Consider the following 72,089-nt stretch of genomic DNA (forward strand, 5'->3'; position numbering starts at 1 on the left):
CTGACGGGCCGAGCTCGACTCTGGGGAACAGCAGAGTTCGAACGTCAAACCCCCGCATGTGCAACCTTCGACCTGTTTGCTGAGGAGATGCTGAAGGTGTTTGACCTGGATTCACCCACCGCAGAGGCGTCTCGTGAACTGTTCAGTATTCGACAAGGCAGACGTACAGTCGCAGACCATTCCATCGACTTCCGAACCCTGGCTAGACGAAGTTCTTGGAACACACCATCGTTGGTGGACGCGTTCTTCCATAGTTTGGCTGACTATATCAAGGACGAGTTGGTCTCCCATGAACTGCCTTCCACTCTTGATGAAGCCATCGCACTGACTGTCAGGATCGACAGAAGGATACAGACCCGTCGTCGTGAGAGGGGGCGCCAAGGTCCACCTACTACCGGCATTCGGAGAGATCCGACTGGGCTCCTGTCATCTACTGCCACTCACCCAGGTCAGCTTGATCAGTCTGAGCCTATGGAGATTGGGCGAGCCTCCCTCACTCCTGCAGAGCGCCAGCGCCGCTTCACCTCAAACCTCTGCCTCTATTGTGGAGGTGATGGACATCGTGTGGTAACCTGCCCTTTAAAGGGCCGAAGCTCACCGGGCATAGGGGGAGTCCGGTTGAGTTCAATGACCATCCAGTCCTCCGACCGCAAACCCCTGCTGCAAGTTCACCTCCGCCTCTCTGACTCAACTCACACCCTGGCTGCTCTGGTGGATTCTGGCGCCGAAGCCAACATAATGGACATCAAGCTGGCACGCCAACTGGGACTGGAGAACCTCCGTTTGACACCTCCTATTCCTGCCCGGGCACTGGACGGACACTTACTCGGATCGGTCACTCATGTCACGGCCCCGGTCTCGATGGGTCTGTCCGGAAACCATCAAGAAACTATCCAGTTTCACCTGCTCCCCTCTCCAGGCCAACCCCTCATCCTGGGTTACCCATGGCTCCGCCGGCACAACCCTCAGCTCGACTGGGTGACCGGGGTGATCAGGGAGTGGGGAGAGGACTGCCACCGAACCTGCCTGCTTGCTGCCGCACTACCCCCTCGGCCAGTACCTACTAACTCCGCTCCTGACCTCTCCAATGTCCCAGAATGCTACCATGGTCTCAGAGAGGTGTTTAACAAAGCAAGAGCCACATCTCTGCCCCCTCATCGACCGTACGACTGTGCCATCGACCTCCTCCCTGGAACAGCTCCTCCAAGGGGTCGTCTTTATTCGTTGTCTGCTCCTGAAAGAAAGTCCATGGAGGACTACATCAATGGCTCTCTGTCCGCAGGATTAATCCGTTCATCTTCATCTCCTGCTGGTGCTGGCTTCTTCTTTGTGGGGAAGAAGGACGGATCTCTTCGCCCCTGCATCGACTACAGGGGACTCAACGACATCACAGTGAAAAACCGTTACCCTCTGCCTCTGCTCACCTCTGCTTTTGAGTTGCTCCAGGGAGCCACTGTTTTTACCAAGTTGGATCTCAGAAACGCTTACCACCTAGTGCGGATCCGGGAGGGAGATGAATGGAAAACCGCATTCAATACACCAACAGGCCACTACGAGTATCTGGTTATGCCTTTTGGCCTCACCAATGCTCCTGCTGTGTTCCAGGCTCTAGTGAATGATGTACTGCGGGACATGTTAAACAAGTTTGTCTTCGTTTACCTGGATGACATCTTAATCTACTCCAGAAACCTGTCTGAACACACCCGCCATGTCCAGCAAGTCCTTCATCGTCTTCTGGAGAATTCCCTCTACGCCAAGGCAGAGAAATGTGAGTTTCACGTCAAGACAGTGGCCTTCCTGGGGTACATAGTGGCAGAGGGAAGTATCCAAATGGATCCTGCCAAAGTATCAGCAGTCACTTCATGGCCAGTTCCGGAGAACAGAAAGAAGCTGCAACAGTTTCTGGGGTTTGCTAACTTCTATAGGAAGTTTATCCGGAACTACAGTACCGTTGCTGCCCCTCTCACTGCTCTAACCAGCACCAAGCAACCCTTCACCTGGACCCCAGCAGCCGACAAAGCCTTCAGTACCCTCAAGGTGAGGTTCACTTCCGCTCCCATCCTCCAGATGCCTGATGTGGACCGGCAATTCATTGTGGAGGTGGACGCCTCGGATGTGGGAGTTGGTGCTGTGATTTCTCAGTGGGCTGCGGAGGATAGGAAGCCCCTGCCTGTGCCCAGACGTCCCTGGTCTCACATCGCCCTTGACTTTGTCACGGGGCTGCCCCCTTCAAGTGGCATGACCGTCATTCTCACCATCGTTGACCGTTTCAGCAAGATGGCACACTTCATTCCCCTCCCCAAGCTCCCAACCGCCAAGGAGACCGCCCAGGTGGTCCTGGAACACGTCTTCCGGATCCACGGACTGCCAAAGGATGTAGTTTCTGACCGTGGTCCACAATTCTCCTCCGCTTTTTGGAAGGAGTTCTGTCACCTGCTGGGAGCCACAGTCAGTCTGACTTCCGGATTCCATCCCCAATCCAATGGGCAGTCAGAGCGGGCTAATCAGGAGCTCGAGAAGGCACTGCGATGCATGACTTCACGCAACCCCCACTCCTGGTCGCAGCAATTGACATGGGTGGAGTACGCACACAATTCTCTGACCTGCTCTGCCATCGGTATGTCCCCTTTCCAATGTGTTTATGGATACCAGCCTCCTCTATTTGCCAGCCAGGAGGAGGAGGTTACTTGCCCATCTGCACTTGCTTTTGCCCGTCGATGTCGCCGCACCTGGTCACAAGCCCGAGCCACACTCCTCAGATCCGTTGCCAGCTACACTACCGGGGCCAACCGTCGGAGAATTCCTGCTCCCACCTACCATGTTGGTCAAAGGGTGTGGTTGTCATCGAAGAACCTGCCACTCAGGGTGGAGTCGCAGAAGCTGGCACCTCGGTTCATTGGCCCATTCCCTATCATAAGAGTGATTAGCCCAACTGCTGTCCGGCTCCAACTGCCTAATTCCCTGAGGGTGCACCCCACTTTCCATGTGTCTAAGATTAAGCCCATCCATGAGAGTCCGCTGGTCCCTGCTGCGCCTGGTCCTCCTCCTCCACGGCTCGTCGATGGTGGTCTGGTTTACACCGTCCGCCGCCTGCTTCGGTCCAGACGGAGGGGTAGGGGTCTCCAGTACCTCATTGACTGGGAGGGCTATGGACCTGAGGAAAGGACCTGGGTGCCAGCTAGTCGGATTGTGGATAGGACTCTCATCACCGCTTTCCACCAACGGCATCCTGATCAACCTGCAATCCGTAGGGGCCGCCCCAGAGGGGTCCCTAACCGTCCGGCCCGCTCGGCTTCCTGTCCTGTGCCTGATCCTGTCTCGGGACCTGTCCCATCTCCCGACCACGGCCCTCCGGCTTCCTCCGAGGATGAGGACGTTCACTCGGACCGTTCGGAGGAGTTCTAGCCCTCCTCCGGCTCCCCTCCTCCCGCCCGGCGTGGTGTTGCTCTTGGGACTTCTGGGGCCGTCCCTTGGGGGGGGGGTTCTGTCATGGGCCTCTCACTCCACCGGGTTACCACCTTAATTTTCTTCCACTCTGCTCACCACTCTCTCTACTCAGCCTAACTAGCTCCACCTGTCCCTGCTCTGCTCTGCTCTAATTACTCTGCCAGCTGCGCTGCATTACCCACTACCTCTCCCAGTATTTAAGGCCCTGTCTTTCAGCTCTCCGGTGTCAGATCGTCTGCAAAGCTCACACCCGGAACCTGTTTGCTCGCGCTTCTGGCTCACCCTGGTTTTGTGACCCCGGACCTGCCTGTTTTTTGGATACTCTTCTGCCTCAGGAGATCCAGACCTGCTTCTGCCATTACGACTCCTGACTACTCTTCAATCCCGGTAACTCTGACCAGCCTTCTGCCTTGCTACTACGTATTTTGGATTTCCCTTGAACTGTACTGCTGCCTGGTTTCATTCCGCCCTGTTGTGTCTGTGTCTCCCCCCCCCAGGACTTCTGGACCACCCACCATCGGCTTCATAGGACGCATCGCTGCCACTGGGGGGGGCACAGACCCAGCGCATTGGACGGGATCCCTGTTACCCCTGGAGCCTTCATTCACTCCCTACTTCCCTTTTCCCTTAAGTTTAATAAACTTTCTGGTGTGACGCAATTGTGGTCCTCTGGTCGTCTGTCTGAACCGTGACAATTATGGGGTATTGTGTGTAGATTGATGAGGAAATGTTTTTATTTAATCCATTTCAGAATAAGGCTGTAATGTAACAAAATGTGGAAAAAGTCAAGGGGTCTGAATACTTTCCAAATGCATTGTATGTATTTCTCTCGATGCCATGTGATTGGAGTGAAGCCAAATCCAAACTGGCTTCCCTTTACACTTTATTTTGGTGCGCCAGGACCATTCACAGTTGAGCTCACTCACTTTAGCTCAACGCTGTTTGGCTATTATTTTATACTTTTTTTTATCAAGGGAGGCCAAATGCTTGCTGGCTTCCCTTGCATTCAATGCTACAAATTGAAGGAAAATCATGAAAACACAGAGAGACAAAAGATAAATAATTCATACATTTGTATTTATGTTTTGGTAATGAATACACGCCACTGACAGACAGCTCAAGAGGTATGCTTAGATATTTTTGACATAGAATTAAGAACAATGATAATGGCTCTAGATTTCTGGAAAAATCTGTTTCAGGTGTTTGAAAAATGCACAATTCTAGCCTCCCTCCAGACCGCACCCCTCAAATTTTTCCCCTCAGATTTTTGGTGTGCATGTTGCCCCTGAGTGTAGGCCTGTACAAAACATATTTAGTCAGTCATATTTTAGAAAAGCTTTATAACACTCTTACATCACAAGGCGGAATGCAAGAAACATTTCATAAACATAGCCAAACACCACACTGAAACTCACTGTCAACTTACAGAGGATTCCATCTTTCAGGTAGGCTGCGGTGGAGAGATATCATATCACTCACATAGGTATTAATCTGGTGTTTATTAATACTTTCCACTTCCTTTTTCTTCTCCTCTCCAACGAGGTTCAATTTGACAGCTCTGCCCATTTCTCCCAAGGCATTTAAATCCAGCGGCGGTTTGTCATAAACAGGCTTTTTAAGCATTTCATTTGCAATATCTTGCTCAGTGGGAACTTCTCTTAGACTTGTTCCAACTATGTCACCTGGATTATTATGCCTGTTAAAAATATAATATACCACTATAGAAGCCCCGAAAAGGCAAACTATGAACTTCGACCGATTCCTTCCCCTGCAAAGTGCCATTGTGTCTCCCTACCTCACTCACTCCAGGGATGTGTTCATGCCCCGTGGGCTAAAACAGCACCATGGAAGTGCATGACCAAACCAGGGGTGTAACCATTAGTCCAAACAGTTGCAAACAGTTGCGTTTTGTAACGAAAAGGAGAGTTTCTATTGGACAAATTAATGTATGTCCCTCCCCGTTATGTTCCTTTTGCTTCCGTTTATGAAACGTTTTGCAACAGAATCTTCGTAATGAATATGCCCCAGATCCACCAAAACCACCCGAAAATTTGCTTCTGATGACTTTACGGATTGTAAGAGTCCTCCTCCTATTTCGATTGAATCAACTTTTTATATCAAACATGCTAGGCAACTTAAAGTTGATAAACTGTGTTGACCGAATTTGACTAATCAAGCAAGTGTCAAATTTTCCAACGCTCTTTTCCGTTATCCAGGGATCCAGCGCTTGACTTCCTTGGTCAAAGTTTATTGAAACAACTCATAAACGTACGTGATGTTAAAGAAGGATTTGCCCGGTTAGATTAGCTATCTTGATGGATTAGCACCCAGAGAAAAAAATCCAGGTCAAATCAAAGACAATTTTCCAACGCTTCTGTGCCAGTAAGCTACTATTCCAAATGCACTTTGACCTCCCTCCTCTATTCGCACCAGTCGCAATAGACACAATGTAGCCTACACACCCCAACTGTGTTTCCGATCGAGCCGCACACAATTATTCAGGTCGATAAACTTGAGAACAACTGCAAAAGTTGTACAACTGCAAAAGAAGCTTGTGCTTACAATGTCTTCTACATTCCAGGTTAAACATTATATATGTTTTTCGTTACAGTGTAATAATCTTTTAGCTGTTTCGTTTTGATTCCCTGTACATAATTATACAAATGAAAGACACATTCGTTTCAAGTTTTAATGTCACGTGCACAAGTACAGCGACGCCTTTATTGCAAGCCTAAACCCAACCATGCAGTAATCAATATCAATGTTGCACTAAAAACAACATAAGGTAGAACAAAAACACACGATAAATAAAAATAAGAACATGAGAAAGTAAGAAGCTATATACAGGGTCAGTTCCAATAAGATATTTACAATGTGCAGGGATACTAGAGTGATAGAGGTAGATATGTATAGGGGTAAGGTGACTAGGCATCAGGATGTATGATAAACAGAGTAACAGCAGCATAAATTAAGATTGTATGTTTGTGAGTGTAGAGTCAGTATAAATGTGTGTGCATGTTATGTGTGTGTTGGAGTGTCAGTGTGTGTAAGTGTGTAGAGTCCTGTGAGTGTGCATAGAGACAGTGCAAAAATAAAAATAAATACAAGGGTCAACTCAGATAGTCTGCGTAGCCATTTTGTTAGCTATTTAGCAGTCTTATGGCTTGGGTATAGAAGCTGTTCAGGAGTCTGCTGGTGTCAGACTTGACGCACCGGTACCACTTGCCATGCGGAAGCAGAGAGAACAGTCTATGGCTTGGGCCTTCCTTTCACACCGCCTGATATAGAGATCCTGGATGGCAGGGTGCTCGGCCCCAGTGATGTACTGGGCTGTCCGCACCACCCTCTGTAGCACCATGCGATCGAGGGTGGTGCTGTTGCCATACCAAGCAGTGATGCAGCCAGTCAAGATGCTCTCAATGGTGCAGCTGTATAACATTTTGAGTATTTGAGGGCCCATGCCAAACTTTTTCAACTTCGTAAGGGGGAGGAGGTGCTGTCATGCCTTCACAACTGTGAGTGTGTGTGTGTGGACCATTTTAAGTCCTTAGTGATTTGGACCCTGAGGAACTTGATCAACCCGCTCCACTTCAGCCCCATCGATGTGGATGGGGGCATGCTTGTCCCCCCCCCCCACGTTTCCTGTAGTGCACGATCAGCTCCTTGGTCTTACTGACGTTGAGGGAGAGGTTGTTGTCCCGGCATCACACTGCCAGGTCACTGACCTTCTCCCTGTAGGCTGTCTCATCGTCGCCGGTGATCAGGCCTACCACCGTTGTATCATCAGAAAACTTGATGATGGTGTTGGAGTCGTGCATGGCCACGCAGTCGTGGGTGAACAGGGAGTACAGGCGGGGACTAAGCACACACCCCTGAGGGACCCCGTGTTGAGGGTCAGCGTGTTAGAGGTGATGTTGTCTACCCTCACTACCTGGGGTCGGCCCGTCAGGAAGTCCAGGATCCAGTTCCAGAGGGAGGTGTTCAATCCCAAGGTCCTAAGCTTGGTGACGAGCTTGGAGGGGACAATGGTGTTGAACGCTGAGCTGTGGTCAGTGAACAGCATTAAATGGACTACTAGTAATGAAGTACAATATCACGTGACGGTAGTTTACTGTAGTTTTCAGGGACACTCTCCTTTCACGCCACTTTGATACAAAGTGATTTTTGTAGCAGGTTAGGAGACCATTTTTGTTAACCCTAACTCTAACCCTTTTCCTAACCTTAACCTCAGTCTCCTAACCTGCTACGAAAAAAGTCACTTCGTTATCGAAGAGTGTTTCCTGTAGTTTTCATGCACTGATGCCAAAGAGACTACTACTGTTTTGTGTTCTTGCATGAGCAGTACTTGTGTTATTCAAAATATTAATTTAACATTTACTTGTTGTTGTTCAACATTTACGGGTGCAACAAAGTTATCTTCATTATTGACAAATATTCATACATTATTTCTCTTAGCACTAATGTCACCTAGGCCTATATGTCAAAAATGTAAAGTTCGAAGCAAACATCTTTAAGCAAATTAAAATGATAAATAATTGAGTTAACTGTTCAGAGTGAGAAGGTAATTTGAGTCCTATACTGTTTGATTGAATACTCTTATTGTCAAAACAACAAAGAGACAAAACAACTGGAGTGTTGTAATAGACCATGGTACACTGACCTGTCTTACTATCACCGGAGGAAAACATATATTAGGCTACATTTTATGCAAGAGGACGTTTTCATACAAGACATAGTCAACACTCATGTTGTAGCCCAACAGGTAAATGTATTCTTTCTCTTCAACTATTCAAAAACAAAACAATATGTAAAACTGAGATACTGTAAATGCAAATTAAGTTGTCCATACACTCTTTTCTCAGACAGTAGCTCATCTGGCATTATTCTCAAGCGGCCAACAAATATGGCACTGCATCAACCCCTAGCTAATTGGCTTCATTTCCAAGGTGTTTATGATGTAATACCCCAGGGTGCTGTCCAGAGTAATGGACATGCTACAGAATTGTACAAGTGTAATTTACATAATTTCTGGCAAGCAAAATTAATTTAGGCTTTCACTTCACTGCACCTAAATTTATGCTACCATGGCTGTGCTTACACAGGCAGCCTAATTCTGATATTTTTTCCACTAATTGGTCTTTTGACCAATCATATCAGATATTTTGACATCAGATCTTTCACTAATTAGTGAAAAAAAGACCGAAATTGGGCTGCCTGTGTAAACACAGCCAATTTCACACAAAGTCACAGAGTAATTGATTGGAGTAGTGAACACTGGAGCCTTTGGTGTACCCATGTCATGTACTCAAGAATGTTGAAAATCCTGATTGCTTTATTGCTCATGGTAAGGTTAAAAATGACACATACCAATATTTATTGAACCGCAAACAGCATCAATTTGACATTTGGAGTGGTTCCTTCCATGGCCACCAGATGGTGCTAAATCAGTATTTTTGGAAATACCTATAGTGAAGAAAACAGTGAAGTAAAGATTTCTTACTTGCTTGTCAATCTTCAATGGAGTCTTGTGTCAGTGCTAAGCAAGGAGAAACAACATCAACACGTTTGGATTCTTGGTTTTAATAGTCTTTGGTCAGTGAGTTAAAAGGCATTGATTGATCTACAGCATTCCTCCAAAACACCAATTTTATTTGAACCCTTTCATTCTTCACTGGTACAAACAATAATCACAACCATCTCTTATGCTTATTAATCAGTACATTAGTTCAGATACGGCCCATCCCATTCAGGTCCCTTTATATCAAGAAGTATCATTTACAAAGGAAATACAAAAGATAATTCATAGAATCATATAAAAATGCCCTAGTGCAAAGGACCACAGAAAGCCTATATGCATTAGGAAGAGCAGTCTTCCGCGGTACAGCTGATTTCAATAATAAGCACTTCAATGGCAACACACATTATTATTAAGTTCTATTGGTCCTCAAATCCCAATCAAGGGAACCAGACATTTTTGGAAAAGTTTAGGTTTAGGAGAGTGAGCAGAGTGCTGGTACAAATGCTGCATTAATGTAAGTCTGTCAAAGACAGGAATGCAAAAAAGCAAGATCTAGAAAATGCTGTGTGGTAGATTTAAAGACCAAATGCAGTCGTTTTTATATCAATATCAAATCCTTTCTGGGTAACAATTTGTCACGGATTCTGCCGAGGCTGCTTCCCCTCCTGGTATGAGCAGGCGTCGGCGGTCGCCGTCCCCGGAGTACTAGCTGCCACCGATCTATGTTTCTGTGTGTGATTGCTTTTGTCTGTCTGTCACACCTGTGTCCAATTGTGTATTGATCACCTGTCCTATAAGTTCTGTCCTTTTACTTAGTAGGATTGTGTGTTGTTGTTCGACTGTCGTTGTGCTGCGTGTTTTGCTTCTTGTTTGTTATTTTAGTGTTTTACGCATGTTGCGTAAATGCTCGCCTCTTGTTGTTGAGGTTGTTTGTTTACCGCTTCCTTTTGGATTTTTTGAGTAAACTCTGTTGGACTGAGCCTCGGTGTCCTGCGCCTGACTTTCACTACACATACACCTCACCTCGTGACAGAACAACACACCATCTCCATGGAGTCAGCAGGAACAGCGGCGATACCCGATTCCCTGGAAGACCGGTTTAATTACCAGGACGCCATGATCCGGCAACTCGGGGTCGCCATGGACGAGGTATCCAACAGACTGCGCCGGTTGATGAATCGGGAGGTGCCCACGCCTTCTCACACCATCCCAGCACCAACGGCCAGTCCTCCTCTCTCAGCACCGGAACCCAGTGGTATTCGGCTCTCGCTCCCGGGGGCATATGATGGTTCTGCAGCCGGGTGTCAGGGATTTCTGCTACAGGTGGAACTGTACCTGGCCACTGTACACCCGGCGCCCTCGGGATACGAGAGCGTCTCCGCCCTCATCTCCTGTCTATCCGGCAAGGCGTTGGAATGGGCCAACGCCGAATGGAGGGGAATAGACGCCGCAACCATCACCTACGCGGAGTTCTCCCGCCGCTTCAGGACTGTCTTTGATCATCCACCGGAGGGTAAAGCGGCGGGAGAGCGTCTGTTCCACCTCCGACAGGAGAAGAGGAGCGCCCAGGAGTTCGCACTGGAGTTCCGGACACTAGCAGCGGATGCGGGGTGGAATGAGAGGGCCCTCAGCGACCACTACAGGTGTAGCCTACGAGAGGACGTTCGTCGTGAGCTGGCCTGCAGGGACACCAACTTGTCATTTGACCAGTTGGTGGACATTTCCATCCGTCTAGACACCCTGCTGGCCACCCGCGGACGTCCCGAGTGGGGGTCGTCCATTTCGCCCTCCAGCACCTCCGAGCCTATTCCTATGGAGATCGGGGGTGCTGGCGCTAGAGAGAGGAGGAGAGGGAACCCGAGGGGAGCCATCCCCTGCACCACCTGCGGTCGTGGAGGGCACACCGCGGCCAGGTGCTGGGGAGGGTCTCTTGGGAGAGGTGACAGCAGGCCGCGCACTGGGGAGTCATTTCAGGTGAGCAGGCGCCCCACTTACCCAGAGCTTTCTGTTGGTCACATGAATATTCCTGTGAGATTTCCACAGGTGGCACCTCATTCCCAGCATAAGGCGCTAGTAGATTCAGGCGCAGCTGGGAACTTTATTGATCGGGCATTTTGTGGTAGGTTAGGGATTCCCCTTCGGCCGGTAGAACCTCCGTTTCCTGTCCACACCTTAGACAGCCGGCCGTTGGGGTCGGGTCTGATCAGGGAGGTCACAGCACCACTGACGATGACAACGCAGGGGGGTCACGAGGAGATCATTCAGTTTTATCTGATTGACTCTCCTGCGTATCCCGTGGTGTTGGGACTTCCCTGGTTAAGCTCCCATGATCCTACCATAGCGTGGCAACAGAGGGCTCTTATGGAGTGGTCTGCCCAGTGTGTAGGGAGATGTCTAGGTGTTTCCTTAGGGGCGACCTCGGTAGAGAGTCCGAACCAAGTGCCCGCACTGCGCATTCCCCCTGAGTATGAGGATTTAGCACTTGCGTTTAGTAAATCGAGGGCAGCGCGGCTACCTCCTCATAGACAGGGGGACTGTGCGATAAATCTCCAAACAGGAGCGGCTCTGCCACGGAGTCATGTGTATCCCCTGTCCCAAGAGGAGACAGCGGCTATGGAGACGTACATAGCCGAGTCCTTGGCACAGGGATACATACGGCCTTCTACTTCCCCGGTCTCCTCGAGTTTCTTCTTTGTGAAGAAGAAGGATGGGGGATTGCGTCCGTGTATTGACTACCGTAGTCTCAATCAGATTACAGTTAAATACAGCTACCCACTTCCACTGATTGCGACGATGACGGAGTCATTACGCGGCGCGCGCTTCTTCACAAAGTTAGATCTCAGGAGCGCGTATAATCTGGTGCGCATTAGGGAGGGGGATGAATGGAAGACAGCATTTAGCACAACCTCGGGTCATTACGAGTATCTCGTCATGCCATACGGGTTAATGAATGCTCCTTCAGTCTTCCAATCCTTTGTTGACGAGATTTTCCGGGACATGCATAGGCAGGGTGTAGTAGTTTACATCGATGACATCCTAGTGTACTCTGCTACACGAGCCGAGCATGTAGCCCAGGTGCGCCAAGTGTTGAGAAGACTGTTGGAGCATGACTTGTATGTCAAGGCAGAGAAATGCCTGTTCTTCCAGGAGTCCGTCTCCTTTTTGGGTTATCGGTTGTCCGCGTCGGGTGTGGAGATAGAGGTAGACCGGGTATCGGCCGTGCGTAATTGGCAAACTCCAACTACTGTAAAAGAGGTGCAGCGGTTCTTGGGGTTTGCTAATTACTACCGGAGGTTTATTCGGGGTTTTGGACAGGTTGCAGCTCCCATTACATCTCTACTAAAGGGGGGTCCGGTTCGTTTGCAGTGGTCGGCCGAGGCGGACAGGGCATTTGTTAAATTTAAGAACCTGTTTACCTCGGCTCCCGTGCTGGCGCACCCGGATCCCTCTTTACCCTTCCAAGTAGAGGTGGACGCGTCTGAGACCGGTATTGGGGCAGTCCTGTCACAACGGTCCGGCGCGCCACCTAAACTCCGCCCCTGTGCCTTCTACTCTAAGAAGCTCAGCTCGGCGGAGCGCAACTATGACGTTGGGGACAGGGAGCTGTTAGCCGTTGTTCAAGCTCTAAAGGTGTGGAGGCATTGGCTTGAGGGGGCTCAACACCCTTTCCTCATTCTGACAGATCACCGTAACCTGGAGTACATCCGGGCAGCTAGGAGATTGAACCCTCGTCAGGCTAGGTGGAACATGTTCCTAACCCGATTTGTTTTCAAGATCACATACATCCCAGGGTCCCAGAATGCTAAGGCAGACGCCCTGTCCCGGCGGTATGACACAGAGGAGAGGTCTAACGAGCCTACTTCCATATTGCCGGAGTCTTGTTTGGTGGCTCCGGTGGTTTGGGAGGTCGATGCGGAAGTCGAGCGGGCACTGCGGACCGACCCTACTCCCCCCGAGTGTCCTGTGGGGCGGACGTACGTTCCGCTCGAGGTTCGTGATCGACTTATTTATTGGGCTCATACATCACCCTCCTCTGGACATCCAGGTATTGGCCGGACCGTGCACTGTCTTAGCATGAAATACTGGTGGCCAACGTTAGCTAGGGATGTGAGGGTTTATGTCTCCTCCTGCTCGGTATGTGCCCAGTGTAAGGCGCCTAGACATTTGCCCAGGGGTAAGCTACATCCCCTGCCCGTTCCACAACGACCATGGTCCCACCTCTCGGTAGATTTCGTTACCGATCTACCCCCCTCCCAGGGGAATACCACCATTTTGGTCGTTGTGGATCGGTTTTCTAAGGCCTGTCGTCTCCTTCCTATGCCGGGTCTCCCTTCTGCCCTACAAACCGCTGAGGCCCTGTTCACCCATGTGTTCCGGCACTATGGGGTCCCCGAGGATATAGTGTCTGACCGAGGTCCCCAGTTCACCTCCAGAGTTTGGGGGGCATTTATGGAACGGTTGGGGGTCTCGGTGAGCCTTACCTCGGGGTACCACCCAGAGAGCAATGGGCAGGTTGAACGTGTGAACCAGGATGTGGGTAGGTTTTTGAGGTCCTACTGCCGGGACCGGCCGGAGGAGTGGTCGAGGTATATCCCCTGGGCAGAGATGGCCCAGAACTCTCTCCGCCACTCCTCCACCGGATTAACACCTTTCCAGTGTATTTTAGGGTATCAGCCGGTCCTGGCACCGTGGCACGAGAGCCAGACCGAGGCCCCTGCGGTGGACGAGTGGATTCGGCGCTCGGAGGAGACGTGGGACGCGGCCCATGTCCATCTGCAGCGTGCCATCCGTCACCAAAAGGCGAGCGCCGACCGTCACCGCAGTGAGGCACCGGTGTACGCACCGGGAGATCGAGTCTGGCTCTCGACTCGAAACCTGCCCCTCCGCCTGCCCTGCCGGAAGCTGGGTCGGCGGTTTGTGGGGCCCTTCAAAGTCCTGAGAAGATTGAACGAGGTGTGTTACAGGTTACAACTGCCTATAGAGTATAAAAATATTAACCCCTCGTTCCATGTGTCTCTTCTCAGGCCGGTGGTAGCTGGCCCACTCCAAGAGGATGAGATAGGAGAGACCCCTCCGCCCCCTTTGGACATCGAGGGGGCCCCGGCGTACAGGGTCCGGACCATCTTGGACTCAAGGCGCCGGATGAGTGGTCTCCAGTATCTCGTGGAGTGGGAGGGGTACGGTCCGGAGGAACGGTGCTGGGTGCCCAGGAGGGACATACTCGATCCATCCCTCCTGACTGAGTTTCACCATGGGCATCCCACGCGCCCGGGTCCGCGTCCTCCTGGCCGTCCCCGAGGCCGGGGTCGGCGCACGGCTGGAGCCGCGCGTCAAGGGGGGGGTACTGTCACGGATTCTGCCGAGGCTGCTTCCCCTCCTGGTATGAGCAGGCGTCGGCGGTCGCCGTCCCCGGAGTACTAGCTGCCACCGATCTATGTTTCTGTGTGTGATTGCTTTTGTCTGTCTGTCACACCTGTGTCCAATTGTGTATTGATCACCTGTCCTATAAGTTCTGTCCTTTTACTTAGTAGGATTGTGTGTTGTTGTTCGACTGTCGTTGTGCTGCGTGTTTTGCTTCTTGTTTGTTATTTTAGTGTTTTACGCATGTTGCGTAAATGCTCGCCTCTTGTTGTTGAGGTTGTTTGTTTACCGCTTCCTTTTGGATTTTTTGAGTAAACTCTGTTGGACTGAGCCTCGGTGTCCTGCGCCTGACTTTCACTACACATACACCTCACCTCGTGACACAATTAAGTACCTTACTGTAATAGTTTTCCATTGAAATGGTCAAAAATAATTTTGACTGTCTGGAAGTGGTCTGAGTGGGTAAGGGAAAACTAGCTGTTATTGGCAGAGAGGTTTGGAACTCTTTGTTATTGGTCTATTAACTAATTTACCGCCTGGTGAGGTCACCAGGCAGGCAAAAACTCCACCCATGCAGAACCTGTTGATTAGAAGGTCCTGTGTAGATTTTATTTTAAATCAGCAACTAACACTGATCAAATTGTCACACTTTTACAGTGTTAGTTTAATCAGCAGTTGTACAATAAGATACAAAACAGGAAGAAAAAAAAACATTTTGACTGCACTGGGCCTTTAAGTGAATCAAGCCGATGAGAGATCAACAATTGATGAATGATGCAGTATGAATGCTACAGTAAGCAATGCCGTGACATGTGCTTGTGCTAGCTGAAATGGTGAGGCTATGGAAGACAGTAGAGAACATTGCTGCAGACAAACACCCATATGAGAATATTGCTACTAGGAAAGTGAAATGAACATGTTTATGCTTTTATGTTAGGCACAGTAGATTCAAAAAATATATATGTAAGATTAAAACACGTAAAAAAAAAAAAACTCCTCTCAGAAAATACAACTGTTCAGTTTTTTTAGGCACATTGTAGACACAGTAAATCAGCCTGTGTAAATAATGTTTTTGCACTCCCAAACAACCATGTCAGATGTCCCACCACCCTCAGGCAATGGTGAAATTGTACTTAGCGCACGCTTAACTGTGTTTCAAGTCTTGTTCGAACAGCCCAATCTGATCCTACCTTGAACACAGTCTTCAAACAGAGAGTCAGAAGCTGGTGAGTAGAACACATGTAGCCTACTAGTGTGACAGAGTCCACTTAATTCACTCACACAACAAGATGGGGCTTGTATAGTAAGTCTCATATGGTACCAAGCTTTTTGACTTATTCAGCTATCTCAAAGTGTTCTCTTTGAGTAACAAACCCCAGATTAACAACACATAGGAAAGAGTAATCCTTTAGACCCCTAAATGAATCATATTTGTTTAGTAAACATTTTAGTTTTCATTTCAAACCCCCAGAAAACCCCCTTAGATTACTTGTTGTGTGGTCTACCTGTAAAAAACCAACACCAAAATATTCTTTACAAAAACATTGTGCAGGTGCAACAGTATTTGTTAGCATCTATGCCGATCCTACTGAAAGTAATTAAAAAACAAAACTCCCATGATGCCATTGTTCCTCTTTGAAACCAATCTTTTAGAACTGACACCACTGGACAACATTGGACCATACGTTCAAGCTTTCTTATTGTTTTTCAGCCCTCACAGTGAGAGGTAAAGATCAACAAAACAAGGGAATTCCAACAGACAGGCATAAATATTGTCATTTCAGGTGTGGACCCCATTTGGTTTGCAAAGGCACTTTAAATGAGGAATTTGTCAAGTCTTCCCACAGGGAATCAGTAGGTAGTGCGCAGAGAGAGGCTTTGCTGGGTCACTCTTTAAAAATCCTCTCTCTCAATCGTCCACCGTGGAACTGTAATTGCACTTAGTTCAAAGGTCACTTAGGGTTAGGGTGAAGCTAGTCCCTCCCATTCTCAAACATCCAGCGCTGGTGCTTGTCCCCGGAAGTGCACATTCTCATCTGGACGTCCGTGCTCCCCTCGGCTGTGCGGTAGGAGGTGATACACATGTTTGAGTGAGGGTGGTAGATCGCCCCGTCCTGAAGTGGTAAGAGACATCAGGTCATAGGCGGTGTGTGAGTTTCAAGTTAATTTTCATTATAAAAATGCACCTTTATAATAAAGCATTCCATGCATCATCGCATTTGCAGACTTATGTAAGATAGTCTACTATTCCTAATGTGATGATTAAATTGGATAGTCATAATTTAGGATAATAATAGTAGGAGTAGGCTAATTAAAATTATCATTTTGGCAATTTAATTCAATTTACTTTAGGGGAAGCTTAGCTTCTCCTAGCCTTATGGACGCGCCATCTATGATCCAGGTAAGGCATTATAGCTAGCCCATGTCGAACTGAAAACTAAATGTAGTATGAAGGCCACTTGTCAATCTAATAATAATACATGGGACTTATATACAACTGTTACAACTGTTTTACTATTTTACAGCTTTACAACTGTAAAATGAAACAAAAAATATGGTAAAGTATTTTCAAATTCGATCAGCCCAGTTGTGCATACTGAACACAATGAAAACACTTTGTTTTTCTGTGAATGTGTGTTTGTGTGAGTGAGTGTATGTGTGCGTACGAGCATACCTCTGTTTACATGCATCTTTACGCTTGTGTCTGCATCACTCACCTCTCTGAACTCCCAGATCATGGTGGGGGGGGTGGGAGTTCTGTCGTGGGGGCAGTGCTTCATCCCAATGTAAGTCTGTCCCTCGGGGACCTCGGCACACAGCTCCGTCACAGAGTTATAGCGGATCTCCTTATGGGTCGTATACTCAAAGTACTGGGGGGAAGGAGAGAGAGAGTCATGTACATGCATGGTTAAACTATGCTTTTCTGAATTATTGTAATCACTGTCCTCCTGGGTAATGGATGAATGTTTCCTCGCTGTGCTTCTGCTTATTAAATCAGCAGCTCCGAACATTAGCGTTCAACCTCTTTTTCTCTCGCTCTCTCACTGCCATGTGAGACACATCCTAGGCTAATTCTCCACAGGTGTCATTTCCAAACCCAAGCCTTGGAGAGACAATCAGACAAAGCATCTTGGGTGCCCTTTAAACAGACCAAGGGTAATTCATCTTCAATGGTCCGATCATTCGCTTCATTCTCCTCACATCCTATGTATCTTTCAGACGGGGTAACAGTCATTTCTATTAAAATAATGAGTTCTCCCTCCCGTCTTGAAAAAACGTATTTATCCAGTCTAGGCCACTATCTGTGGTTGGGAGTCTTATGTATCTTTTAAATGGAACTAGGGGGGACCTCTGTAAAGAGAAGGTAGAAGTTCCCGTTTCTTGTTTCAGTGCAGGCTGTGGAAACATAGATTTTCGGTCACACACATGGTGCTTTTAGAAGCGGTGTACACCTGATGCAACGTATCAATGAGTAATCAGAGACAGTGAAATATAGCCGTTGGAGATAGACTAGATAGGCATGCAGATAGAGGCCTCCACTACCCCCTGTTCTGTGACTGGACATAAAACATACATCCATATGGCTATTAACTATCTATAAACTAACTATACACTTTGCTATAAAAGTTATACTACTTAGTTGAGTGTTTAAGTTATATGTAGATTTAGGCCTTAAATATTATTTAGGATACTTTGTCTGGCAATACTAAACCAAAGTTTGACGCTAGATTCTAGATGGCTGAGATGAGGTGGATATTCTCCTGTGGTCACCAGATATCGCTGATATTCAGAGAAACCACTCTGTCCGTCCATCAGGGAGACAGACGTGGGGTCAGGGAGGGTTGAGAGAGAGACAAAATAAACACAGACAGACGTGGGGTCAGGGAGGGTTGAGAGAGAGACAAAATAAACACAGACAGTCGTGACATTTTTATCACCTGGTTGCCGCCCTGCCCATGGCAACCGAAGAGGGAGACGTGTGCCCCCGTGGGATTGTGTTCCGGAGCGTTGTAGTCCAGGCACTCTGAATGGATCCCAGAGCTACGCAACTGTGATGAGGAGAATGATACGGATTAGCATCATGAGATCTGCCATCAATGCCTCTGCATTGCTTGCTCTTTGGGGGTTTAGGCTGAGTATCTGTAAAGCACTTTGTGACAACTGCTGATGTAAAAAGGGCTTTATCAAATACATTTGATTGATTGATTGATTGAAACAACTGCCTGGGGCGAAGTCAACACCTTGAGTCCACACCTAGATACTGTTATTGATGTCACCGACATACATTTGAAAGAACTGAAAGTATGCAGGCAATATGGCTAGAGGAAAATGGCTAGGAGAAACTAGTCTATTGCTCCTTTTACATCTACAAGGATGCCATCAATGAGGTAGGACATAGGGATTCATTTTGGCCTCAACTTATCACAGACTGATGGATTATGCTGTTTGTCTTTACATTTTTTCAAGTGCTCTGGTGCTTAAGATTTTCAATTGTATTTCTTACATATGGGGGAAAAATTTAACTTGATTATGACATGGAGAGACAGAGAGAGACAGAGACAAACCGACAGAGACAAACCGACAGAGACAGACAGACACACAGACAGAGACAGAGACACAGACAGACAGGCAGGCAGACGGACGGACGGACGGACGGACGGACAGACAGACAGACAGACAGACAGACAGACAGACAGACAGACAGACAGACGAACAGAGACTCACTGCCCCGTGCCAGCCCTCCCTGTCCTCTGGTACATGCAGGTCAGGGTAGATGTTCTTCAGGTACCAGTCAAAGCTGTTACACTTCAGTCTCTCTCGGAGGACCACCCTCTCTGAGATGTCCCCATATGTCTCCTGTGGAAAAATAACACACTTATTTAGCTTGCGCCAATTTTCAAAATGAGGCCCACACACACACCAGAATAATAGGCAAAATCTCACTGCAACGCATCTCTGGTCAAAGTTGACAATCATAGGAGTGGTTTGATATGACACACCATATCATGACTGTACACATACACTACATGGCCAAAGGTCCCCTCTTTGCTGCTATAACAGTCTCCACTCTTCTGGGGAGGCTTTCCACTAGATGTTGGAACATTGCTGTGGGGGACTTGCTTCCATTCAGCCACAAGAGCATTAGTGAGGTCGGGCACTGATGTTGGGCGATTAGGCCTGGCTCGCAGTGGGAATTCCATTTCATCCCAAAGGTGTTCGATGGGGTTGAGGTCAGGGCTCTGCGCAAGGGCAGTCAAGCTCTTCCACAATGATCTCGACAAACCGTTTCTGTATGGACCTCGCTTTGTGCATGGGGGCATTGTCATGCTGAAACAGGAAAGGGCCTTCCCCAAACTGTTGCCACAAAGTTGGATGCACAGAATCGTCTAGAATGTCATTGTATGCTGTAGCGTTAAGATTTCCCTTCACTGGAACTAAGGGGCCTAGCCCGAACCATGAAAAACAGCCCCAGAGCCGTTTTTGCTCCTAGACATTTCCACTTCACAATAACAGCACTTACAGTTGAACGGGGCAGCTCTAGCAGGGCAGAAATTTGACGAACTGACTTGTTGTAAAGGTGGCATCCTATGACGGTGCCATGTTGAAAGTCACTGCACTCTTCAGTAAGGCCATTCTACTGCCAATGTTTGTCTATAGATATTGCATGGCTGTGTGCTCGATTTTATACACCTGTCAGCAATGGGTGTGGCTGAAATAGCCGAATCCACTAATTTGAAGGGGTGTCAATAGGGCTGTGGCGGTCATGAAATTTCGTCAGCCGGTGATTGTCAAGCAAATAACTGTCGGTCTCACGGTAATTTACCATTAATTAACATAAACTCATTTAGCATCTCCTGGCTTCCACACATAGCCTACAAGCCATTTAAAAAAGTATAATAAAATTGAGTTGTCCTTATGTTAGGTCCTGATGTGGCTATGCCAAATGGCTGTGGGCTACACTAGTTCATTTAGCAGACAAGATTTGCTTATAATTCCGTGGCATTATTTCACATTATTTTATAGTATGAAGAATACAATTGAACAAAGCTGAATAAAATAGAAATATTTCCTCCAAACGATTTGAGGGAGTGCGCACATGCGGCTATTCTGTATTGAGCGGTTAACAAAGAAATAGGTACTCCTATATGCTTAATTTAGAGTTATTAATGTAACTTCAGTTGTTCTACAAATGTTGGGCTATATGATTTGATTTTTAATACATTGTAAGGCTGCATGATGAGACTGATGATTAGAAAAAAGTTGCTTGAAAGGCATGAGCTCTGCTTTGTTTTTGCGCAGGCTGTACACACACCAATAGTCTCTCATTCACAATTTGACAAGCACTTGATAATGCCCTGAATTTCACGGCGGAATCCCCTTTGTGGCCGTAATGCACCCTTAAAAAATCCATGCCTTTTGCAGGCCGGGAGTGCTGCGTTGTGCCCTTCTCCATGAGTGTGCTGCGCAATCCGAAGCGTCTCTCACTCACACGGCTCTCAGTCACCTGATCGGGTCTTTCTCACAGGCTACAAGTTAAGACAGACACATATCCAATTCCAATTCCGAGGTGCATTTTGAAGATATTGGAAGAACTGTCCACATTTACTTTTCGTCAGCCAACAATACGGGTACGCCTAACAAACAGCAAAAGCACTAGCCTATGTCAATCTACTATCCCCCATAGTACAAAAGTCGACCTATTCTATTCTGTGCTAGAAATAAATATTTTAAACATAGTCTGGGACAGTTGTGGGATGCGATAGATCCCAAATTAATACAACCACTAGCATCAAAAAACCATTTTTATGCAATGTGGCTGACGCAACAGATCAGAACGTTTAGCTTAAAATGTTGATAAACTATTAGGTTTATCTACATGGCAGTAGGCTATAAGCGCGAATGTTCCATTAGCGGAAAACACCATTATCAACAGTGACCGCAAATGCAATTATGCATGTAACGCTTTTATTATAAAGGTGCATTTTTATGGTGAAAATTATCTTCCCCAAACTTGAAACTCACACGCTGCTTATATATGCCAGTTAGGCTCTACACCCCTTGTAAAGCGGATTAAATGTGCTTCATTTTAAGAATTTATTTGGCCACTTTAGTTGTGATACAAACCTTATTAAAACATATAGGCCTATGGGCTAGGCTACATGAGGTGTGCGACTATGATTCGAAGAAGTCGCAAAAAAAAAGGCATTGTTTCTTATGCTGGGCATCATACACAGGTGATAGCTTTCTCCCGAGTGGCGCAGTGGTCTAAGGCACTGCATCGCAGTGCTAGCTGTGCCACTAGAGATCCTGGTTCGAATCCAGGCTCTGTCGTAGCCGGCTGCGACCGGGAGACCCATGGGGCGGCGCACAATTGGCCCAGCGTCGTCCAGGGTAGGGGAGGGAATGGCCGGCAGGGATGTAGCTCAGTTGGTAGAGCATGGCGTTTGCAACGCCAGGGTTGTGGGTTCGATTCCCATGGGGGGCCAGTATGAAAAAAAAAAAAAATGTATGCACTAACTGTAAGTCGCTCTGGATAAGAGCGTCTGCTATATGACTAAAATGTAATGTAAAAAATGATAGGCTAATATTGTCACCCATCAGACTATTCTTGATTTAATATTGTCTTTACATATACTAAATAATATATGTGTGACATTTGTTTTGATTTAGAATGGACCATTATCATGCACCTGTATCGAAACAGGGGCAGCGGGGAAAAAAATACATGTCATCTATGCAGTTAAATAGCGAATGGAGGACGCTTTTCCAGGTGGTCTATTTTCATGCCAGCCAGGTAGGCCTGTTATAAATATAAGCAATGTCCTTAATATTAGGAAAGTTGAGAAATAAATATAGCAGGCCTAGCCTATAGAAAGCTGATGGGATCCTCCTCTTTTTAATAGAGGCCATCGCTCTGTTTTCTCACGCAATTGCATAGCCTATAGAAATGTTGCGCAACACGAGCTCATGGGCTCTCATTAAGTGTTTGACTAGATATTCAAATACATTTGCATTGATGTCAGAGTGATTAGAGGGACAATAGATTGCTGAGTACCAGGCAGTTAGCAAGTTTGGTAGGCTACTAATGACCAGCGGCAGCATCAGAGCTTGGAGAAGCCTAATTACCGTGACTAAAGTATCATGTGGAATTTGACTGCCTTCATGACTTGTGACCGCTGGTGTGGCGGTCACCGCAACAGCCCTAGGTGTCAACATACTTTTGGCCATGTAGTGTATGTATCTGTTTGAATCCTGGTTGGGGAATTGCTGTTGTGTTCTTAAGAAAAGGATATCCCGTCCGTATGACAGGTGTGAGAGAGCGTTGTTGAGTTTGTTTAAGGAGGTAACGTTTCCCAAGTCGGCGAGTGATACCTGTTTTACTAATGGGAGCAGTAGGGCTCCCACCTTGAACAAACCAAAGGGAGGGAATACAAATACACTTCAGATTGTGTTACACTAAAGTTGGTTTACGTGGCAACTGATCAACCAGGGGTGTATTCATTAGGGCACAGCGTAGCAAAACATTTTGCAACAGAAACATTTAAACATGCATTTCTCATTGGACAAATTCAGGTAGGTCGTACTCCCTCCCTGTTTCGGCCCATTTGCTTCCGCTTGGTTCCTTGGTTCTTCAGTTTGTTTAGACAAAAACTACTTAGGTGGTTTAAACCACATTTCTCTTCAAACGAAACAAACCACCTCGATAAAACACACCCACAGATGAGCAACATCTGCAGGCCTATATGTACATGACGCCCAAGTGAATTCAAACCTGCCAATTCCTCTGGCACCCAGTCTCCATCTCCCTTTGGTAAGGTAATTTATTGTTTGATCAAAGATCCCTGGCATTAATAATGTAATTTGTTTCAGAGCAGTGAAACCAAGATAGCCAACACAAAGAAAGCCGAGAGGGATACACATACACACACACACACACACACACACACACACAGATGATTCCACTCAAACACAGACAGCACCTCATCAACACTGCTGACACCTAGGCAGGTGAAGCAACATCTCCAACCAAGTTAATCTATTACAATACAATATATAGCCAAGTCTAGGGTGTTCCTTCCTTGGTATAGCCTAACTAACTATCACAGATTTAACTAGAGCATGTCCTACTTCTTAATACCTGCTGGCATTATGCACTTTACAATAAGTTACTTTATCACTTTACACTAAGTTACCTTACCACTTTACAATAAGTTACTTTATCACTTTACACTAAGTTACCTTACCACTTTACAATAAGTTACTTTATCACTTTACACTAAGTTACCTTACCACTTTACAATAAGTTACTTTATCACTTTACACTAAGTTACCTTACCACTTTACAATAAGTTCCTTTATCACTTTACACTAAGTTACTTTACCACTTTACAATAAGTTACTTTATCACTTTACAATAAGTTACTTTATCTCTATCACTTTACAATAAGTTACTTTATCACGTTACACTAAGTTACTTTACCACTTTACAATAAGTTACTTTATCTCTTTACCGCTTTACAATAAGTTACTTTATCTCTTTACCACTTTACAATAAGTTACTTTATCACTTTACACTAAGTTACTTTATCACTTTACACTAAGTTACTTTATCACTTTACAATAAGTTACTTTATCACTTTACAATAAGTTACTTTATCTCTATCACTTTACAATAAGTTACTTTCTCTTTATCACTTTACACTAAGTTACTTGATTACTTTACAATAAGTTATTTGATCGCTTTATCACTTTACAATAAGTTACTTTATCGCTTTATTACATTACAACAAGTTTGTTCATCACTTTACAATAAGTTAAATAAGATAAGATAATATAGCATTTTATTGTAAAGTGTCCTACAGTACTTTACCCTTCTGGCCGGGGGGTTTCTGTTGTAGAAGTGCTGTTTGTAGGTGTCCATCCACACCTCGGCAGCACGGACCGTGTTCTGGAGGAACTTGGGCCTGGCGTAGGGTGCTTTCTTTGGGAATACATGGCCCACGTGGGAGCAGGGGTGGATCTCCAGAGAACCTCCACACTGCCACACCTGTGGAGCAGATGAACACATTAATAAAACATAGTACATGACATGCGTATTATGATATATCATTGTAGAGAATCCCTTCACCTAAGCGTTCTGGCAAAAATCCAGACATGAGATGCATGTGACTCAAACTTTCCCATAAATAACAAACTGACAACAGAAGACGACAACGGAAGATTTGTGGAGAGGTTTTCCTTTCCACCAAAGTCAAAATGTCAAACTAGTGCCTCAATGTTCTCCAGACTATGGAAAAGGATCCAAATTGGAATGTAAGTGGTGTGATAATGCGGACAGAAACCAAGATGGACATTGTCTATGAATAATCAACAACACTACCGCTCTTCTTCTCTGTCCTCTCTTGGCTATTATGCAAATTACAGAGAGTTATAAAAAACTGTTTGTTGGGGAACATTTTTATTTGAATCTATTTCCTGCAGAACATTTTATTCATGGTATCAATTCGCATCTTATAATTGCTTGATACAGCCTGGAGGTGTATTGGGTCATTGTCCTGCTGAAAAACAAATGATAGTCCCACTAAGCCCAAACTAGATGGGAGGGCGTATCGCTGCAGAATTATGTGGTAGCCATGCTGGTTAAGTGTGCCTTGAATTCTAAATAAATCACAGACAGTGTCACCAGCAAAGCACCCCCACACCATCACACCTCCTCCTCCATGCTTTACGGTGGGAACTACACATGCGGAGATCATCCGTTCACCCACACCACATCTCACAAAGACACGGCGGTTGGAACCAAAAATCTCCAATTTGGACTCCAGACCAAAGGACACATTTCCACCGGTCTAATGTCCATTGCTCGTGTTTCTTGGCCCAAGCAGGTCTCTTCTTCTTATTGGTGTCCTTTTGTAGTGGTTTCTTGCAGCAAAATCGACCATGAAGGCCTGATTCACAGTCCCCTGTGAACAGTTGATGTTGAGATGTGTCTGTGACTTGAACTCTGTGAAGTATTTATTTGGGCTGCAATTTCTGAGGCTGGTAACTCTAATAAACGTATCCTCTGCAGCAGAGGTACCTCTGGGTCTTCCATTCCTGTGGTGGTCCTCATGAGAGCCAATTTCATCATAGCGCTTGATGGTTTTTGCGACTGCACTTGAAGAAACTTTCAAAGTTCTTGAAGTTTTCCGTATAGACAGACCTTCATGTCTTAAAGTAATGATGGACTGTCATTTCTCTTTGCTTATTTGAGCTGTTCTTGCCATAATATGGACTTGGTCTTTTACCAATTAGGGCTATCTTCTGTATAACACCCCTACCTTGTCACAACACATCTGATTGGCTCAAACGCATTAAGAAGGAAATAAATTCCACAATTAACTTTTAACAAGGCACACCTGTTAGTTGAAATGCATTCCAGGTGACTACCTCATGAAGCTGGTTGAGAGAATGCCAAGAGTGTGCAAAGCTATCATCAAGGCAAAGAAGAAATATAAAATATATTTTGATTTGTTTAACACTTTTTTGGTTACTACATCATTCCATATGTGTTATTTCAAAGTTTTGATATCTTCACTATTATTCTACAATGTAAAAAATAGTAAAAATAAAGATAAACCCTGAAATGAGTAGGTGTGTCCAAACATTTGACTGGTACTGTACATTTAGCGACTTCCTTGAGTTATGCCCCAATTACCCGACAGATTCTCTCACTGTAATGGATACTTATTTCATTCCCGTGCCATATTTCTTTCTTTGTAGTCCCAAAAAATAGTTGTAAACCAGTTCAAAAGACATCAATTATGGATGGAGATGGGGATTCGCAGAGGCATTTTATTTCTACATACATAAAACTTCCCTCAGGGTGATACCCCATCCATCTTTAGTTTAACACACACGCAAAGTATATCAGCTTATATACATTTTCCTCAAATAAAACCCATCTTATAGTTTTTTCTCCCCAATTGGTAGTTAAGACCTTGTCTCCCCAACGGGCTCGGGAGAGGCGAAGGTCGAGACATGCGTCCTCCGAAACATGACCCGCCAAGCCGCACTGCTTCTTAACACACTGCTCACTAATCCGTAAGTCAGCCGTATCAATGTGTCGGAGGAAACACTGTTCGATTGACGACCAAAGTCAGTTTGCAGGCGCCCGGCTCGCCCGGCCCGCCACAAGGAGTCACTAGAGCGCGATGAGCCAAGGAAAGCCCCCCAGCCAAACCCTCCCCTACACTGACGGCACTGGGCCAATTGGGGCTCCCAGTCACGGCCAGCTGTGTCACAGCCTGGGATCGAACCTCAGGCTGTAGTGGCGCCTCAGCATTGCGATGCAGTGCCTTGGACCACTGCGCCACTCGGGAGGCCGATCACATCCCTTTTTGGGAGCATAGATCATAATGCAGGTGAGTTTCCTTTCAATTTTTTACCCAGGACCTGAAAGGCAATAGATGAACAGCAAATGCCACAGCCACTGAGATGTTGATGCCATATTGAAAGACAGTATCCAGGCACTGAGATGTTGATGCCATATTAAAAGACAGTGTCCAGCCAGAGATGTTGATGCCACAGTGTCAGTGACAGTGTCCAGTACTCACCCTAAAGGACAGTTCTAGGTTCTCTCCTCCCCACACATCCATGCCCATGTCGTATGTGCCCAGGTACTCAAAGTAGGCCTTGCTCACTGCAAACAGCCCACCAGCCATGGTAGGAGATCTGAGAGAGAGAGAGCATAGTGGAACATGGAGGTGAGCACCATCAACAGTCAGAGAGAGACTTGACATTTTAAAATGACCTGTCACCTGGCCATGAGGGTAGCAAAAGTGAAAGCAATGTTTTGGTCTAGTTGTGTCACCAACCGAACTTAGGTAGATAACTGATTAACTCAAGGATTGGAGGAGAGAAGGAAAGATTCATTTCAAAACATTTCAAACAAGGCCGGAGAGTATCTGAGTTCGGATGATAACTTTTAGTCAGAGCCCTATGGTCTTGGTCAAAAGTAGTGCACTATATAGGGAATAGGGTGGCATTTTGGACGCAGTCAGAGATCTCAATTTGTAAACAAACTGATGACCAGACAGTACCGACCTGATGGGTTCGATGCGGGACTTGCGTTTCTTGCGTTCGACCTCAGGGAGAGCGTGCCACTGGAAGGTCAGCCTCCAGTCGAAGCCCCCGATCATGGGCTCATCTGTCTGCATGTAGAACTCAAACGAGTTCCAGTCGATGGTGTCGATCACCGGACACACGATGGTGCTCTCATTCTCACCAATCCTGGAGGGAGTAGAATATATATGGTGTAAGAAAGGACACTCACTGAAAGACAGAGGTGTAAACTGAGTCCTGTCCCTGGAAGGTTTTCATGATGAGACAGTCCTAATTTATATGTGATAAAAGTAATAATATTGTGTCACTATACTTGACCAGGAAGGCCAATTGGCAAATCGATTTAAAAAAGTATTATTTTATGCTTCTCTGCAGAACATCTTGTTACTACAGTATGCAATGAACGTTGTGCAACCCTCATGACCAGTCCCATCCCATTCATAGAGTATTGAAACTAACTGTAATCACATTGTCAATATGGTGGCTAATTGACACACACACCTCTCCAGCAGCGGCTCGATCCAGCCGGGGACACACTCGCAGTGACAGTCCAGGAAGGTCAGTACGTTCCCCGTGGCGTACGTGGCGCCAATTAGCCTCGCCCTGACCAGCCCCTCCCTCTTGTTGGTGCGGATGAGGCGGACACGCTCCCAGTTACTGATGTACTGCTCTAGCTGAGACTTCAGATAGACTGGGTTTCACACAGAGAGATAGATGTCAATCTCTCTCTCTCTCTCTCTCTCTCTCTCTCTCTCTCTCTCTCTCTCTCTCTCTCTCTCTCTCTCTCTCTCTCTCTCTCTCTCTCTCTCTCTCTCTCTCTCTCTCTCTCTCTCTCTCTCTCTCTCTCTCTCTTCATCTCTCTCTCTCTCTCTCTCTCTCTCTCTCTCTCTCTCTCTCTTCTCTCTCTCTCTCTCTCTCTCTCTCTCTCTCTCTCTCTCTCTCTCTCTCTCTCTCTCTCTCTCTCTCTCTCTCTCTCTCTCATAACCACACTAGGACCAGGAGAGTTATGTTATTTCTCTCTCACTAAACTTTCTCTGGCCTATCTCATCTCATGTCAGATATACAGTCAGTGGCCAGATTATTAGGTACACCACCCCTTTCACGAAAATAGTTCGCTCCTACAGACAGTGAGTTGCATGGCTGTGGCTTGCTAAATAAAGCAGGCAGACAGGTTACTGTTCGTTTGACTGTTAGAATGGGCAAAACGAGTGACCTAAGCAACTTTGAGCATGGTATGATCGTCGGTGCCAGGCACGTCGTTTCCAGTTTCTCGGAAATGGCAGGCCTCCTGGGCTTTTCACACACGACAGTGTCTAGGTTTACCGAGAATGGTACGACAAATTAAAAACATCCAGTCAGCGGCAGTCCTGTGGGCGAAAACAGCTCATTGATGAGAGGTCGAAGGAGAATGGAAAAAATCGTGCAAACAGGCATGCCACAAACAGGCAATTAATTGTGCAGTATAACAGTGGTGTGCAGAACGGCATCTCGGAAAGCACAACTCGTCAGTCCTTGTCACGGATGGCTATTTCAGCAGACGACCACACCGGGTTCCCACTCCTATCAGCTAAAAACAAGAAGAAGCAGCTCCAGTGGGCACGCGACCAACACTGGACAATTGAGGAATGGAAAAACATTGCCTGGTCCAACAAATCCCGGTTCCTGTTGCGTCATGCTGATGGCAGTCAGGATTTTGAGTAAGCAGCATGAGTTCATGGCCCCATCCTGGTGGCGGTGGTGTAATGGTGTGGGGAATGTTTTTCTGGCACATGTTAGGTCCTTTGATACCAATTGAGCAACGTTTCCATGCCCTGAAGAATTCAGGCTGTTCTGGAGGCAAAGGGGGGTTCGACCAGGTACTAGATGGGTGTACCTAATAAACACCTTCCTAATATTGAGTTGCACCCCTTTTTGCCCTCAGAACAGCCTCAATTCATCGGGGCATGGACTCTACAAGGTGTCGAAAGCGTTCCACAGGGATGCTGGCCCATGTTGACTCCAATGCATCCTACAGTTGTGTCAGGTTGGCTGGATGTCCTTTGGGTGGTGGATCATTCTTGATACACACGGAAACTGTTGAGCGTGAAAAACCCAGCAGCGTTGCAGTTCTTGACACACTCAAACCGGTGCGCCTGGCACCTACTACCATACCCCGTTCAAAGGCACTTCAATCTTTTGTCTTGTCCATTCACCCTCTGAATGGCACACATACACAATCCATGTCTCAATTGTCTCAAAGCTTAAAAATCCTTCTTTAACCTGTCCTCTCCCCTTCATCTACACTGTTGATGTTCCCAATTTATATAAAAAAAAAAAAAAAAAAGGTCTTAATCAGGCAAAGCCAGTTTCATTGTTCCCCTCTAATCAAGGACAGATTTAGACCTGGGAGGACACAAGGTGGGTGCAATTAATTATCAGGTAGAATAGAATACCAGCAGTACTCCTACCTCAAGGGTGGGATTTAAATACCCCTGATCTACATGCTCCGTCTCACCTCGGTCACTAAAGTCGTCTATGAGGATGATCTCCTTCAGGAGGACAGCGGGTGTGCTCTCCAGAACACTGTGGATGGTCCTGAGCAGGGTGGACCAGGCCTCGTTGTAGAACGCTATGATCACTGACGTGGTCGGCAGACGGCGGTAGTCAAACGTCTTAGCTCTGCATCTGTCCTCAAATGAAAGAGAGAGTTGTTGTTAGGAGGATCTCTTTGAGCCTATCAAAGGCTAATCTTTCAAAGTACCGAAATAAATGTCAAGATTAAGGGAATGAAGAGCAACAGACAATATCCCCTCCTAATATAGATGGATATTATCCTTATTACTAAATTAAACCATTTGCAGATGAAAACCTAAGCACAAAAAACATCATAGTATTATGCATAATATGATAGCTGTAATGCATATCAATGTGGTTCCCTGAAATGATGGGGATACGAATCACGTTATAAGCTGACTGCAAGAAAGACCACACAATCAGTCACTCTTTGGAGCAGCGTACATGTGACAGTTTGCTTGAGACAGTGAGCCCAGACAGATTCAGTGTTTATTGGAAGTTGACCACGAGCCTAGACAGATTCAGTGTTTATTGGAAGCTGACAGCGAGTCCAGACAGATTCAGTGTTTATTGGAAGTTGACAGTGTCCTAGACAGATTCAGTGTTTATTGGAAGCTGACAGCGAGCCCAGACAGATTCAGTGTTTATTGGAAGTTGACCACGAGCCTAGACAGATTCAGTGTTTATTGGAAGCTGACAGCGAGTCCAGACAGATTCAGTGTTTATTGGAAGCTGACAGCGAGCCCAGACAGATTCAGTGTTTATTGGAAGTTGACCACGAGCCTAGACAGATTCAGTGTTTATTGGAAGCTGACAGCGAGTCCAGACAGATTCAGTGTTTATTGGAAGTTGACAGTGAGCCTAGACAGATTCAGTGTTTATTGGAAGCTGACAGCGAGCCCAGACAGATTCAGTGTTTATTGGAAGTCATTAGCTCGTGGTCCTCTGTAGCTCAACTGGTAGAGCACGGCGCTTGTAACGCCAAGGTAGTGGGTTCGATCCCCGGGACCACCCATACACAAAAATGTATGCACGCATGACTGTAAGTCGCTTTGGATAAAAGCGTCTGCTAAATGGCATATTATTATTTATTTATTATTATTGAAACTCAAGCGGAATTATGGAAAAGTAGCAAAAACACGAGCTTGCAACCAGAGCGATAATTGTGTGTGTGTGTGTGTGTGTGTGTGTGTGCGTAGTAGTAGCTTGATTATGGACAAGTAGTAACCCGTCTTGTTGCTTATCTCTATGTAAGCAAGGGTAAGCTTCACAATATAGATTAACAGCACAGTAGTAGGTAACAAATCTGCTACATTCCAAGCAATATCTGCACCTCACAAGAAGATCAAAGACTCTGTTATTATTTGCCAGATCTCAACTTGTGTTAGTGTGCCACTAATTGATGTCATGCTTGACTTGCACGAAAGTTCGAGTTGTGTGACTGTATTTGAAATTAGGATTTGGCTTTCAATGCTTATTTGTGCATTAACAAATGTGTGTAAAATTGATTTATTCAAGCCATCCCTTCAGAGAATTGAGGCATTCATACACACACATATCATGTAGCTCAACCCACATGCGCTACATGTTGCGAAAAGAACATGATTTTATATGAGTGTTCTCACTGGGTCTGTGTTTTATTAGGGGGCTTAGTTAGGGGAAATAATATAACATTATCACATGGGTGTTGGGCTGCCACCATCACTATGTGAAGATGAAGATCATTTGGCTACTCACTCTTTCATCCTGCTGTCCTGGATGTGTCGGTGCAGGGAGATCTTATCACTGACAAAGATATTAATAGCGTATCTCTCCACGCTGTCCTCTTCCTGCTTCCTCTCCTCCGGGCTGAGGTTCAGCCTGGTGGCCTTGCCCCACTCCCCGTGCGCGTTTGCGTCCGCTGGCGCCTTCACGTACACAGGCCTGGCCAGCTGCTCGCCTCCCTGCTCCTCCACGGTGGAGAAGTGCCTGACCAGCAGGTTAAGGCCCCCTCCGTCCTCCCCTCCATCGGCCCCTGTGGAGGAGGCGGCCGAGCGGGCTAGGAGCATGTAGCCCAGCCAGAGCACCCACAGCAGGAAGAAGGTCTTCGCTAGGAAGCCCAGCTTCCGGGAGCAACGCACCCTCATCGTCCCCAGCAACCAGTCGCGTGGAGTCTCACCAGCTGCCACTCAAGAGTGCCCAGGCCACACAGCTCTGTGGAAAACACAACAAACAGCAAGGAGGGCTGAGAAAATGTTTAGGTCCAGTTTGAAGTTTGGCCTATGATGAAAGTATTCGACACCTTGAGCTGAGTTATAAGTCGATTCATGACAGCCTTGAACCATGACAGTGAACCGTTAGACCTACACCACTTATAAAGGCTGTAATAGGAATTTCCAGGTGAACAAAAAGGAGAGCAGTCGTAGTTAATAAAAAATCTATCCGGTTTATTACAAGTTGCAACAGGGAGACACCTCCAGCACAGAAGCAAAGAAAATGTCAAACTGGCCTCTTGGAGACTGGACCTTTATATCCTATTAAGACCACACCAAATGTTCTGTAAACACCAGCCCCAGAGGCTTGAAGGAAGACAAAACTAAAGGCAGTGACTGTCAGCTGCTACAGAATCAGTGTTCATAGAATGTCATCAATACAACAATGGATAATCAGTGTGTCTTCAGTCCTTTTCCCTCCAGTCTGGCGTCACTATCAACAGATATGACCATCATCCATAACAAGTCTCGCGACCATCAACCTGCACCTTGACTGTTACAAATAGAACACTGGAAATTGTGTATTACAGAAAGTCCAAATATGTTAAACACTGTGTTGATCACTCTAAATTAAATACGAGATTTTGTCATCTTAAATATTTCCATTTCAACGGCTGAATAATAGTGATTATAACAAGTTTCATGCATAACTGTGATAGAAATCATTATCAATTTGAACTCCATGATAACAGTGGGGGGGTGGAGGATAGGCCTACCCGTTGATTAAAAATATATTGATTAATTAAAATTCTCACTCAGAGCGTTCCACACGACAACAAGATTTGATTAAGCACAAAACGCTTAAAGGCAAATGATTTTATGCTCATTTCATTCCACTCAGTGGCAGCGCTAATGTTCGACAGAGACATCTGTTTACAGCTAAATGAGAAAACACTGCTAATGATGCCGCTCAAATTGACTAAACTGATGACAATCATCATCATCATCCAATATCAATAATGACAAATTCAGGGCTAGATGTAAGCTGAAATTAAATAGAAATAGCAAAGATAGATCACTGGTGGAATTATAGGCTACTACTCTGTGGTGTTGAGATGCTTCAATTTACAGCTACAATACGTAACTTTTTGGTCGACCTGTAATTCTCATTGAAAGCAAGTCTAAGAAGCGGTAGATCTGTTCTATGTGCGCTATTCTATGCTTCCCGTTCTTCAGTTGTTTTTTCATCTTTTACTTTCGGTTTTGTACACCAGCTTCAAACAGCTGAAAATACAAAATACATTTTACTTATGGAAAAAATATTTCACAGCGGTTTAGATGGTACAATGATTCTCTACACTGTTTTGTCACAAACTGAAATGAGGCGAACTATTAGAATTTTAGCAACCAGGAAATGGCGGAGCGATTTCTGTATATTGCATCTTTAATCAAATCCAACATTTTATACAGGAGGCAACGCACATTGCACACCCTAGAAAGTTATATCTAGAACCTAAAAGGGTTACTCTACTGTCCCGATGGGAGAACCCTTTGAAGAACCCTTTCCACAGAGGGTTCTACATGGAACCCAAAATGGTTCTTCAAAGGGTTCTCCCATGGGGACAGCCGGAGAACCCTTTTGGAACAATTTTTTCTAAGTGTACTATATAGCCAAGGTTCTCTGAGGTGATAGGGTTAGGCAACAGTCTAGGCCTAATGTTGTTCTACCGTTCTTCTAGTGTTAACAACATGTAGGCAAAAAAAAACATGTAGGCTTAGATACAGTCAAATAGCTCAACTCAAAAGACAGGCAGACCAGAGGCAAGTCAAAGAGGGCAGATACTTCTAAACCCATCTCCATCATCACTGCTGTCACTGAGTGGTAAGGGTAGGTAACAACACATCTGCCACGCTGATCCTCAACACGGGGGCCCCTCAGGGGTGCGTGCTCAGTACCCTCCTGTACTCCCTGTTCACCCATGACTGCATGGCCAGGTACGACTCCAGCACCTTCATTAAGTTTGCAGACGACACAACAGTGGTAGGCCTAATCACCGACAACAATGAGACAGCCTATAGGGAGGAGGTCAGAGACCTGGCCGTGTGATGCCAGGATAACAACCTCTCCCTCAACGTGATCAAGACAAAGGAGATGATTGTGGACTACAGGAAAAAAAAGAGGACTGAGCACGCCCCCATTCTCATCGACGGGGCTGTAGTGGAACAGGTTGAGAGCTTCAAGTTTCTTGGTGTCCACATCACCAACGAACTATCATGGTCCAAACACACCAAGACAGTCGTGAAGAGGGCATGACAAAGCCTATTCCCCCTCAGGAGACTGAAAACATTTGGCATGGGTCCTCAGATCCTCAAAAAGTTATACAGCTGCACCATCGAGAGCATCCTGACTGGTTGCATCACCGCCTGGTATGGCAACTGCTCGGCCTCTGACCGCAAGGCACTACAGAGGGTAGTGCATACGGCCAAGCTTCCTGCCATCCAGGACCTCTATACCAGGCGGTGTCAGAGGAAGGCCCTCAAAATTGTCAAAGACTCCAGCCACCCTAGTCATAGACTGTTCTCTCTGCTACCGCACGGCAAGCGGTACCGGAGCGCCAAGTCTAGGTCCAAAAGGCTTCTCAACAGCTTCTACCCCCAAGCCATAAGACTCCTAAACAGCTAATCATGACTACCTGGACAATTTGCACTGCCCCCCCACCACCACCACGTCCCCCTTTTTTACTCTGCTGCTACTCTGTTTATTATTTATGCAGTCACTTTACCTCTACCCACATGTACATATTACCTCAATTACCTCGACTAGCCGGTGCCCCCGCACATTGACTCTGCACCGGTACCCCCCTGTATATAGCCTCCCTACTGTTATTTTATTTTACTGCTGCTCTTTAGTTATTTGCTTTAGTTAACACTTTTTTTTATTTGTTTTACTTTGCATTGTTGGTTAAGGGCTTGTAAGTAAGCATTTCACTGTAATGTCTACACCTGTTGTATTCGGCGCATGTGGCAAATACAATTTGATTTGATTTGAGTGTAATCACAGCATTAATATTTCAGCAGGGATACTCACTACAGCAGCATTGACTGACTGAGGCTTTAGACAGGAACTTTGATACGCTTTCATCCACTCTGTGCCTTTCCACTCCGAAAATAGCCTACATGTGATGATGTGTTCCGTCCACACACACTCCAGCTTCCTACTGTACCATTGAGATTTTTTCCATCATCAAGACTAGACTGCTTTACTATAACATTGTAAATTTAACTCTGGAAAAGAATACATCTTTGATCTTGACAGGGAAATTCTGAGAGGATGGCAAGGATGTTACCCCCTAAATAGATGTTTATATGATAGACCATAGGCCAATACACCCTTAAACTTCGTCAAATTCAGTTCTTTCACAAACTGAGGAGAGTATTTGCATGATGTGTGCTGCAGCATTGTTGAGTCACTAAGCATGAGTCTCCATTTCAGTCCTTCGAGGCATTACCAGGCCCATGCCTCTTTCACACTCAAAGCTCTGGTCACTGGCCAAGGGACTCCGAGGCCTGGGGTTACAAAGTAGAGAACGCCACTAAACAAAAGCTCTTTTATATTAGCCGTCCATCACACCTTCCTCCCACTGAATCTGATAGCCCTTGGTGGGGCTGGGGAGGGAGGGATTCGGACCAGCAGTCTGACAGAAGGCTTAGGGAGAATCTCTGCCTCCTCTTTGGAGTAAGACTGTGTGAGCTCTGCAGAATCCAAAACAAGTAGGCCTAGGCCACCAGCTACAGGAGGCTTTGGGTCCACCATCGCTGGCTGGCTACACTGCCCCGTTGCTACACTATCACTAATCTAGATGCCACCTGATCTAGCATCTTCTGTCACAGGTGATTTTAAAAAGGGAGTCTGGACAGCCCTAGCAGTGTTTAATCTTATGAAGGTCTGACTGACCACAGGGTGGATGCTTTGCTGCTGTTTCAGAGTATAGAGACGATAGAGTTTAGTGTACACTAGGCTATAGAGACAAGAGTTTAGTGTACACTAGGCTATAGAGACTAGAGTTTAGTGTACACTAGGCTATAGAGACTAGAGTTTAGTGTACACTAGGCTATATAGACTATAGAGTTTAGTGTACACTAGGCTATAGAGACTATAGAGTTTTGTGTACAGTAGGCTAGAGACTAGGGTTTACTGTACAGTAGGCTATAGAGCGGGGGGCAAAGTACGGCCCGCATCTGGCCCGCCGGCCACTTCAATCCGGCCCGCGAGACATTTTTCAAAATGTATTAAATATTATTATATTTGAGTTACGATTTTTGCTTGATGACTTTTGACGTGAAAAATGAGTGCTGCGAAAATGAGAAAAGTGGACTCTGAATGTCGTGTGTTTAAAGAAGAATGGACAGCAACATACTTTTTTTACTAATATTGGACATAAGACTCCTAAACAGCTAATCATGACTACCTGGACAATTTGCACTGCCCCCCCACCACCACCAAGTCCCCCTTTTTTACTCTGCTGCTACTCTGTTTATTATTTATGCAGTCACTTTACCTCTACCCACATGTACATATTACCTCAATTACCTCGACTAGCCGGTGCCCCCGCACATTGACTCTGCACCGGTACCCCCCTGTATATAGCCTCCCTACTGTTATTTTATTTTACTGCTGCTCTTTAGTTATTTGCTTTAGTTAACACTTTTTTTTATTTGTTTTACTTTGCATTGTTGGTTAAGGGCTTGTAAGTAAGCATTTCACTGTAATGTCTACACCTGTTGTATTCGGCGCATGTGGCAAATACAATTTGATTTGATTTGAGTGTAATCACAGCATTAATATTTATTTATTATTTTATTTTATTCAGCAGGGATACTCACTACAGCAGCATTGACTGACTGAGGCTTTAGACAGGAACTTTGATACGCTTTCATCCACTCTGTGCCTTTCCACTCCGAAAATAGCCTACATGTGATGATGTGTTAGCCTACATATGTCTGATATGCCAAGAAAGTGTTGCCGTTTTTAAGGAATATAATCTCAATCGTCAATTTTCAAGCAAGCATGCTAAAAGTGTGTTAAAGCTGGAAAATGTTGTCAAAGTGGTTGTAAAACATGTCAACTTTATACGGGCAAGGGGGTTTAACCATCGTCAGTTCATTCAGCTGCTCAATGACACCAGGACTAGCTGTACATTTACATTTTAGTCATTTAGCAGACGCTCTTATCCAGAGCGACTTACAGTTAGTGAGTGCATACATTTTTTCATACTGTACCATTCAAATGTGCACTGGCTAAGCCTGGGAAAAGTATTTTGCAGTGTGTGGGAACTGAGAGGGGAGATACAGTTGAAGTCGGAGGTTTACATACACCTTAGCCAAATACATTTAAATTCAGTTTTTCACAATTCCTGACATTTAATCCTAGTAAAAATTCCCTGTCTTAGGTCAGTTAGGATCACCACTTTATTTTAAGAATGTGAAATGTCAGAATAATAGTAGAGAGAATGATTTATTTCAGCTTTTATTTATTTCATCACATTCCCAGTTTATCAGAAGTTTACATACACTCAATTAGTATTTGGTAGCATTGCCTTTAAATTGTTTAACTTGGGTCAAACGTTTCGGGTAGCCTTCCACAAGCTTCCCACAATAAGTTGGGTGAATTTTGGCCCATTCCTCCTGACAGAGCTGGTGTAACTGAGTCAGGTTTGTAGGCCTCCTTGCTCGCACACGCTTTTTCAGTTTTGCCCACAAATTTTCTATAGGATTGAGGTCAGGGCTTTGTGATGGCCACTCCAAAACCTTGACTTTGATGTCCTTAAGCCATTTTGCCACAACTTTGGAAGTATGCTTGGGGTCATTGTCCATTTGGAAGACCCATTTGCGACCAAGCTTTAACTTCCTGACTCTTGAGATGTTGCTTCAATATATCCACATAACTTTCCTTCCTCATGATGCCATCTATTTTGTGAAGTGCACCAGACCCTCCTGCAGCAAAGCACCCTTACAGCATGATGCTGCCACCCCCGTGCTTCACGGTTGAGATGGTGTTTGGCTTGCAAATCACATTGTATGATTTTTAAGTAATTAATTTTGCATTTTATTGCATGACATAAGTATTTGATACATCAGAAAAGCAGAACTTAATATTTGGTACAGAAACCTTTGTTTGCAATTACAGAGATCATACGTTTCCTGTAGGTCTTGACCAGGTTTGCACACACTGCAGCAGGGATTTTGGCCCACTCCTCCATACAGACCTTCTCCAGATCCTTCAGGTTTCGGGGCTGTCGCTGGGCAATACGGACTTTCAGCTTCCTCCAAAGATTTTCTATTGGGTTCAGGTCTGGAGACTGGCTAGGCCACTCCAGGATCTTGAGATGCTTCTTACGGAGCCACTCCTTAGTTGCCCTGGCTGTGTGTTTCGGGTCGTTGTCATGCTGGAAGACCCAGCCACGACCCATCTTCAATGCTCTTACTGAGGGAAGGAGGTTGTTGGCCAAGATCTCGCGATACATGGCCCCATCCATCCTCCCCTCAATACGGTGCAGTCGTCCTGTCCCCTTTGCAGAAAAGCATCTCCAAAGAATGATGTTTCCACCTCCATGCTTCATGGTTGGGATGGTGTTCTTGGGGTTGTACTCATCATTCTTCTTCCTTCCAAACACGGCGAGTGGAGTTTAGACCAAAAAGCTCTATTTTTGTCTCATCAGACCACATGACCTTCTCCCATTCCTCCTCTGGATCATCCAGATGGTCATTGGTAAACTTCAGACGGGCCTGGACATGCGCTGGCTTGAGCTGGGGGGCCTTGCGTGCGCTGCAGGATTTTAATCCATGACGGCGTAGTGTGTTACTAATGGTTTTCTTTGAGACTGAGGTCCCAGCTCTCTTCAGCTCATTCACCAGGTCCTGCCGTGTAGTTCTGGGCTGATCCCTCACCTTCCTCATGATCATTGATGCCCCACGAGGTGAGATCTTGCATGGAGCCCCAGACCGAGGGTGATTGACCGTCATCTTGAACTTCCATTTTCTAATAATTGCGCCAACAGTTGTTCCCTTCTCACCAAGCTGCTTGCCTATTGTCCTGTAGCCCATCCCAGCCTTGTGCAGGTCTACAATTTTATCCCTAATGTCCTTACACAGCTCTCTGGTCTTGGCCATTGTGGAGAGGTTGGAGTCTGTTTGATTCAGTGTGTGGACAGGTGTATTTTATACAGGTAACGAGTTCAAACAGGTGCAGTTAATACAGGTAATGAGTGGAGAACAGGAGGGCTTCTTAAAGAAAAACTAACAGGTCTGTGAGAGCCGGAATTCTTACTGGTTGGTAGGTAATCAAATACTTATGTCATGCAATAAAATGCAAATTAATTACTTAAAAATCATACAATGTGATTTTCTGGATTTTTGTTACAGACCTCTACATGCTTTGTAAGTAGGAAAACCTGCAAAATCGGCAGTGTATCAAATACTTGTTCTCCCCACTGTAGATAGTTTTGTACTTGTTTCCTCCAGCATCTTCACAAGGTCCTTTGCTGTTGTTCTGGGAATGATTTGCACTTTTCGCACCAAAGTACGTTCATCTCTAGGAGACAGAACGCGTCTCCTTCCTGAGCGGTATGACGGCTGCGTGGTCCCATGGTGTTTATACTTGCATACTATTGTTTGTACAGATGAACGTGGTACCTTCAGGCGTTTGGAAATTGCTCCCACGGATGAGACAGACTTGTAGAGGTTTTGGCTGATTTCTTTTGATTTTCCCATTGATATCAAGCAAAGAGGCACTGAGTTTGAAGGTAGGCCTTGAAATACATTCACAGGTACACCTCCAATTGACTCAAATGATGTCAATTAGCCTATCAGAAGCTTCTAAAGCCATGACATCATTTTTTTGAATTTTTCAAGCTGTTTAAAGGCACAGTCAACTTAGTGTATGTCAACTTCTGACCCACTGGAATTGTGATACTGTGAATTATAAGTGAAATAATCTGTCTGTAAACAATTGTTGGAAAAATTACTTGTGTCATGCACAAAGCAGATCTCCTAACCGACTTGCCAAAACTATTGTTTGTTAACAAGAAATTTGTGGAGTGGTTGAAAAACGAGTTTTAATGACTCCAACCTAAGTGTATGTAAACTTCAGACTTCAACTGTAGGTATGTTCCTTGATAAGGTTGGTAAAGCTGACGACTTCTCTGAGTTGCAAGACACAGACTGGCTGGGCGACTTTGCTTTCGGTTTGGACATATTGGGGCATATGAACGATCTAAATGTGAAACTGCAGGGAAATTGTGTTTTTGTGCATGAACTGTATTCCAACGTGAAATCATTCAAGGCCAAACTTATGTTGTTCTCCAGACAAATGAGCAGCCGGTCTCTCGCTCATTTTCTGAAACTGGCCGCACTGAACGCGCCCACATCGCAGTGCCGCACTGAGACATACAGTAACACTTTGATCGACCTGCATGCTGAGTTTTCCCGTCGCTTCTCAGACTTCACCAAGATTGAGACTGAGCTGGAGCTTGTATCATGCCCCATGTCTTTCGACAGTGAGAAAGCACCACCAGACACAATTGGAGCTCATCAACATCCAATGTGACAGTGCTTTGAAGGAGAAGTACAAAACAGCAACAATAGACCAGTTCTATGGCTCACTGAATGAAACAACGTTTCAAACATTAAAAAGCACATGTGATGCTTGTTTTATTCGGGTCCACATGTGTGTATCCTCCGAGTGGCGCAGTGGTCTAAGGCACTGCATCGCAGTGCTAGCAGAGCTGTTGTAGCCGGCTGCGACCGGGAGACCCATGGGGTGGCGCGCAATTGGCCCAGGGTAGGGGAGGGAATGGCCGGCAGGGATGTAGCTCAGTTGATAGAGCATGGCGTTTGCAACGCCAGGGTTGTGGGTTCGATTCCCACAGGGGGTATGAAGAAAAAAAATGTTATGCACTAACTGTAAGTCGCTCTGGATAAGAGCGTCTGCTAAATGACGTAAATGTAAAATGTGTGTGAACAAACGTTCTCAGTCATGAATTACAACAAATCCCGTCACAGGTCAAATTTAACAAATGACCACTTGTCAGCTGTTCTGAGAATCTCTACATCAAAGATGACACCAGACTTTGATGCCCTTACCAAGAGAGGTGACCAGACCCATTGTTCACATTAAGACTTGAATAACCGTGACTGGGGTAGGCAAGGATTATTATCTATTTTTAAGTTTGCATATTGTGACTGTAAGTTTGATTGTACTTTACAAGGGTAGAGATGCAGAATCTGTGTGTGTGTTTGACTGTGATGTTATAAAGTATATCAATTGTGAAATAAAAATGAAAAATGTGTTCACAAAAAACAAGGGTAGAGATGGTACAAGGGTAGAATTGTTCTGCAAGCATATGTACACCTACAGTACACTAGTAGTTACGTGTCAATGTGAAAATGAATAAAGGCTTCACATGTTTTGTCACGCATATAGTATGTGGCCCTTCAATTGGTTTCAAAAACTCAATGTGGCCCTTGAGCCAAAAGGTTTGCCCACCCCTGCTATAGCGACTAGAGAGTTTAGTGTACACTAGGCTATAGAGACTAGAGTTTAATGTACAGTAGGCTAGAGACTAGAGTTTAATGTACAGTAGGCTAGAGACTAGAGATTAGTGTACAGTAGGCTAGAGACTAGAGATTAGTGTACAGTAGTTTATAGAGTTTAGTGTACATTAGGCTATAGAGACGAGTTTAGTGTGCAGTAGGCTATACAGACTAGAGGTTAGTGTACAGTAGTCTATAGAGTTTAGTTTACATTAGGCTATAGAGACTAGAATTTAGTGTACACTAGGCTGTAGACTATAGTGTAGTGTACACTAGGCTATAGACACTAGAGTTTAGTGTACACTAGGCTATAGAGAGTTTAGTGTGCAGTAGGCTAGAGACTAGAGATTAGTGTACAGTAGTCTATAGAGTTTAGTGTACACTAGGCTATAGAGACTAGAGTTTAGTGTACACTAGGCTATAGAGACTAGAGTTTAGTGTACACTAGGCTATAGAGACTAGAGTTTAGTGTACACTAGGCTATAGAGACTAGAGTTTAGTGTACACTAGGCTATAGAGACTAGAGTTTAGTGTACACTAGGCTATAGAGACTAGAGTTTAGTGTACACTAGGCTATAGAGACTAGAGTTTAGTGTACACTAGGCTATAGAGACTAGAGTTTAGTGTACACTAGGCTATAGAGACTAGAGTTTAGTGTACACTAGGCTATAGAGACTAGAGTTTAGTGTACACTAGGCTATAGAGACTAGAGTTTAGTGTACACTAGGCTATAGAGACTAGAGTTTAGTGTACACTAGGCTATAGAGACTAGAGTTTAGTGTACAGTAGGCTACAGCCATCTGGAGAAGGATTTTCATTCATCCATTATCCTGTGTTAATTTGTGTGGTGGAATGAATTCTGGTGCTATGCAGTTGGGCTAAAACCACCACTATAGTATTAGAGAGCAATGTATAGCCTAGCCCTAGCATAGTGATCCAACATAATTATCATCAGCTTCTTCTTCTCTACTAGTATACCACTTAGAATGTATTTGGCATGCATTCTCAAAGTGGTTATGCAGGTATGGACATTGGAATGTAGCCAATGCAATGTCTTCATCTGTAACAGCTAAGGAGAAGAAAAACCCCCCTGACATTGACAGCGAGCTAGAGTAATCTACAAGGATGTTAATAAGGTACAACCATGGAACAGGGCTGCGCTTTTGCTGTGACATCCCCATCTCAGAGACCAATCAAACAAGTTGCTCTGACGACAGTAACTGTAACTCAGAAAATAGGTGTCAGTACATTCCTACACACTACTCTGCTGTGTGGTTGTATCTGTGTCACTGAATGGTTTACTGAATGGTACACTGATTGGATTGGTATACTGCAGATGAACAGCTGGCCAACCTGAAACATGAGGGGCAATATGTGAGAGTTTACTTGCTGTTTCCATTTTACATGTTTAGATTTTTAGATTTTTTTTTTGTCATTTAGCAGACGCTCTTATCCAGAGCGACCTACAGTTAGTACATATATTTTTTTTTTTTACCCCCCATACTGGCCCCCCGTGGGAATCGAACCCACAACCCTGGCGTTGCAAACGCCATGCTCTACCAACTGAGCTACATCCCTGCTGGCCATTCCCTCCCCTACCCTGGACGACGCTGGGCCAATTGTGCGCCGCCCCATGGGTCTCCCGGTCGTGGCCGGCTACGACAGAGCCTGGATTCGAACCAGGATCGCTAGTGGCACAGCTTATTTCCACAATGGTAAACAACTTTTTTGTGATATCCCTGTCACGTTTTTTTAAATGTATGTACTGTGTGTATGTGTTTTTTCAGCACTGAAAATCCCCTCCCCCCCAAGTTTTGTCACGCATATAGTATGTGGCCCTTCAATTGATTTCAAAAACTCAATGTGGCCCTTGAGCCAAAAGGTTTGCCCACCCCTGCTATAGAGACTATAGAGTTTAGTGTACAGTAGGCTATAAAGCATGGGGGGGGCAAAGTACGGCCCTTATCCGCCTTCCACTTCAATCCGGCCCGCGAGACATAGTACTTTGTGTATTTTACCATAATGTTATCTGTGTCACTGAATGGTGTAGGTTAAAGTTGCCCCCCCGCCGCTGATCTTGGGTCTGTTTTGCATTTACCTCCACTAATGGTTACGGTTACAATTGGGGGAGGGGATGCTGATCCTAGATCTGTACCTAGGGGAAACTCCCCCCTCCCCCCCGGAGTGTCACTGAATGGTACACCAGAGAGGAACAGCTGGCCAGCTTCAACTACGAGTGCCAACAGGCCTATGTGAGCGTTTACTCAGTGTAAACATTCAGCACTGAAAAACCTCCCTCAACGACACAAACAACTCTTCAGTGATTACACTAGACCTAAACACTATAGTAAGACCGACCGGCTGGCCGTATCAAACTGTATCAGGAGGTTGATAAGTGTTATATAAAATGTATTTCACAGAACTCCATCACACTGATTGTAATCCAATCTTTCTTTTTAATAGACTTGATGCATTTTTCCTGCTGTTGACCCAAACTGTAAAATGATAACTGATGTCTTCTTGTATGTTGACAGGTTTAGTTTAAAAGACTTTGAGGGAAACTTTTGGAAAGTTATTGTTTTCCCTGATGTTTAGGTTGTGGTTGTGGTCTGAGTGCAGGGAGTGAGCAGAAGATCCATCTTCAGCATTACTACCTTTTGTTCCAACAGACTACAAATCATCTGCTAGTTCATGGAACTTGACATGCTTCAATTATAGACAATACAGAATATCTTATCACTGTAATGCAAATATGCTGAGAATGTTAAAAGTGCAGAGAACCTAGAGCCTCTTCAGTTCAGAGGAGACCAGGCTTAATGTGACTGTAATAACTCGCTTATAGCTGGGACTGAGAAGGATTTAAAAGCATTGGAGCTTTAAAATGAATACCAGTATCCATGTAAAATCAGAGAATACAAACCACTCTTGCTAAATCAATGTTGTTATACAAACTATTTGTTACAAAATAACATTAGTAAAATGTATTTGCATAGACATGGGTTAGGTTAGCCTAGTTCAGCTGTCAAGACAGACGTTCTAAAGTTAACTAACTAGCTAAATTAAGTACCTATCAGATCTGAGAGATGGAGTCTCTTTGATTAGATCGCTAACTAGCTAACGTTAGCTTGTTAGATACTTAACTATCTTATTACTCACTGGGAGCTGGATGCCCAGTCAGTAATCTTCGGGAACAAGAGATTTAAACATCAACTAACGTTAGCCACGTTTAGCAAAACGTCCTATAGCAAAATATAAATATATCTGCTACAATAGCTTGCTGACTGACCTGCTTGATAGTTAGCTCTGGTCCAGAGCTATTTGGTGCTAGCTAAATTACCTTGCTAGCTAGATTACACCTGATTAGCCAAGTGTCCAAATTAATATAATCCTTACCTTAACATTCCACTACATTCCGTGTTCTTAGAAGCTGCTCAGCGTTTTCTCTTTGACTCAACCTCTGGCTTGCATCTGTCTTCTCGCTCAAGCTCTGACTGCAGCTGTCAGTCAGCACAAGGCACAACCACATCCTCTCCACGTTGATGATTGTCTCTAGCGCTGGCTAGCTGGGGCTGTCACTTTCTGTTCTGGAATTTAAGTAGCCAGCTCTTGTTTTCACTCGATTTCAATTGAATTCTTGAAGCTGTGTAATCAATTACATACCAGACTAAATGTATGTGTACTGGAAAATATGTTTTACATTAAATGTATGTGTACTGGAAAATATGTTTTACATTAAAACCGCTTGTTATTACAGAAATGCAAGTTTGCTGACTAAGCAAGTGTAGTTGGTTGGTCACTAGGAAGTCTGAAAAAAAGAAGATAAAAAAAGAACACGTGACCAAAGCATTGCGGGGGAAATTATATTTCACAATTTTATACAACGTGGTGTTCACTTGTAACACTTTTTCTGTCACAAATAATACAATAATAACAATGTAGCTAATTGATCTATATTGTGTGTGTGTGTGTTTGCACGTACGCGTGTGTGTGTGTTTGTTTGTTTGGCCTTATGTGACACTTTACAGGTTAATCCATACCTCTTTAATAATATATACAGTACCAGTCAAAAAGTTTGGACACACCTACTCATTCAAGGGTTTTTCTTTATTTTTACTATTTCCTACATTGTAGAGTAACAGTGAAGACATCAAAACTATGAAATAACACATATGGAATCATGTAGTAACCAAAAAAGTGTTAAACAAATCAAAACATATTGTAACGACCCGGTATTGTGTTCTGTGTTCGTGGGTGTGTTATCGTTCTCATGGGTGCTAGCAGGGGTTAAATATGCCAGGACAGATGGAAAGGTTGGGGGGGTATGATGGGTAATCCCGCGGGGTTTTGGAATGCTTAAATAGGGGTTACGGTCTCATCTCTCTTTCTTCTGTTTTGGGACCCTTGACTTGACATGTTATATTTGTGTATGTTCGAGGTTTAGCGGCGTGGGCTGCGGCCTGGACAATAGCCCATTCAGGAATAAACCTGTGTTCTGCCTGTACACCTGGTGCCCGTCTCTCTTTTACTTTATGACCCAGCTGGGTCATTACATTGGTGTCAGAAGTGCTTTCGAACGACGGGATAGATCGAGATTAGGCGAGTTAGCTGTTTCAGTATAGGCGGTGGTTAGCTTTAGCGTGACTCGCATCTACGGTCATGATGATCGGGGCGAGGCGGAAAGTTAAGGAAGAGTCGGACAAAGTGTCCGTTGTGGGCTCGGGTGTACCCGGTCGGGAGGGTCAGGCGATGACGGCTGTAGAAGAGCTGGAGAGCCACATGGCGGAAGTTAAATTGTCAGTCAGCAAGATGGCAGAACGGGCGGGTTTTCCTTCAAACCGCTCGACCAGAACAGACGTCACGGCGACGGAGATATCGACGTCACCGCGTGCGGAAATGGCTGGGCCTCCTTATGTAAACAGAGATGGCAGCGCCCTATTGCCATTAGCCACGGTAGCGGCTAAACTTCCAAAGTTCAATGGACAAGGTAAATGGGAAGTTTTTTTCACTCAATTCGAGTTGTTGGCTAGAGCCGGGAGGTGGTCTGACGAGACGAAAGGGTTACAGCTTGCCCTGAGCCTGGCAGAGGAGGCGTCGGAATGCCTGCTAACGCTAGCCCCGGACGAGAGGGGCGACTACGGTGCGCTAGTGGAGGCATTGGGGGGCCGTTTCGGCAGCGATGCACAGCCCAACATGCTGCGGATTGAACTGAGTAACAAAAAGAGACTTCAGGGGGAATCATTAAAGGCGTTGGCAAGTGATATTCTGAGCCTGACCAGGCGGGCTTATGCAACTATGCCGATTGGGGTGCAAGACGAGCTGGCACGGGACAGTTTTATTAGAGCGCTCTCCCCCACCGAACTGGGTAAGCATGTTCAGATGTCGGACCCAGCATCTCTGCGGGCTGCAGTGGAGATAGCCAGGAAGAGGGAGCTGATCTGGGGTGAGGGAGTGAGAGTGGAGGTTGCCAGTCAACCAGAGGTGAGAGCAGCGGCGGCCGGGGTGCCGGGGGTCACCAAACCAGAGTGGGTCGACGAGTTGGGCGGGTTAGTCAAGACCGCTTCGCTTGTCATTGAGAGGGGCTCCAGACAACATCGCAGTGTCAGCTCAACTCCCATTGTCTGCTGGGGTTGTGGCCAGCCTGGCCACATTCAGCGGGAGTGTGGCAGATTCTCCCGTCACCAGGGAAACGACAGCGGGTTCTCGCGCAGGGGGAAGCGCGGGCCCACCCCTCCGCCCCCGAACCCACAGTAAGCAGAAGAGGTACCCAGCAGCGCAGGCAAGAGGGTGGGGACCTGCTTCCCCAGGGTGTAGCTGCCACCGTGTTTCCTAGTCCGGTAGTTGTGGTGGGACGTACCACCATTGGGGACTTCTGCAATGTCATCGTCAAGGTAGAGGGGGTGGAATGTTTGGCCCTGGTCGACACGGGCTCTACAGTAACCCTGGTGAGACCAGACATACTACCTGTTGGGGTGCGGGTGGAGCCGACCCTTGTCCAGCTACGGACTGTCACGGGGGAGCTAGCTAGCCCCCATGTTAGGGAAGTGTCGGTTGTCTGTGACTGTGGGGGGGAGAACTGTGGGGTGTCCGGTGTGGGTAGCAGCGGTACAGGACCCCTGTATACTGGGAATGGACTTTTTGAAAAACTGTGGGGCTCAGTTGGACTTAGCCCCACTTTGAGGCTGTCGGGGGGGCCCACAGTGGGAATGTCGCCTTCGGGAGGGCCAGCAGGGGGCAGGGCTGTCCCTCCGTCTTCCTCCAAGCTTGCCGAAACTCCACTGGTCGTCCCGGCTGCTCCCTTGGTCATTGTGCCATCCCAGCAGCTGTCTCCGGCGGCAACGACATTCACTCCCCATAATGGTGCAAGCACAGGCATCCCAGTAGCCCAAAACACACTGGCTCCTTCACCCCATCAGCCCGACGAGGGGAAGGAGGAAGTTATCGACGCCGTTGAGGCTGTGTGGCTGAAAAACTGTCAAGGTCTGGATGAGAGACAACAGAGAAAGTTAAAGCAGCTGCTGTTTGACTTTAAAGATAGCTTCGCTTGGGGGGAAGATGAGGTAGGGCAAACGCACCTGGTTCAGCACGACATCGACACTGGGGACAACCAACCCATTAAAATTCGGCCCCGTCGCATTCCCCTTGCCAAGAGGGAAGCAGCAGCCACAGCTATTGCTGACATGTTGCGGGCTGATTTCATTGAGCCATCAGATAGCCCATGGTCCGCGCCGGTCGTCATGGTGCCTAAGAAAGGGGGTAAACTTAGGTTTTGTGCGGACTACAGGGGCCTAAATTCTGTCACCACTAAAGACTCTTACCCCATACCGAGGATCGATGAGTCGCTAGACCACGTCAGAGGGTCCTCGTGGTTCTCTTCCCTTGATCTGCGCAGTGGCTACTGGCAGGTGCCCCTCTCACCTGGGGCACGTGAAAAAACGGCCTTCTCCACGGATAGGGGCCATTGGCAGTTCAAGGTGCTGTGCTTCGGGCTTTGTAATGCTCCTGCCACCTTTGAGAGGCTCATGGACAGAGTGCTGGCGGGGGTTCCGAGAGACGAGTGTGTCGTGTACCTAGACGACATATTGGTGCACGGCACATCGTTTGAGGGGGCACTGGGGGCACTTAGGTGAGTGCTGGAGAGGATCTCGGGGGCGGGGCTAAAATTACACCCGGAAAAGTGCCATTTCATGCAAAGGGAGGTGGCGTTCCTGGGTCATCAGCTGGGTGGTGAGGGTATCAGCACGATGCCAGACAAAGTGGAGGCTGTGAGGGGGTGGCCAATTCCAAGGGGGAAAAAAGAGGTTAAGAGCTTCCTGGGTCTGGCATCCTACTATCGTAGGTTTGTGAAAGGGTTTGCGGGGATAGCAGCTCATTTGAACCACCTTCTCAAGAAGGACACTGTTTTTCAGTGGACCGAAGAGCACCAGCGGGCGTTTGAGGCCCTCAAACTTGCCCTGGTGGAGGCCCATGTCCTGTCCTCACCAGACCCGAACCGTCCGTTTATCCTGGACACCGACGCAAGCAATGAGGGCTTGGGGGTTGTGCGTGCTCAGCGTGGTTCTGACGGGGAGCACGTAGTAGCTTATTACAGCAGAACTTTTGATAAGGCTGAAAAACGCTACTGAGTGACAAGGAGGGAGCTTTTGGCTGTCGTGGCAGCAGTTCGCCATTTCAAGTACTACCTGGGGGGCCTGCCGTTTGTGGTGCGGACGGATCACTCCGCCCTGCAGTGGCTTCTCTCCTTCAAGGAGCTAGAGGGTCAGATCGCCCGCTGGTTGGAGGAGCTGCAACCCTACGACTTCCAGGTGGAGCACAGGGCCGGCCTTCGCCACAGCAATGCAGACGCCTTGTCCCGCCGCCCGTGTGCTGAGGACGGCTGTGGGTACTGCGCCAAACAGGTGGAGCGAGAGAGGGAACTGTGCATGGAGGAGGGAGTCACCGCCACGGTGAGTCAGCTGAGGGTGACAGAGTGCCGGGAGCTTGAGGCTGTGGACGTCGGGGAGTGGAGGCGTCGCCAGGAGGAGGACGCAGAGCTGCGTCCTGTGCTGGGGTGGGTGGAAGAGAGAAGACGACCGCCGTGGGGGGAAGTAGCCCCTCTATCACCAGTCACCAAAGGACTCTGGGCTAAATTCTCAGTCCTTAGAGTGGCTGAGGGAGTGCTCCAGAGGGGGTGGAAAAAGCCAGCTACTGGAGAAATGACGTGGCAGGTAGTGGTTCCCAAAAGGCTGCAAGGGAGCGTGTTACAGCAGCTTCACGGGGGAGTAGGCGCAGGGCATTTTGGGGTCTCCAAAACGTTAAAGCGCGTACGTAAAGGCTTCTATTGGGCCAGGCACAGGAGGGATGTGGAGGACTTTTGCAGGCAGTGCGACGAGTGTGCTGCTAAGAAAGGACCTCCAGGTCAGTCACACGCCCTCCTACAACAATTCCCAGTAGGGGAGCCCATGGAGAGACTGGGGGTAGACATAGTTGGACCGTTTCCAACCACAGACAGCGGTAACAGGTGGATTCTAACTGCTATGGACTACTTCACCAAGTGGCCAGAGGATTACGCTCTCCCAGACCAGGAGGCAGAAACAGTAGCTGATGCGTTGGTAGGGGGATTAATCAGTCGGTTTGGGGTGCCACAGTCTATACACAGCGACCAGGGGAGAAACTTTGAGTCACGGGTGTTCTCAGAGTTGTGTAGACGGTTAGGCGCGGAGAAGACGCGCACTACTCCGCTTCACCCCCAGAGTGATGGGCTGGTGGAAAGATTTAACAGAACATTAGCACAACAGCTGGCTATCGTTACCTCAAAACACCAGAAAGATTGGGACACCCACTTACCGTTTATTCTTATGGCATGTAGGTCGGCTGTTCAAGAATCGACTGCGTGCTCCCCAACGCTACTAATGTTAGGTCGTGAGTTGCGCACCCCAGCCGAACTGACGTTTGGCCACCCTCCTGATAACGACGACAGGGTTTTGCCTGGCCCGAACTATGTTCGTCGTCTGCAGAACCGGTTAGAAGCGGCTCACACCTTCGCAAGAGAGCAACTCGAGAACGCAGGAATGCACCAAAAGCGCCACTATGACTCACGCGCTAGGGGGAGGCACTTTGGAGCGGGAGAACGAGTGTGTCTTCACAACCCCACGCGCAAGAAGGGGCGGTGCCCAAAGCTGGACAGTGCCTGGGTGGGGCTGTGCCTGGTGATAGAGAGAGTGGGGGAGGTGACGTACCGGGTGGAGGTTCACCCACGGAGCAGGAAGGTGGTGGTCCACCGGGACCGATTGGCGCCCTACAGAGGGAGGAAAAAGGTAGGGAATGGAAGTGAGGACTCTGATGTGAGCACACGGGGACAGTCTAGCGAGGAGACTCTAGCGCAACCTGAGCCTGGAACGGGGGCTGCCTCTTCGGAGGGCGCTGGAAATGACATTGGGGCAGATGAGTGTTCTGGGGGTCCACCAGTGAGAGTCAAGGGGAGGCACAAGAGACTGATGCGACCTCCGGGTCGTTTTAAGGATTTTGTTTTGTAACCCTAGGGGCTAGGGTTTAGAAAGGGGGGGGCTATGTAACGACCCGGTATTGTGTTCTGTGTTCGTGGGTGTGCTATCGTTCTCATGGGTGCTAGCAGGGGTTAAATATGCCAGGACAGATGGAAAGGTTGGGGGGGTATGATGGGTAATCCCGCGGGGTTTTGGAATGCTTAAATAGGGGTTACGGTCTCATCTCTCTCTCTTCTGTTTTGGGACCCTTGACTTGACATGTTATATTTGTGTATGTCCGAGGTTTAGCGGCGTGGGCTGTGGCCTGAACAATAGCCCATTCAGGAATAAACCTGTGTTCTGCCTGTACACCTGGTGCCCGTCTCTCTTTTACTTTATGACCCAGCTGGGTCATTACAATATTTTATATTTATTCAATGTAGCCACCTTTTGCCTTGATGAAAGCTTTGTACACTCTTGGCATTCTCTCAACCAGCTTCATGAGGTAGTCACCTGGAACGCGTTTCAATTAACAGGTGTGCCTTGTTAAAAGTTAATTTGTGGAATTTCTTTCCTTCTTAATGCGTTTGAGCCAATCAGTTGTATTGTGACAAGGTGGGGGGGGTATACAGAAGAGAACCCTATTTGGTAAATAGGGGACTGCGTGAATCAGGCCTTCATGGTCGAATTGCTGCAAATAAACCACTACTAAAGGACACCAATAAGAAGAAGAGACTTGCTTGGGCCAAGAAACACCTATTCCCCTATTCCCCTATTCTCACCACTGGTGTCCCCCAGGGATCGGTTCTGGGCCCTCTCCTTTTCTCCCTATACACCAAGTCACTTGGCTCTGTCATATCCTCACATGGTCTCTCCTATCATTGCTACGCTGACGATACACAACTAATCTTCTCCTTTCCCCCTTCTGATAACCAGGTGGCGAATCGCATCTCTGCATGTCTGGCAGACATATCAGTATGGATGACGGATCACCACCTCAAGCTGAACCCTGGCAAGACGGAGCTGCTCTTCCTCCCGGGGAAGGACTGCCCGTTCCATGATCTCGCCATCACGGTTGACAACTCCGCTGTGTCCTCCTCCCAGAGTGCGAAGAGCCTAGGCGTGACCCTGGACAACACCCTGTCGTTCTCCGCCAACATCAAGGCGGTGACCCGCTCCTGCAGGTTCATGCTCTACAACATTCGGAGAGTGCGACCCTGCCTTACACAGGAAGCGGCGCAGGTCCTGGTCCAGGCACTTGTCATCTCCCGTCTGGACTACTGCAACTCGCTGTTGGCTGGGCTCCCTGCCTGTGCCATTAAACCCCTACAACTCATCCAGAATGCCGCAGCCCGTCTGGTGTTCAACCTTCCCAAGTTCTCTCACGTCACCCCCCTCCTCCGCACACTCCACTGGCTTCCAGTTGAAGCTCGCATCCGCTACAAGACCATGGTGCTTGCCTATGGAGCAGTGAGGGGAACGGCACCTCTGTACCTTCAGGCTCTGATCAGTCCCTACACCCAAACGAGGACATTGCGTTCATCCACCTCTGGCCTGCTGGCTCCCCTTCCTCTGCGGAAGCACAGCTCCCGCTCAGCCCAGTCAAAACTGTTCGCTGCTCTGGCACCCCAATGGTGGAACAAGCTCCCTCACGACGCCAGGACAGCGGAGTCACTCACCACCTTCCGGAGACATTTGAAACCCCACCTCTTTAAGGAATACCTGGGATAGGATAAAGTATTCCTTCTAACCCCCCCCCCCCCCCCCCCAAAATTGTAAAGTGGTTATCCCACTGGCTATAGGGTGAACGCACCAATTTGTGAGTCGCTCTGGCTAAGAGCGTCTGCTAAATGACGTTAATGTGCCCTTGAGCAAGGCACTTAACCCTAATTGCTCCTGTAAGTCGCTCTGGTTAAGAGCGTCTGCTAAATGACTAAAATGTAAATGTAAATGTAAAACACAGGCAATGGACATTAGACCGGTGGAAATCTGTCCTTTGGTCTGATGAGTCCAAATTTGAGATTTTTGGTTCCAACCGCCGTGTCTTTGTGAAACGCAAAGTAGGTGAATGGATGCTCTCCGCATGTGTGGTTGCCACCGTGAAGCATGGAGGAGGAGGTGTGATGGTGGGGGTGCTTTGCTGGTGACACTGTGTGTGATTTATTTAGAATTCAAGGCACACTTAACCAGCATGGCTACCACAGCATTTTGCAGCGATATGCCATCCCATCTGGTTTGGGCTTAGTGGGACTATCACTTGTTTTTCAATAGGACAATGACCCAAAACACACCTCCAGGCTGTGTAAGGGCTATTTGACCAAGAAGGAGAGTGATGGAGTGCTGCATCAGATGACCTGGCCTCCACCCTCACCCGCCCTCAACCCAATTAAGATGGTTTGGGATGAGTTGGACCACAGAGTGAAGGAAAAGCAGCCAGCAAGTGCTCAGCATATGTGGGAACTCCTTCAATACTGTTGGAAAAGCATTCCTCGTGAAGCTGGTTGAGAGAATGCCAAGAGTGTGCAAAGCTGTCATCAAGGCAAAGGGTGGCTATTTTAAGAATCTCAAATATAAAATATATTTTGATTTGTTTAACACTTTTTTGGTTACTATATGATTCCATGTGTTATTTCATAGTTTTGATGTCTTCAGTATTATTCTACAATGTAAAAAATTGTAAAAAATAAAGAAAAACCCTTAAATGAGTAGGTGTGTCCAAACTTTTGACTGGTAGTATATACAGTGGCGAGAACAAGTATTTGATACACTGCCGATTTTGCAGGTTTTCCTACTTACAAAGCATGTAGAGGTCTGTAATTTTTTATCATAGATACACTTCAACTGTGAGAGACGGAATCAAAAATCCAGAAAATCACATTGTATGGTAATTAATTTGCATTTTACTCCTCCTCCAGTTGTTCACCATGGGGGTTGGGTTCCGGCGCCCCCTCGGACTCCGACTCCGGACCTGTAGATACGGGTTTGTCAACCGCTTGCTTCCGGGTCATCCTCGCTCTCGTCTCCTGCCGGCTCGTACCTTTTTCCTAAGCTCATGCCTCCACATTGCCGGGAACAGCGGACAATCTTGTCCCACGAAGAGGGGTACCAGCAACTCGGGTACGGCACCCACCATCATCTGGCAGCTCCCTTGTGACGTCACGATGTTGGCCTGTACGGTCGGATACCGCTTGGTGTCACAGTGAACACAGGAAACGGACATCTCCCCGCCACGTTCGGTCCCCTGGGCTAGCAGGCTCATGGCTATGAGCGTAACCACACTCCTGGAGTCCAATAGAGCTTCGGTGTCGTGTCTGTCGACTTTGCGGTGCGCCCAACAGGAGGTGACGTAGTTCACTGCGTGGCCCACCTCGCCTCCGGGGCTCACTGATGGGATCGACTCCTCTCGAGCCGGGCAATTCAATGCAAGGTGCCCCCGGGCACCACACTCAAAACACCTATTTTGGTCTCCATCTACCTGGGGTCGTCGGCGGCGGGTCGGCTCTCCCCCGGGCCGTCTCTCCACGGGTCTGCGGACCTTTGGCCCCGGTGACTGTCGGTTCGGGGTATACGGCATTGGGGTTGTCCTTCCGTCCCCTCGGACGGGTCCCCGACTCGGCCCGGCTCCCCTTCAGCAGGGCCTCTGTGTTCTGATGCATCTCCACTGCCCCCAGGAGGTCCTCCAAGGTCTGAGGTGCACATAGACTCGCTGCCCGTAAGAAGCGATCCATGACCACTTTGTCTATGATGGAGAGGGTGGATACGTCGGTTAGGAACCATGCCCTGGTGATGCGCAGTAGGTCGCTCATCTGGGCTCGGGGGGAGGTGTCGGCCACGAACCTCCAGTCGTGGACCAGTTGGGCCCGATGGGCCAGGCTGTACCCGTAGCGGCTGAGTATCTCCCGTTTGAAACCGTCGTTGTTAGCCGCCTGTTCATTGTTAAGATCACTTTTGGGCGTTCCCGGACAGGAACGGGGCCAGCAAACTTGCCCACTTTGGCCTTGGCCATCCTTCCCATAGCGCTGTCCGTTCAAACATGCAGAGGTATGTTTCGATGTTGTCGTCCTCCGTTAGCTTGATTAAAAACAGGTTTGGATGCGATTCAGTAGGCGCTCCTTCTTGTGGCTTCCTGATTTCCTCAACGAGGCGGACATTTTGTAGCCGCTGTTCCTCCAGCATTCGTTCCTGCACCGCCTGTTGTGTTTGTTGGGCCCAGACGAACTGAGCTATCAACTCGTCCATGCTGATGCTGCGTAAACGTCAACCCTGATCTAACCATGCTATCAGAATGCCTGCATTCTCCACCACTTGTGGCAGACCAGGGGGTTTGGTCAAAACGTTTACACAGATCAGACATGGACAGAATTGTATTAGCTCAGTTTCAAGGGTGTTTATTTAAATAATAAACAAATAGAAAATAATAGATATCCTCCAGGATACCGTCTTCTGGGCTCCGGGGTCTTGCTGTATCCTGTGGAGAACAAAACCGAGCTCCCTCCATTATCTCTGGTACTGAGCACGACTATACGGGAGTAACCTCTCTTCCCCAGTCCCCACCCCTGTGTGCTGACCTTCTGACAGCTTTATGGGACTCGTCCAGCTGGTGAGCCAACCACAATCAGCCCCAATTAGTCCTGGCCGTAGAGCCTGTTGAGACCTGGCACATACAGCAGAGGGAGCCATCGCTGCGTGATGTAGACTCCGTCTGTCACCAGACCTCGATGACTCTACCCCTGGTGGCTAACCTGCGGTACGCCACAATATATATAAATATATATATATATATATATATCCATGGATGAGACTCAAATAGGTGTGGTTTACAGGTTAGAGCATGCATTTATCAATGAGATTTTCATGGGTCACAGTCTGAACTCTTAATATGTCTGTCTGTAAGTTTGCATGCTTCTGAATACTAAAATCATATTTGACAACTTCTTAAAATTGACAAATAAAAAAGAATGATGTTGAATACTTGTGGGAATAAACCAAAGGTCCATATCTGCATAAATGTAAAATGATGTGAAACACCCCCTTAAATGTGCTTGGGAAAGGAGGAGTTAACTGCACCAAACCTTGGGACCATAACTGTTTGGCCTTTGAGTTTTTTGTGGTCAGTGTTTCACAACTGTTGGTTAAAGGAATCCCCCAAGGAACTTGTTATTTGAAAAGCCTTTCTTTCACATCCTACAGAACATTGTTGTACCCAGCCTTTATTGCCTGGTAAATATCCATCTATTGTCTACATCCCGGTGTTTCAAAGCCTGAAGTAGCCTAGATACACTGGACTTCAACCCCACCGACTTTATTGCAAAGGGCAGCCCAGGTGTGGCATATATCAACAGTTTACCAAAGGCTAGGCCTACTCTGTGTAACTGATTACATAGGCATTGCAATGTCAACAAATGTATGGCATGAGAACAAGTGAAAAAGTCATTCATTTTCTCATTTTGACAGGTTTCTTTAACCAGAGAGCTATCAGTCAGTTCAAGTTCAAGTTTATTTGCCAAATAAAAACATTGGAAATCTGACTTACAGTAAAAGGAGAGGAACTACATGAATGTGACTTGAGAACACTTGTGGCCACGTGTCAGTTCAGTGCTACAGCTATTGTGGACGACTGAGACTGGATCACTGAAACTCTAAGCACTGAAAATATGGAACAAATTAAATTCCAATAGATTAAATTCACAGCCAGCTGTCAGGAAAAGTGTTCTGTGTGAAACATTTATTTGCCTTCTCATTTCACAGTGTCAAGACAACTTTGCTTATGTCTGATCAATACCAACACATGGTTTATGGTTTCATAACTTTAAACAGGGTTTAGGTTTCAATCTGATATCCCAGGCTGTGGAATGAGTTATGGGCTGAAGTTAGCCTATTAGTTCAATGCACTGATAAGAAAATAAATGCAATACTGGAATGCACAGGAGGTTGGTGGTACCTTAATTGGGGAGGACAGGCTTGTGGTAATGGCTGGAGCAGAATCAGTGGAATGGCATCTAACACATCAAACACATGGTTTCCAGGTGTTTGATGCCATTCCATGTGCTCCGTTCCAGCCATTATTATGAGCCGTCCTCCCCTCAGCAGCCTCCACTGCTGGAATGTTGTCAATATTTGATTCAAATGCTGAAGATATTCAATGAAGCCAGCTATGATTTTTGTAAATAACTCAAGTTCACAATCATTCTCACAAGACTGTGAATCGTGTGTCACAGTGTAATAACATAATTTTAATAGGGAAAGAGTATAGGCCACACCTGTTATCTTTTATGGCATATTAACAAATGACAGCTACAAATTACCCCATAAATGATTTATTAACTGTTTAACGTCTGGGCCTGTCGGGAAAATGCTATGCATAGTTGCACACAACTCCCTTCCCTCTCAGCATTTTTGGCTTTATATATAATCCCCATAGGGATTGGTTTGGTGTCTTTTCCTCTAGGGGTCCTGTTCATATCGGACCAGGCCTGGCTGGGCAGCAGTGTGCCAGGCTGCCAACCACCATTGTACTGGCCGATTGTTCGGAAGACACCTGTGACTATTGGTAGCCTGCCAGGGAACTTTTCTTTTATCTTCCATCTCTTTCTCCTCCCCTCTCTTTCTCCTGTTGAAACCAATCGACACTTCTTTCTCTCCCAGGAGCCCCCAGCCGGAACCAGAGGGGTCCCGTTTCCCTGATATCTTCTGAGATCTCAAGCAACTAAACAGGAGGGAATCTTGTATAGAGTCTTACGTTTCAACCTTTCCTGAATCCAAATGCTTAATTAGTTGCAGCCTCTGAATTGTACAAGTTCGCTTACCCATGTGTCCCTAAATAAATAAAAAATTTCATTCAATTCATTGATTAGAATTAAACATTCTACTAAACATACAATGTGTTGACAACTATGGTATCAATGTGAGATCACATGACATGACAGTGGTAGGCCTATATACAAAGACTAGCAAATTGTGCTTGTTCTATGGAAAGTATTAAAGGACCAATGAAGTTGATTCAGATCAATAATAATAATCTGTATAATATATTCCAATAATAAATTGTTTCTTAAACAACATTAAACTTGTAAACTGTGTTTAAACAGGCCAGAAGGGCTTTTTTTCTGATTGGCCTGATTAAGCCCATTAGAACACTGTCTGACTCTAGCATCTTATTGCTATCTGGAGGGTCGTTTCAGGTCAAACACAGTTCAAGTTGAACAGGTCTCTCATCTTGGGACCTTATTAACCATACAGTTATGTTGAATTGGATATGGATTTCGAGTGCTGAAATCAAGTAGTCATTAGAGAAGTCGGGGGCCAGTACAAAAAAATATGTATTCACTAACTGTAAATCGCTCTGGATAAGAGCGTCTGCTAAATGACTAAAATGTAAATGTAAATGTCGAAGTCGAAAATGATGCTCAATGGGAAAACAATTACAAAGTGTGCATCGCCATCTAGTGGCTTTGTTAAATAGTACATCACATTACAGCTATTCCAGTGGCACAATAATCATATCTGCAAGGACAGGTCACACAGTAGTAAACTCATCTGAAATGTTGATCGACTGCCTTCTTCTTACTCTTACACCACCTTCATGCACCTCAGCAGTACATTCCACAGAGGAACTATACCGGAGCAAGCCAACGACATCTCATCGAATCCCATCCATAAACATGTGAACTTTTTCCACCATATCTGCAATCTGTAGAGCACTGTTCAGGGATATGCCATTTATGCAAAGGAGAGAGAACTGATCAGAAAACTGTACGCCCCAAAACCATGAAGTGTCACTGTTGCATTTCCAACACCGTCGCCAATAACTACATTTTCAAGTGTGGCAGGGTGATGTAATTACTCCAGTGTCCCCACACACTGCACTTGTTTTTCATTTGGTTCGGCCATGCAATAAATCCCAGTGAATAAAGGTATATTGGAAGGTCCCGACTCCTTAATTGAGATGAATTCTGGCCCACATTCCATTCCTGGGTTCAAATACTATTTGAAATCTTTTAAATACTTTGAGCATTTGCTTTGGCCTGCCTGTAGTGCAAGATGGGTTTGCTCATTTGCGACTATTCTGTTAATTCCATTTAGCCAGGTAAGCTCAATCAAGTCAACCTATGTATGTGAAATGATTTTGAATAGTATTTGAACCCAGGTTATGAAATTCAGCCATTAGAAAGGAATAGTAAGGGTGACCTTCAGGGACCAGGACTGGCAAGGCTAGTCAATTAGTGAACGCACTAATGGGGCTTTTGACCCGTTTTTTGACCTTGGTTGGTCCAGTGAGTGACTCATAATTACCTGAGTCTACCCTCAGACCTTCGCTCTCCCAAATGAATGTGTCAGAGTATATTTTCGTCAATTACAGATGATACGCTACTATGTGCCAGGGAGGGAGGGAGGGGGTGAGTGAGTGAGTGAGTGAGGGAGGGGGTGAGTGAGTGAAGGAGGGCGGGAGGGAGGGAAATACAGACAATGACAGCGAGTGTTGTTTGAGTTTACTGTGCTGTCATTGGGGGAGCTAGAGAGGTCACAACAAGGAAGTGTCTCTCACCCTCCAGGCTGACTCTGTGCCAGGGTCTGCTGCTACTGTGTGCTCCGGTGGTGAGTGACTGTGCCAAGGTTGCAAGAGGCAGGGTGCCATCCGCTGTTTCTGCAGCCAAATCAGACCTGAGCCAGAACCTGAGTCCTCTAAGTGATACTGTGTGAGAGAGAAGGGCATCGATCCAAATAGCACTCTCTGCTCCACTCCATTTCCTTCCAGCCACGGGGCCCGCTGGGAGCCTCTGTAAAACAAAGCTCCTCCATGGCACACAAACACACCACCCCATTTCCTTATACCTCCAAAACTCCCATCTCACATACACACTCTCTCCAAAAACTCCCTCCCCTCACCTGCACCAAACTCACCAAGGCTCTCATCCCGTCCTGGCAACACATCAAAGTCTGTGAGCTGTTTGTGTCATTTATAAGAGACAAAAAGGGGGTAGGAGGAGAGAAGGAGGTGTGAAGCTTGTGGGGAAGCTGTTTAGCAAGACTGTGCCTCAAAGAAAGTTTGACAGTAAGTAAGACTCCTTTGGAAGAAAGGTAGGCAAATGGCCAGCTTTCTTCTTTTTGGATCTCCTGGGATCTATGCAGAGATGTGAGAGCTAGTTCTATTGCTGCCTACAACTGGCTCTTTCTCAATTGCATTTGACAGACTCTGCTGGAAGGTATGAGAGCTTTTTGAAGTGGTACTTGTTTACCATTTATGGTTGTCTTAGACCTGAAGGAACTGGCACACATAAGGTAAAGAGGCATCCGTGCATTTTGAATACACTTTAGTTAAACTACACTCTTAACATATCTCAGTGCAGTGGTGGAAAAAGTACCCAATTGTCATACTTGAGTAAAGTAAAGATACCTTGATATACTGAACAAGAATATAAACGCAACATGCAACAATTTCAAAGATTTTACTGAGTTACAGTTCATATAAGGAAATCAGTCAATTTAAATGAATTCATTAGGCCCTAATCTATGGACTGGGATACAGATATGCGTCTGTTGGTCACAGATACCTTTAAAAAAAAGAAGGGCCGTGGATCAGAAAACCAGTCAGTATCTGGTATGATCACCATTTACCTCATGCAACGCAACACATCTCCTTTGCATTGAGATGATCAGGCTGTTGATTGTGGCCTGTGGAATGTTGTCCCACTCCTCTTCAATGGCTGTGCAAAGTTGCTGGATATTGGCGGGAACTGGAACACGCTGTTGTACACGTTGACCCAGAGCATCCCAAACATGCTCAATGGGTGACATGTCTGGTGAGTATGCAGGCCATGGAAGAACTGGGACATTTTCAGCTTCCAGGAATTGTGTACAGATCATTGTGACATGTGGCCATGCATTATCATGCTGAAACATGAGGTGGTGGCTGCGAATGAATGGCACGACAATGAGTCTAAGGATCTCATCACGGTATCTCTGTGCATTTAAATTCCCATCGATAAAATGCAATTGTGTTCGTTGTCTGTGGCTTATGCCTGCCCATACCATAACCCCACCACCACCATGTCTCTTGTCACGTCTCCTCCTGTTGCTCCCCTCCGGCGCGCTGATTCGCTGGTCTACTGAGCCACCGGTCTGAGCGCACCACCTCGGCAACACCGGAATGGAAACCCAACGCACCCTTATCACCTTCAGCGCACCTGCACCTCATCATCTCATCACCACCCCTATTTTGCCCGGGACTGTTCTGTATTGTGTTGTGTGTGATTGTTTAGCGTCGTGTCGTTTACGCTCTCTTTGTTATTCTCGTTATCATTATTAAGTAAACCTTGACCTTGTTGATTCCTGTGTCTGCCTCTTCGTATATCAGTACTCGTCACAACTCTGTTCACAATGTTGACATCAGCAAACCACTCGCCCACACGACCCCATTCTCTAAAACGACGTTGGAGGAGACTTATGGTAGAGAAATTAACATTCAAATTCTCTGGCAACAGCTCTGGTGGACATTGCTGCAGTCAGCATGCCAATTGCCCGCTCCCTCAAAACTTGAGACATCTGTGGCATTGTGTTGTGTGACAAAACTTCACATTTTAGAGAATAATTGTATTATCCCCAGCACAAGGTGCCCCTGTGTAATGACCATGCTGTTTAATCAGCTTCTTGATATTCCACACCTGTCAGGTGGATGGAGTATCTTGGCAAAGAAATGCTCACTAACAGGGATGTGTACAAAATTTGAGAGAAATAAGCTTTTAGTGCATATGGCCAATTTCTGGGATCTTTTATTTCAGCTCATGAAACATGGGACCAACAATTTACATTTTACATTTTTGTTCAGTGTAGAAAACTTACTCCAGTAAAGTGAAGTCACCCAGTAAAATACTACAGTCGTGGTCAAAAGTTTTGAGAATGACACAAATACTAATTTACACAAAGTCTGCTGCCTCAGTTTTGATGATGGCAATTTGCATATACTCCAGAATGTCATGAGTGATCAGATGAATTGCAATTAATTGCAAAGTCCCCCTTTGCCATGAAAATTAACTTAATCCCCAAAAAACATTTCCACTGCATTTCAGCCCTGCCACAAAAGGACCAGCTGCCATCATGTCAGTGATTCTCTCGTTAACACAGGTGAGAGTGTTGACGAGGACAAGGCTGGAGATCACTCTGTCATGCTGATTGAGTTAGAATAACAGACTGGAAGCTTTAAAAGGAGGGTGGTGCTTGAAATCATTGTTCTTCCTCTGTTAACCATGGTTACCTGCAAGGAAACACGTGCCGTCATCATTGCTTTGCACAAAAAGGGCTTCACAGGCAAGGATATTGCTGCTAGTAAGATTGCACCTAAATCAACCATTTATCGGATCATCAAGAACTTCAAGGAGAGAGGTTCAATTGTTGTGAAGAAGACGTCAGGGCGCCCAAGAAAGTCCAGCAAGCGCCAGGACCGTCTCCTAAAGTTGATTCAGCTGCGAGATCGGGGCACCACCAGTGCAGAGCTTGCTCAGGAATGGCAGCAGGCAGGTGCGAGTGCATCTGCACGCACAGTGAGGCGAAGACTTTTGGAGGATGGCCTCGTGTCAAGAAGGGCAGCAAAGAAGCCACTTCTCTCCAGGAAAAACATCAGGGACAGACTGATATTCTGCAAAAGGTACAGGGATTGGACTGCTGAGGACTGGGGTAAAGTCATTTTCTCTGATGAATCCCCTTTCCGATTGTTTGGGGCATCCGGAAAACACCTTGTCCAGAGAAGACAAGGTGAGCGCTACCATCAATCATGTGTCATACCAACAGTAAAGCATCCTGAGACCATTCATGTGTGGGGTTGCTTCTCAGCCAAGGGAGTGGGCTCATTCACAATTTTGCCTAAGAACACAGCCAGAAAATAAAGAATGGTACCAACACATCCTCCGAGAGCAACTTCTTCCAACCATCCAAGAACAGTTTGGTGACAACCAATGCCTTTTCCAGCATGATGGAGCACCTTGCCATAAGGCAAAAGTGATAACTAAGTGGCTCGGGGAACAAAACATCGGAATTTTGGGTCCATGGCCAGGAAACTCCCCAGACCTTAATCCCATTGAGAACTTGTGGTCGATCCTCAAGAGGCGGGTGGACAAACAAAACCCCACAAATTCTGACAAAGTCCAAGCATTGATTATGCAAGAATGGGCTGCCATCAGTCAGGATGTGGCCCAGAAGTTAATTGACAGCATGCCAGGGCAGATTGCAGAGGTCTTGAAAAAGAAGGGTCAACACTGCAAATATTGGCTCTTTGCATAAACTTAATGTATTTGTCAATAAAAGCCTTTGACACTTATGGAATGCTTGTAATTATACTTCAGTATACCATAGTAACATCTGACAAAAATATCTAAAAACACTGAAGCAGCAAACTTTGTGAAGACCAATACTTGTGTCATTCTCAAAACTTTTGTCCACGCCTGTACTTGAGTAAAAGTATTTGGTTTTAAATATACTTAAGTATAAAAAGAAATGTAATTGCTAAAATATCCAAAGTAACAGTAAATGCTATAAATAATTTCAAATTCCTTATATTAAGCAAACCAGATGGCACTAATATTTTTTATTTCTTTAAATTTACAGATAGCCAGGGGCACACTCCAACACTCTGACATCATTTACAAATGAAGCATTATTTTGTGTTTAGTGAGTCTGCCAGATCAGAGGCAGTAGGGATGACCACATGTTGTCTTGATAAGTGCATGAATTGGACCATTAAGTAAAAGTTTTCAAAAATATAAATAGTAAAGTACTGATACCCAAAAAAAACGACTTGAAAGTAGACTCAGCGAAATGATGTTGCCATGAACAGCACTGCAGATATTGAGATGAGCAAGATTGAGCAAGACTGAGCTCTCACACAGTCACACACAGTATCTGTGCATGTGCACGGGTTCGCTTCACGTGGTAACCAGGGCTCCAAAATCAACTGGGCCCGGTGGACGTGCCCAGTAAGTAATTAGGTCATGATTACTACAAGTTTAGATAACTGGCTAGACTAACTAGACTAATTTACCAATCTAATTTTTTTTTACTGACATAGGCTAATCAGTGCTTGACTTGGCAAGGAGCTCACCAGAGCCCAGTACCTAAAATGTTCTACTGCTTGAGCTCCTGTTCCTCTTATTGAATTATTAGCTCAAAAGTATTGTGTAGCTCCTGCACCTAAATTTAACAGTAGCGGCACCCAAAGTGAGTACCAGCACCTATTTCAGTCCAAGTCAAGCACTGGGGCTAATTGAGTGACTGTCAGTGAGTGACATACAAATATAATAAAATAAAATGTTATTAGTCACATGCTTCGTAAACAACAGTGGTAGACAAACAGTGAAATGTTTACTTAGGGGCCCTTCCCAACAACGCAAAGAGAAAGAAAATAGACAATTATAGAAAAGTAAAACAGGTAATAATAAAAGTAATAATAAATACACAATGAGTAACGATAACATGGCTATATACACGGGCGACCAGTACCGAGTTGAGCTATTTGGTGAACTATTTAACAAAATATTTAGCAGTCTTATGGCTTGGGGATAGAAGCTTTTCAGGGTCCTGTTGGTTCCAGTCTTGATGCATCTGTACTGCTTGCAGTGCGGTAGCAGAGAGAACAGTCTATGACTTGGGTGGCTGGAGTCTTCGACAATTTTTAGGGCCTTCCTCTGACACAGCCTGGTATAGAGGTCCTGGATGGCAGGAAGCTCGGCCCCAGTGATGTACTGGGCTGTCTGCACTACCCTCTGTAGTGGCTTGCGGTCGGATGCCAAGCAGTTGCCATACCAAGCAGTGACGCATATATATAATGTTTTCTTGAAACAATTACCGAGGTACGGACCTCGGTGGCCTTATATGTAGTTACGCCCCCGGGTACTAGAGGAACATTCGATCCGGAGTCAAGCGCCGTTTCTCTCTACCGACCTCGCACACCGGGGAGCACATCATCGTCAATGCCAACTGGATGAGTCACGGCCCGGGGGCGGTGACGCGGGAACCGGGAAGCGTGCACCCTCTGATGTCTTGCTCCTGTGGATCCGGATATCCTGACTCCTTCTGTTTGCACCTGATAACACTGCTGGAAGTGTTCCTACCGCTTCCCTCACTCGTCGCATTTACCAAAACACGGGGACAATAAAATTGTTCAGAGCAAGCTCTCACTGAAGTGCTTTAATAGCCGCTGCCTACATCCTCCGCCCACTGGCAAATATCAATCCGATGCGCTGCGATTTTTACTCCCTCGAACAGGCAACTGAACTGTCTGCCAGTGCATGACTGAAAAGCTTTTTTTATATCTGACTTTTCCAGTATGATAATCCTAACGCAGTTGAAACAGCTCAACCCATTGTAGAATAAGATTTGACAGTGGCCACCTCTAAATCTTGCCAGTAGGCTTTGAGTTATTATTTCTTCCCATTTGTGAAGCAAGCTGTTTGCGTGCAATCATTTGGTTACAGTTGGACGATACAAATTCCTACTGCTGAATATTATAATCCTCTCATTTGGTTCCCGACAGATGGGCGTGTGGCAAAACCAAACTGCCAGTGTCTTGACAGTGTGTCTTAGTTTGTCTCTAAATATAGCCTATTCCCTCTCCACAAGAAAAACAACACATTCATTTCACAATTCACTGATCTATTAAGTTGACACCATTTTATCTTCCTCTTCATAGTGAAAGAAGCCTTCTCCCCTCCAGGCTGTCAGTCCACATTTCCTTGTTACCTGCCTTTGACCCCATATGAAGGTCTTGTCCAAAATTGCACCCTATTCCCTATGTAGTGTACTACTTTTGACCAGGGCCCATAGGGAATAAGGTGCACTTTTAGGATGCACCCCAAGATAAATAAACCATGAAATTGAACATACCTGTCAAGATGAATAAACCATGAAAGTGAATATACCTGTCACTGTCAGCAGTACAGTGTTGCAGCAGCAACCGTCACAAAGGGTCACCTTGTGTCTTAGCGATCTGACCCCATAACATTTTAGTCATTTAGCAGACGCTCTTATCCAGAGCGACTTACAGGAGCAATTAGGGTTAAGTGCCTTGCTCAAGGGCACATCGACAGATTTTTCACCTAGTCGGCTGGGGGATTAGAACCAGCGACCTTTCGGGTACTGGCACAACGCTCTTAACCACTAAGCTATCTACCGCCTATAACTCATCACTCAGCTCAACTCCTCCGTGGAGGGAGGGAGGGAGGCTGAGCTGAGGGGGGAGGCTGAGGGGCCACTGTCATCCCCTCCCATACTCTTTCTCCCCTGGGCCCCTCCACCGGAAAAGTGGCAGTAATTGGAACTGAAACCTTGAGGGAGAGCAAGGGGCCACAGTATCCGTTGGGAGATGAGTAAGGACATTTATTTGGATTTTAGTGGTAGTGGTTTTCCTCTCTGTTAAGAGATGGTGACAGTTGTTCAAACATGATATTTAAAAGATAAGTTCCTAAACACATACATTTTGTCTGTGCAATATCAAACGTGTGTTGTATCCCCCTCAAAGTACCAAAATAGATTTGCTGTTTGCCCTATTGAAAACCTGTTTTATCGTTCCACCTTGTCATTTTTCAAAGCATTTTGCATTTCATTATTACCTTTAATGATGTAAAATAGATTTTAGGTCTATCCTAAAGGTATATCACTGAACCTCATGATGGCAGGAGGTTTCATTAAAATCTTGGGAGCATAACTTCCCCAAACGGCAGACATCAACTTCATGGAGCGTAGCATATGGTGATGTATACATGATTAAAGTCACATTCCTAAACTCCACGAAGACGGACTGTTTCCAGGGGGCAGCGCAGAAATGTCTGTCTATCTGTCTGCCTGCTTGTTTCCGGACATGGCTGGTTTTGCAGGAACTCTGCGACTCTTTCACATCAACAACTGGCCTGCGTCCCAAATGGCATCTTATCAGAGCTCTGGTCAAAAGTAGTGCACTCTATAGGGAGCCATTTGGGACGCAGCCCTGGAGTCTTTCAAGGGCAGTCACATCCTAGAAGGTCCCTCACATTTTATTCAATACTTTTTCACATAATATTTGTAGGCATTTTTTTCCCTTTCTGAATAATTTACATTTTAGTCATTTAGCAGACGCTCTTATCCAGAGCGACTTACAGTTAGTGGCTGCATACATTTTCATACTGGCCCCTCATGGGAAACAAACCCACAACCCTGGTGTTGCAAGCGCCATGCTCTACCAACTGAGCTACAGGGGAATAATCTGTCCAACCCCACATGGTTGGTCTTAAACACTCCGAAGCGCATGCCTGCTTGGGCTCAATTTTAATAAAGCATCTCTTTAGACAGACAGTCGTCTTTCTTTCTTTCTCTCTCTCTCTCGCTCATAATTTCAATGTCTAGTTTTGATTTAATATTGTTTGAGTTGTCAACTAACGTGAATTCAACTTAAAATACAAATAACTACGTCACCATGCCATTGGATTTAGGTTAAAAGTTGGGTAAAAAAAAAAAAGAAACGTCCTTATATCGATGACTTTTTGCAAATCCAGTTTTCCACCGTGATTCAACGTCATCACGTACATTTCTTTGGGGGGAGGGGGGGGGGGAATGACATGGAAACAATGTTGATTCATTCACTTTTTGCCCAGTGGTGCTGTTCCTCTCTGGAGAGAGTTGAGGTATATCAAGCCTGCATTTAAAACCTGAGACTCCTTTAAATACATAAAACGAACACAGGCCTGAATGGCTGTAGATGTACTGCAGTTCACTCCAATCTGTAAGTGTACATTGCAGATAGAGGCAAGTGCACTGGTATGGAAAACTCCTAAAAGATGCAGCACTGTCAGGAGATGAGCAATCTGTCAGATCTGTCTTAGCAGCTCCATCTCCCAGATATCTTTGATGACTTTTCTTAAAGTGGAACTGCCCAAGGTTATTCAAGTCTAATTGCTATCATGTACACAGCCTCAAGGGGAAAGTACCTCAATTAAGTATAGATTCACATGGGGGTGGTGAATGGGCAATCTTGTATTAATTTTCTAAACATAGTAGGGGGCAGATAGATACCAGTGACCATAGTACCTGGAGATGCAATCACAACCTCTTTCTTCCAGACAACAATAAGTATTTGTATGAAAACATGCAGTCCTATGAATACTGAGTGTTTTCAAGGAACTCATGGCATGCCATAAAGTGTTTCTGAAAAGTCATAACTCACTGCGCAAAAACTGGTTGAATCAATGTTGTTTCCACATAATTTCAACCCCCAAAAAATCAATGTGATGACGTTGAATCAACGTGGAAAACTGATTGGATTTGCAAAAAGTCATCAGCGTAAGGGCATTTCGTCTTTTTTTAACTGCTTTTAACCTTTATCCAATAACAGGTTAATTTTTTTGTTGATTTCACGTTGAATTCACATTAGTTGACAACTCAACCAAATGTAAATCGAAACTAGATGTTTAACTGACGTCTGTACCAGTGGGAATACTCTCCTAGCATCACTGGTGTTGAGAAGAAAACACACGGCTGCCAGAGACCAATATATAATAGTCATCCTGCTGCATTCACTGCACAGCCTCTTTACAATCCCTGCTTTGACACAACACAATTTAGGACATAGATTGAAAACAGCGACGACCTGCCCACTGGATTTACCTTCCAATCAGGTGACACCCCCGTCAGAAAATTTAAATTATGCCCCCTTCTCCCCCGTCTTGCCGTGGTCACCAGACAAGGCTCAGTCAGGCGCGGAGCAGAGCGGGAACATGAGCTGAATATTTACACCGGTGTGCCCCACCCTGCCCCCCTCTCCTCTGTCTCTCTCGCCGCCCCTGTTTGCTGGGAGCAAAAGCAATCTCGTGCCTCTTCCTCTTGTGCTGTTCATCTGTAACCTTGGGGGAGATAAAGGATCATTAATACTATCCCGTGGTCCTCTGTAGCTCAATTGGTCGAGCATGGCGCTTGTAATGCCAGGGTAGTGGGTTTGATCGACGGGACCACCCATACGAAAAAATGTATGCACGCATGACTGTAAGTCGCTTTGGATAAAAGCGTCTGCTAAATGGCATATTATTATTATATTATATATTATTATCCCAGACAGCTAGGCAGTGCATGCCATGCAGCTCGCCTCACATCAGAGGTGCGTCATGGTTGACCTTGTTTAATTCTATTGCCTCACAATCGTGTTTGCCTTATTGTTGGCAGAAAGAGAGAGAGAAGCGCTGTTTCATCATCTGATTCTGCAGGTGCCCCCCAACTCATTAAAACTCCTTCACTCCTCCCGTTTAAACAGCTCCCTCAAAAAACAAACATTAAAAGTCAATGCAACATATTGTTCAGCAGCTTGGCTCTTCTTTTCACTCCCAAACCTGACACACATGGCCTATCTTAAAACTGCTGCTATTGAACATACAAAACAAGAGAAAGGACCCTGATGTTGCTTGGTAACACCTCGTTGGAGAGAGGAGCGGAGAGAAAACCAGAGGTGTCCATGGCTGACTTGATCCATGGTCTCTTCGGCGTCTCTTCGTGGTGTTAAGCAGTGCCACTGTTCCACTGGCTGCAACACAAGACACGAGCGGGAGGGGCAGGTAGCTCCCATGTCCTGTGTTGCAGCCCCTGGCCCAGCCACAGGTCACCTTCAGCCTTCAGATATACCCCTTCAACTGCTGCTGCACTGTAGAGAAAAAAGAGAGATAGAGAACAACGGAGAGAGAGAGAGAGAGAGAGAGAGAGAGAGAGAGAGAGAGAGAGAGAGAGAGAGAGAGAGAGAGAGAGAGAGAGAGAGAGAGAGAGAGAGAGAGAGAGAGAGAGAGAGAGAGAGAGAGAGAGAGAGAGAGAGAGAGAAGGGATGGAATAGATAGAGAATGTAAGGAAAGGGAACGGGAAGATTGAGAGTGGGGGAAAAGAGTGTGAGAAAAGGAGAAACACTGTTCTGTGTGGCACAGACACATCATTCATCACCTTGCAATGAAAATAGCTTGTTTCTGCTCCTAGCCCTACCACATTCACACTCTGACAGCCAGAAAAAATATTATGTGGCCCAAATTGCTGAACTATTGCTGATGACTGACTGTTCTAGTTTTTCATAGAGAAGAAGTAGAAGAAAAAAACATGAGTCTCACGTCTGACTTGTCCCATGGCAGAATTGGAGCGTATCATTGGGAATCAAAATGATTATCGTTCAATTATATTTTTCAGAAAATAACGACTCCTCTTTTCCTGTCTCGCAGCTTGCATGGGTTACCAAGGAGGAAATAAGCAGTGTTCTGTCAGAGAGAGAGAGAGCAATAGAGAGACAACCACGTAGTGCATTTTAAAAGGTCACAGAAGTGTGAACCTCTATTACACTAAAGATCTCTAAATGTCAGGCCTTCATTAAAAACAGCCAAATATTCAACAATACCAATTAAGCATCCGTTTACTGCAATATCTTCCAATTCTTACATCATCTTCTGCTCTTTCCTTCAGAACAAAACAGTCCTCTCTTTCCACCACACCTTTCCCCAGTGTAATCCTCCCACGTAGAGCGAGGGAATTTCTCTCTCTCAGCTCCCCGTGTGGAAATGGGTCCAACCTAGTTTTGTGAGACTGCAGGGATATGAGCTCACTGAGGACAGCAAGCCGAAGGGCGAAGAGGAAGTTTCAAGGAGAAAGACAGGCAAGAGCCAAGGGGGAAATTCAATGTCCACCTTTCTATTGAGACAAAACGAGCTGAGACCAGACAAAATTAGAAAGAGGTAATGAGGAAACTCTGAATGTGGCCAGAATTTGTTTGATTAGGTGGAGGTGAAAGGAACAACTGTCGTAGAGGATCAGACAGATATTTTGTCAGGAGAGACAGGAGAAGTTCCAAAGGGTTTGGATGATTCTATGAAGTCTCTCGGCCAGCCTCAGACCATATTTGACCTTTCTGCTTTAAGGAGCAGATGGAAGTAGCCACCTACATTTAAAACCGAACACTGAAATCCTTTGACTCCTCCACATTAAAAAATAACAAAAGATTATATTGGAAAGAGTACTATCGGAAACTGCTTGGGGCAACTTGGCTCTGTTGTGAAAGAGGCCACCCATTTTCTTCATTTAAATAACGTTATCTGATCTGCCGTTCATTAGTCAAGCAACAATGGAATGATGGAATTGAAATGAGTTCGCACCCAAGATACACCACATGCAATTAATGAGACTGGTAATTTGGGTATTGATGTACGTTAATACATACAGTGAGGGAAAAAAGTATTTGATCACCTGCTGATTTTGTATGTTTGCCCACTGACAAAGACATGATCAGTCTATAATTTTAATGGTAGGTTTATTTGAACAGTGAGAGACAGAATAACAACAAAATAATCCAGAAAAACGCATGTCAAAAATGTTAGAAATTGATTTGCATTTTAATGAGGGAAATAAGTATTTGACCCCCTCTCAATCAGAAAGAACATATACATTTACATTTTAGTCATTTAGCAGACGCTCTTACAGTTAGTGAGTAGAACCCCACGTTTCTATTGTTCCACACTTAGAATGCATTCCAAATGACACCCTATTCCCTATATAATGCACCCTGGTCAAAAGTAGTGCACTATAAAGGGAATAGGGTGCCATTTGGGAAACAGACTTAGTTCTGCCCAACACAAAACAATGACACTCCAGTGTTCTAGGTTCCTATCCGGCCCGCTCCCTTCTTGTTTCAGTTCCAGCTCCTCCCATTTCCTCTCTATGGTCCCAGGGTGTGGGCATCAATCCTACAGGATGCTGCTAGCGTCAATAACAAGATGTGTGTGTGAGTTATTTCAGCCTAAACGGAGACACTTTGCCACAGAAAATGAGTTAGCTGTCTGGGTTTTGACTTAAGGGGAGAGCCAATGCCTTAGGTTATGTCCCAAATGACAT

General features: G+C 46.0%; 2 protein-coding genes across 2 annotated transcripts in view; both read right to left on the bottom strand.

The window, feature by feature from the left end:
* LOC311117795 (polypeptide N-acetylgalactosaminyltransferase 12-like) overlaps positions 1-5,229 on the bottom strand; it is a gene marked incomplete at both ends in the record, with an annotated part of 14,516 nt that extends 9,287 nt beyond the window's left edge. Inside the window, one exon of the mRNA XM_084192706.1 lies at positions 4,874-5,229. Coding sequence (XP_084048832.1) covers positions 4,874-5,229 — 356 coding nt within the window. The remainder of the gene's footprint in view (positions 1-4,873) is intronic.
* A 9,733-nt stretch (positions 5,230-14,962) lies between these two features.
* On the bottom strand, positions 14,963-45,255 carry LOC311117794 (polypeptide N-acetylgalactosaminyltransferase 4-like). Its single transcript, XM_084192705.1, has 11 exons — positions 45,160-45,255; positions 31,721-32,176; positions 29,925-30,094; positions 27,932-28,121; positions 27,413-27,598; positions 26,923-27,040; positions 24,198-24,374; positions 19,052-19,183; positions 18,265-18,375; positions 17,044-17,196; positions 14,963-16,440 (listed from the first exon to the last, which is right to left on the bottom strand). The coding sequence occupies exons 2-11, from the start codon at positions 32,107-32,109 to the stop codon at positions 16,300-16,302; spliced, it is 1,767 nt and encodes a 588-aa protein (XP_084048831.1). The 5' UTR covers positions 32,110-32,176; positions 45,160-45,255; the 3' UTR covers positions 14,963-16,299.
* Between the last annotated feature and the right edge of the window lie 26,834 nt (positions 45,256-72,089).

This window comes from Coregonus lavaretus, assembly GCF_964263955.1.
Source record: "Coregonus lavaretus genome assembly, contig: HAP1_SCAFFOLD_2420, whole genome shotgun sequence".
NCBI lineage: Eukaryota > Metazoa > Chordata > Actinopteri > Salmoniformes > Salmonidae > Coregonus > Coregonus lavaretus.

Excerpts from the sequence above, each read along its gene's own strand:
- LOC311117794 (XM_084192705.1), bottom strand. The coding sequence starts at position 32,109 with ATGAGGGTGCGTTGCTCCCGGAAGCTGGGCTTCCTAGCGAAGACCTTC. Across the intron at positions 27,599-27,931 it reads ATCGAGCCGCTGCTGGAGAG|GATTGGTGAGAATGAGAGCA; the intron begins GTGTGTGTGTCA and ends TACTCCCTCCAG. Across the intron at positions 19,184-24,197 it reads GAAACCCCCCGGCCAGAAGG|GAGACATATGGGGACATCTC; the intron begins GTAAAGTACTGT and ends ATTTTTCCACAG.